The 72,089-nt window shown below is 45.3% G+C and overlaps 1 protein-coding gene across 1 annotated transcript; it reads left to right on the forward strand.

Annotated features, from left to right (window-relative positions):
- Window positions 1-35,825: 35,825 nt before the first annotated feature.
- Window positions 35,826-52,480, forward strand: APOD (apolipoprotein D). Its single transcript, XM_017523183.2, has 5 exons — window positions 35,826-35,975; window positions 41,248-41,398; window positions 47,562-47,683; window positions 50,031-50,119; window positions 52,064-52,480. Exons 2-5 carry the CDS (start codon window positions 41,276-41,278, stop codon window positions 52,297-52,299), a joined length of 570 nt encoding a protein of 189 aa, XP_017378672.1. The 5' UTR covers window positions 35,826-35,975; window positions 41,248-41,275; the 3' UTR covers window positions 52,300-52,480.
- Window positions 52,481-72,089: the final 19,609 nt, after the last annotated feature.

Consider the following 72,089-nt stretch of genomic DNA (forward strand, 5'->3'; position numbering starts at 1 on the left):
CTATCTTTAAGCTCCCTGATTCTGTCTTCTGCATCTATTCAATCTTTAATAAGCCTGTCAAAGTAATTCTTACTTTATGATATTGTCTTTTTCATATGTGACATTTCCGTTTTTGATTATTTTGAAATATCTTCCTCTCTTTGCTGAAATTCCCTATCTGCTCAGGTGTGTTGTATACCTTTTTCACTAGTTCCTTTAATATCTTTATAATTGTTGTATGGTTTTCCATTGCTGCTGCAACAAATGACAAATGAATGTCTTCAAGCAACATAAATTTATTATCTTAGGGTTACAGAGGCCAGTAGTCTGAAATGGGTCTTGCAGGGCAAAAATCAAGGTGTCCATAGGGCCGGGTTCCTCTCTGGAACTTTTAGGGGATACTCTGTTCCTCGTCTTTTCCAGTTCATGGAATATTGTCACCACTGGTCCATGGAATATTGTCACCACTGGTCCATGGAATATTGTCACCACTGGTCCATGGAATATTGTCACCACTGGTCCATGCAAGTACCCCTCTTATTTTTTTATTCTCTTTTATCTCAATTCCAACTCTCATCCCTTTCTCTGTCCCCTGTATAAACATTCTAATATGTTTAATGTGGATCTTTTTGTGGTCTCATTTTTTTTTTTGTTTTCAAGAGACGAGGTCTCATATCACCCAGGCTGGTCTTGAACTCCTGGGCTCAAGCTGTTCTCCCGTCTCAGCCTCCCAAAGTGCTAGGATTACAGGCATGAACCATCACACCTGGCCATGTTGTTTGAGATATATATATATATATATATATATATGGCTTAATTATATAAATCATAGTATGGTTTATATCTTATATCTTACTTTTTAAACTCAGCACTTTATTTGTATGATCCACCCATCATGCATACAACTAATCTTTTGCTTCTAACTACTGCATAGCCTTTCAAGGTGTGCATATACCATGACTTATTTTTCCATTATTTCGGTGATAAAAATCCAGATTTCCTCCAACTCCATCAACAACACAACAATGAATAGCTCCTCTTACATGACCCCTTGGACATTTATGGAATTTTATTTGAGACATACCCAGAGAGGAATTGCTGGATCGCAGCACACTTATAATTTGACCAAATCATGACTCTCTCCAGAATGGCTGCACTAGTGCCTCAGCCCACCCGCAATTCTAGAGGTTTTCTATAACCCATAGCCCCACAACACTTGGCATTATTCCACCTTCTAACATCTGCCAATCCAATAGATATAACGTGATATCTTTTTGTTATTTTAATTTGCACTGCTCTGATGACTAAGTCCATTTGTCTCTTATCTAAGTAACTCAGTTTTTCTCTGTGTGTCCTCAATTGAAAATGTTTCCCAGGCCCTCTCAGAGCTTCCCACAAGTATCAGCTGGCCTTTATGCCTTATGTCATCATGATGACAATCAGATGTAATCAGAGACAAACTAATTCTTTCCGCTAGTGATTGGCTTACATGGGGAATGGTATTATGAGCATGCTGATACCGGAATTTCAGACTGAAGCTGCCATCAGCACAATTTGCTATCATGGTGTTTGTTTTCTTTCTAATTGCCATAAATAATTACATAATAATATTTTCAACTACCATATTTGGGGCTCTGTACTCAAGAGGGAAAACCATTTCTCTCTTAAGGTGTTTGCTGCTAATAAGAGCCTTTGAAACTCACCATTATTCATCTTTCCCACAGAAGGAAGACAGATGTGGGTGCATGAATTATCTGTGTTCGTGTCCAAGGCTGTGGTTATGAATGTGTGTGTAATTGTATGAGGAGAGTCAGACCTATGCTGCGGAAAAAGTTGGCTCAGAAGTAGAGTCTGGAGGCCAGGCATGGTAGCTCACACCTATAATCTCAGCGCTTTGGGAGGCCAAGGTGATAAATTTGCTTGGGCCCAGGGGCTGGAGACCAGCCTGGGCAACATAGTGAGACTTTGTTTCTACAAATTAAAAAAAAAAAGTTACCCAGGTGCAGTGGCACACACCTGTGGTTCCAGCTACTTGGGAGGCTGAGGCAGGAGGACCAGCTGAGCCTGGGAGGTTGAGGACGCAGTGAGCTCTAATTGCACCACTGAACTCCATCCTGGTGGACAGAGTAAGACCCTGTCCCAAAAGAAAAGTATAATTTGGAAAACAAATAAATAACAGCCTGTCCAAATGCTGTGTCAGTAATAAACCAAATAAAAATGATATAAGCTTTCTCTAATTCCTTTAACATGTATATACAACACTTTCAGTGTTATACTTTAATGTCCATGCTTACACCACCTGCACAAGTTAAGTGGGGTCACGTTCATACTACGTAAACCCTCTAGGGGTGAATTCTTCTAAGGCCAGATGTATGGCTAGATATCCCTTTAAGAATTCCTAGTGCTCTTTTTACACAAGGTTCTAGAAACTGTTTTTGCAAGTGTGCATTTTCATCCTGAATGTTTTCTGAGTTCCACCTAGATTTTCACAGCAATATCATCTCCTTTCCTTCTAATCTAGTTTGATCTTTGCACAGGCATCCAGGTTTGCTACAAAATGAACTACATTTGGCAAGGTCAGTCTGATGCATTAAGAAGGGGGAAATATGCCTCCCCATCTCTTATCCCCAGCGATGCATATACCTCAGCTATGGACATGTAGAGAAGACCAGGGCTGTTGTGATTATTGAAAAACAACTCATTGGTAGCAGCTCCACTGTTTATTGGCAGAGGGAGGATTGTGTCCAGGGCCATGGTGCGCAGTGATGCAGTTTATGCAGTGCGCAGAAAGGCCCAGCAGAGCCAGCGAATGGGCCTGAAATGCAAGCTCTGTGTCCTGACCTGGAGATAGGCCTTTCCAGAAGAAGGGACAGCAGGAGGTGCCCTGTGAGCTCCCAGAGTTCCCACAGGGCCATGTTTGGCTCTAAAAGGGCCAGACCCAGGGTGTAGATGAGGATGGGGATGGGCTGTTGCTGGTCTGTCCTCAACCCAGACACTCTATTCTCTGATGTGCCCTGTAGAAAATTTATGCTTTGAAAGCTGCTAAAAATTGCAGATGAGTGTCTTCAGATCCTGGGAGAAACGGGCTACATTAGTGTTGGGGGGAAGGGAGGATTCTGCCCCCCAAGGGACATTTGGCAATGTTCGGAGGCATTTTTTATGTCGAGACTGGGGACTGCTATAGACATCCCTGACCTCTTGCTGCTCAGCATCTTACAATGCGTAGGACATTCTCCCACAATGGAATGATCTAATCTGAAATATCAGTAGTGCCTCTGTTGAGAAACCTTGAGTCACATAAAGGTAAGAAGAATGAGTTTTTTTCATTGGTGGATGTGTGGATAATACTGTGGTTCTTATGTTCATCTTGCATTTATAAGAAAACAGCTGGCTGGGTGCGGTGGCTCATGCCTATAATCCCAGCACTTTGGGAGGCTGAGGTGGGCAGATCACAAGGTCAAGAGATCGAGACCATCCTGGGCAACATGGTGAAATCCCATCTCTACTAAAAATACAAAAAATTAGCTGGGCATGGTGGTGCACGCCTGTAATCCCAGCTACTCGGGAGGCTGAGGCAGGAGAATTGCTTGAACCCAGGAGGTGGAGGTTGCGGTGAGCCGAGATCACGCCATTGCACTCCAGCCTGGGTAACAAGAGTAAAACTCAACTCAAAAAAAAAAAAGAAAACAGCTACATTTTTTTTATACTTTAGTAGAAGACTTGCCCTCATAACTCATAACCTTTGCTCCAGCTGTATATTTTAGATTTTCCCTTGAAGCAAAGCCTCCCCCTCCACCCTCATCCCCTTCCCAACTTCTCCCCACCACCACCATTGCTCTGGGACGACAAGATGCTCAGAAGAAATGTTTACATATGTTTGTGTGACTTTCCATGTATGTGTCTGTGTGTGTGAGAGAGAGAGAGAGAGAGAGAAATAGAGACAGAAACAGAAAAAAAATGCTCAAAGATGCAGAAAGAGGTATGCAGAAAAGGGAGGGGGCAGAGTGGACAAACAGAAAGAAAGAGAAATAAAACCCACAAAGAACTGACATCCAATTAAAACTTTTTGTTTAATGCCGCCTTTGATATGCTGGAGTCTGGAAATTCAGCCATAAACAAGCCAAGGACCCTGCCGCCAGTGAGCACACAATCTCTCCACTAGAGAGACAAAGACAACCAGCATGTCTGGAAAGTGGAAAGCTCGCAGTAAACTCACAATCAAAGCTGGAAGGAACATGGAGGAGGAGGACTAGTTGGGGGGCTTCAGGGGAGGTGTCCATTGAGACAAATGGGGAGGAGAAGCATTACGTCAGGTGATCAAAATGAGGAAGGCTATTGAGAGAGTGAAGATGCTTGGTAGCTGGTTTTGGAAAATGGTCTAGTGTTGGGAGGTGGAGATGCAGGGAAGATGTGGGCTGTGGAGGGGTCACAATGAATGTTAAAGTTGAAAAGGACAATTAACCCTTGCCTCCTCCTTCCCCCACTCCTTGAAGCTGTGCCTGAAACTGTATATGTGAACAATGACTAGAGATTCTTGTGTAAAACTTCCTCACCTTCTTCAAGTCTTGCTCAAATGTCTTTCTCAGTGATGCCTGCTGCTATGTTTTGTGTCTCCCCACCAAAATTCTTTTTTTTTTCCGAGACAAGGTCTCTCTCTTGTGCAGGCTGGAGTGCACTGGTGCAATCTCTGCTCACTGCAACCTCTAACTCCTGGGTAGATTAAGACAGGAGTAGGGGCCGGGCACGCTGGCTCATGCCTGTAAACCCAGCCCTTTGAGAGGCTGAGGCAGGCGGATCACCTAAGGTCAGGAGTTCAAGACCAGCCTGGCCAACATGGTGAAACCCCGTCTCTACATGGTGGGCATGGTGGTGGGCACCTGTAATCCCAGGTACTTGGGAGGCTGAGGCAGGAGAATCGCTTGAATTCAGGAGGTGGAAGTTGCAGTGAGCCGAAATCACATCACTGCACTCCAGCCTGGGCGACAGAGCAAGACTCCATCTCAAAAACAAACAAACAAACAAAAAGATAGGAGTAGGGTAAGGGGATGGAATGCAGGATGGACCCTGAGAGAGAATACGCCGATGTGCTTAGGACAAACGGCTCAGGTGCGTGTGGGAGTGTGCGTGGATGCGAGGATTTGGATGTGCACGGTGCAGTCTTTTTCCTACACAGAAGACCTACTAGTCTCGCCCATCCTGGTCGTGTCTCTTACAATATCCTCAACTGCTTGGCCCTGGTCATCTATGTGTAGGCAGCAGTAGTTAGACTGAATTTTTCACAGACTCCTCCTTCAGCCGCTAGCCTATAATCTAAGGCTAACCAGTTCTGATAAATCATATTTCTCATTTGAGTTTCTTGTTGGGCCAAAATGGACAGAGCTTTGCTAGTTTTATTTATTTTTATTTTATTGTATTTTATTTCAAGATGGAGTTTCACCATATTGGTCAGGCTGGTCTCAAACTCCTAACCTCAGGTGATCCACCCACCTCAGCCTCCCATAGTGAAATTATAGGTGTGAGCCACCGTGCTCGGCTGCCTGTTTTATTAATGAGTATTTCCACAGCAGCCTGCAACTGGATGATCCAATTCAACATTTAGATAGGAGTCTGGTGTCCCCAGGAGCCATCTTCCGCCCATGTGACCAGCCCATAACACTTAATAATTATTTCCAGTTGCCACTCATTATCTTCCCATTTACCTATTTTTAGACTTCTTTTCTCCCGGTTGGAACAAACTGGGTGTTCTAACAGCCCACCTGTCTTTGGCAGACAATAGGAAAAGGGAAGGCTTAATGATGCCTATGACACAGCTACCTGTCCATCTTTTAGGCAGTTGTACATATGTTCTTTTGCATAACTTTGTTCCCATCTGAGGGAACCACACCCCCCTCCCCCCACTGGAATGATAGGCATTCATGGCTGTACAGGCATCATCAAACCTTAGGGTGACTTGTTCTGGGCTACCCTTCTCCTCTGTTTTAGCTAGTAACTTAGTAGGGCTGCTCCATCGTCCTGGATTACACACCTTATACTGAGTACCATTATATAAACAAGTTCTCTTTTGTGTCCTGTACATTCATAATAACTGTAGAACAAAAGAATGGCAGTAACTTTATGTCCTACCTCAGTAATTTGGTGTACATGCTGAGAGCATTCTCCAAAATCAGTTAATGTCCCTACGGTACAAGTCCAAATATGAAGAAGAATAAGTCCCAGGATGAACTTCCTCATGCTTCTGCCATGTGTGGACCAGCCAGCTTCCGGGATGTGGCTGGAGCAGGGCTGTTGTCCTTCTTAAGGTGATTCTGCAGTCGTGTCTGGGTCTGGTCTAGCTTCCCAAGTTTCAGCTGCTGCTGGTTTCGCACAGCTGTGGTGGATCCAGGCTGCGATTCCCTCTACGTTTACGGCTGTGGGAGTGGTCAGGATCATGGTCTGGGGTCCTTTATATCATGGCTTCAGAGGGACTGCATTCCAGTCCTTTATTTATATGTGATTACCTGGTGAGAAAGGGTGAACTGGGGAGAATAAGTTTACAGGGCATCTTTTATTTGCCCAGGTTGAAATATCCTGAGTGATTTTTTTCCTAGAGCTTGTAGCTATGGTCCTAGCTCAATTTCTCCCCACTCCCGAGGAGTTCCCGGGAGTGCCCGCAGTATGGGAGGGGGCTTATGATATAAGACTTCATAGGGGGAATATCATAGGGGAAGTACATTTAATGTTGAATAACATCAAGGAAAGTGCCTGCACCCACTTTAATTCTGTTTCCTAACACCATTTGCTTGGAGAAAGTTCTTTTCCTCCTGAATTTAACAGTCCTTTTTCTTTGTACAGGGCTCCGTGTACTTGAAGAGTTAGAAAGGCCTACCAGGAATTAGCATAAAAGTTCACAGTCTTATCTTCACTCAGTTCTAGGGCCCGGGTCAGATCAGTAAGTTCAGCCCTCTGAGCTGAATGAAGTACCCTGAGGCAGTAGCACGGTCCCGACACAGTGTCCAGAGTTACTACTGCATGGCTTGCACACTTTCTCCTTGTGGATAAACAAAACTGCCTCCATTCACACACAACTCCCAGTCTACTGCTGTTCATGGTTGATCCCTAAGATCGGGCCTGCTATAATCAACTGAGTTCACTAATTCAACACACACGTGTTGAATTGGGCCTTCTGACACGGGGAGAGGCGGGGCCAAAGTGTTGCAGACTGTAACAGTGCAGGCTCAGGCATGTGGTCAGCCTAGCATTTGTTAACCAATGATGTCCTTTGGTATTCATTAGAGTCACTACTGTGTGGGGTGATTTGATATTTAAATTTTGCCCCAGAGTTGATGTTAGAACTTCAACTGTCATTTTTTCCTCTTTCTGACACATACAGTGTGAGAGGCTTTGTTAAGTCAGGTAGCCCCAAAGCCGGGCTGGCAAAAGTTTTGCTTTTAGTTCCTGCCGCTGCTGGGATCCCCATTCAAAGTGTTCTTTGTCTTCCCTCTTCCAGCCCCCACGGCCCTTTATCACTTTGTGTAGGGGTTTGGCCAGTACCGCAAAGTTTGAAATCCACAATCTACAGAGACTCACGGCTCCCAGGAACTCTCTTGCCTGCCTTTTTGTTGCAGGCTCTGGCAGGTTGCAAATGACTTGTTTTCTCTCTGCTCCTAGGCTGTGCTCTCCCTGCTGGATGGTGAATCCCAGGTATCGCACTTTCTGTTGGCAAATCTGGGCTTTCTTTTTAGACACTTTATACCCACAGTCTCCAGGTGCCAAAGTAAGGCATCTGTTTCTTTAGCACACCCGACTGCCGTGGGGTATCCCAATAAAAGGTCACCAGCATATTGGAGCAGCATGCAGCCTAAGTCCTTAGCAAGAAAATTCTGGGGTGTCATGGGCTCGTGCCTCCCCAAAGATGGTGGAGAGTTCTTGAACCGCTGGGAAGTTTGGTCCAGGGGTACTGGCTGGTCACACCTGTTTCTGGATTTTCCCATTGAAATGCAAATAGTTTTGAAGAGGGAGACCCAGGCACCTCAGATCAACTTCCTTTTTTTTCCATTCCTAAGACTGTAAACTTCCCCTTTTCATTCCTAAGACGGTAAACTGAAACCCTTTTCATATGTAATTCCTAAGACTGTAAACAGAGACCCTTTTCATATGTTAAGCTATAAACCTAAGATTCTTCCATGTGTAACATCTAAAGTATAAGCCTATATAAAGAAGGAACCTCCCTTTGTTAGGTGAGCTTGGATATTAGGCAAATATGCCACCTGGCTCCCGGCCGAATAAACTCCTTCCCCAATATTCGGTGTCCGAGAGATCTGTTTCCTGCGGCTGCTCCTGCTACAGTTTCTGACCCTCTGAGGCCAGATAGATGCTAAAGAAAGCATTCTCAAGCCAGGCACAGTGGCTCACGCCTGTAATCCCAGAACTTTGGAAGGTCGAGGCAGGTGGATCATGAGGTCAAGAGATTGAGACCATCCTGGCTAACATGGTGAAAACCCATCTTACTAAAAATACAAAAATTAGCTGGGTACGGTGGCGGGTGCCTATAGTCCCAGCTACGAGGGAGGCTGAGGCAGGAGAATTGCTTGAACCCAGGAGGCGGAGGTTGCAGTGAGCCGAGATTGTGCCACTGCACTCCAGCCTGGTGCCTGGCGACGGAACAAGGCTCTGTCTCAAAAAAAAAAAAAAAAACATTAAAAATCCCTTGGCAATAATCTCAACCACGTGCATGTGTTGGGTGCAAGTTGGTGGAAAGTCACTGTTGTCTGATTAACAAAATGCAAGTCCTGCACTGGTCTGCAGTCTTCAGTTCCTGGTTTAGTTAGGAAGAGTCTCCACCCCTCCTCCCAAGGGACTGTGAGAGCCTTGATAATCCCTGCCTGGGCAGTTTTAGCTGCAGGGAGTCCTTATCAGTAAAAGTGACAGCAGTAGCTCTTTTGCATAGCAAGTCTCTCTCCAAGGGGGTAGGGGCAGTCCGGCAAGTATAGGAACTGATGTATAACTTCATGGCCACTCACCAAACAGATCCTAGGCAAACAGAAAGACCGTTTCTCTGATACCCCAATAGCTCCAACAATATTGGTTGTTTCCTTTGATTGGGGGTTACAGGACTGTCATCTGGACAATGGGCTCTTTGGGGACAATGAGCCCCGCCCCCCTTCAGTCCAGTGGCCCTTCCATTAGACTAAACAGATCTCTTTCACTTTCGTCTGAAGCCTCGTGCTTAAGGTCTCCCTGTTTTCCTGTTAGCTGGGGGCACTTGTCCTTCCAGTATCCCACTTCCCTACAGGCTGCAGGCACCGGTGAGCAGACTGGGTGGGTGGCTTTCCAGGAGCCCCCCTTCCCCTGCCCTCTTGGGGGCACTTCTTTAATAGCAGCAGCTATCAAGTTGGCATTTCTTTGAGCCTGATGCTCGTTTTCTCCACGACGTTTTCTACGGCTTTCCACTTCTCAGTTCACAAACACCTGGTTAACTATTTCCAATAACTATGAAGTATTCGTGCCTGCAAATCATGCCTGCTCCTGCAATTTTTTCCTAATGTCTTCTGCACACTGGCTGACTGTAAGGCCGGTTGCCTTGCCGGGAGGTTGGACACACCCACCTCTGCACCCGGCACCAGGCTCTGCACCTGGCACCAGGCCCTGCACTCGGCACCTAGCTCTGCCGCATGGCTCCCCTGGAAGGCTCCAGCTGATGCAAGGCTCCTGGCCGGCTCTCCCACCGGAAAACCCGCCCAACAAGCCGCCAACCAATAGCGGCCCGCCCCGTCTCAATCCCGCTCCCCTGGAGTCAGTCAGAGCACCCAGCTGTTGATAGTTCCTCCTAGCCATAAAAACCCCATGCCCCGGGAAGTTGGCGCGACTTCCCTGGCCCCTTTCTCCGGGACCATGGAACCTTGCCCGGGAGTTAAATAAATTGGCATTTAATGTTCTTATGCTGGTCTCAGTTTCCTCATTTTAAACTTGGCAATAACCCTTACACTGACCAATGCCATATTTACCATGCATTGGTTTTCGGGACTCTCAGGTTGGAAAGGAGCATACATGCGACAGGCCTCACACAGCCTGTCATAGAATTGCGTGGGGCTTTCCTCCTTTCCTTGAGTAACCTCAGAGACCTCATTGATGTTTGTAGCCTTCGGGGCTGCCTTTTTCAATCCTTCCAGTAAGGCCTCCCTATACCAGATTAGCCTCTGCATGCCCTCCGGGGTGTTCGGATCCCACTGGGGGTCAGTCTGCAGTAACTAGACCCTGACATACTCTTAGGGGTTCTGGTAATCTGCAGGAACATGCTCCTCCAACCATTTAGAAGCGGCCTGGAGTACTCCTCGCCTTTCGTCTGTGTTAAAAAGATACATAAGCAGCTGGTGGCAATCAGCCCAAGTGGGGTTGTGAGTCTGAATAATAGTTTGCAGTAGGTTGGTGAGAGCTTATGGCTTCTTGTTGTAAGACAGGTTGTTATTTTTCCAGTTGATAAAGATCAGCTGAGGTGAACGGCATGTACGTGAAAACACGCCTTTCTACCATGTGGCCCTTATCCACCCTTGTATATCTCTGCTCTCACAACATATCTCAAAGAAACAAGCATGAAACTGTAATAATGGCAGCCGAGCAAATGTCATAAATAAGTCACTCACAGAGAAGCTTGACTACTGAGAGCCAAGAATCCTGGTTAAGGGGAAACAAATGGGGAGAGGAAAAATTACTAGAAGCATTTTATTCATGACCTTCCCCAATGTCCATGTGGAGAGATAGGCAGCAGAGGAAATCTTAGAGGAGCTTTGACCTGCTGTGACACTAGAGAGGCCACGGGTACTCCAGGATCAGAATATCATTAAATGAAAGCCAGGCTGCTTCCTCCAAGATACGCAATAAGACAAGGATGCCCATTTTTTTCTTTTCTTTTTTATTTATTTTTTTTGTTTTGTTTTGTTTTTTTAGACAGAGTCTCACTCTGTTGCCTAGGCTGGAGTGCAGTGGCGTGATCTCAGCTCACTGCAAGCTCCGCCTCCCAGATTCAAATGATTCTCTTGCCTCAGCCTACTGAGTAGCTGGGATTACAGGTGTGTGCCACTATGCCTGGCTAATTTTTTGTATTTTTAGTAGAGACAGGGTTTCACCATGTTGACCAGGCTGTTCTCAAACTCCTGATCTCAAGTGACCTGCCCACCTTGACCTCCCAAAGTGCTGGGATCCTTGCCCAGCTAAGGATGCCTATTTTCACCACTGTTATTCAATATAGTACTGGAAGTCCTAGCCAGAGCAATCAGACAAGAGAAGGCAGTAAACAGAATCCAAGTTAGAAAGGAAAAAGTCAAGTTATCCTTGTTTGCAGATGATATGATCTTATATTTGGAAAAAGCTCAAGACTCCACCAAAAAACTATTAAACAAATTCGGCAAAGTTGCAGGATACAGAATCAACATACAAAAATCTCTAGCATTTCTATCTAGGATTTTATTTAATCTTTTATTACTTTGGTTAAGTTTATCAATCAAAGAAATGAAAGATCTCTATAATTAAAACTATAAAACATTGATGAAAAAAGTTGAAGACCACACACACACACACACACACACACACACACACACACACAAATGGAAAGATATTCCAGGTTCATGAAAGAATCAATATTGCTAAAATGCCCATACTACCCAAAGATATATGATGATCCAATGCAATTCGTATCCAATGTCAATGACATTCTTCACAACAATAGAAAAAAAAACAACCCTAAAATTTATATGGAACACAAAAGACTCAGAATAACCAAAGCTGTCCCAAGCAAAAAGAATGATACTGGAAGAATTACATTAGCTGACCTCAAACTATCCTACAAAGATATAGTAACCAAAACAGCATGGTATTGGCATAAAAACAGACACATAGACCAATAGAACAGAACAGAGAACCTAGAAATAAATCCATACATCTATAGTGAACTCATTTTCTACAAAAGTGTCAAAAACATACACTGGGAAAAGGACAGTCTCTTTAATAAATGGAGCTGGGACAACTGGATATCCATATGCAGAAGAATAAAGCTAGACCCCTATCTCTGGCCATATAAAAAAATCAGAGTGGATTAAACACTTAAATCTCACTTTGGGAGGCTGAGGCGGGTCTATCACTTGAGGTCAGAAGTTCAAGACTGTCCTGGCCAACACAGTAAAACTCTGTCTCTACTAAAAATACAAAAATTAGCTAAGCATGGTGGGGCACTCCATAATCCCAGCTACTTGAGAGGCTGAGGCAGGAGAATTGCTTGAATCCTGGAGGCAGAGGTTGCAGGAGCCAAGATCATGCCATTGCACTCCAGCCTGGGCAACAGAGTGAGATTCTTCTGTAAAAAAAAAAAAAAAAAAGAGAGACTTTAAGACCTCAAACTATGAAACTACTAAAATAAAACATTGGGGGAACTCTCCAGTCCAATCTCCATTGGACTGGGCAATGATTTATTGAGTAATACCCTACAAACACAGGCAACTAAAGTAAAAATGGACAAATGGAATCACATCAAGTTAAAAGAGACAGCCCACAGAATGGGAGAAAATATTTGCAAACTCCTCATCTGACAAGGACTTAACCAGAATATACAAGGAGCTTAAATAACTCAACAGGAAAAATTCTAATAATCCAATGTAAAAATGGGCAATAGATCTGAACAGACATTTCTCAAAAGAAGACATAAAATGGCAAGCATACATTGAGAAGGTGCACAGCATCATTGATCATCAGAGCAATGCAAATCAAAACTGCAATGAGATACCATCTCACCCCAGTTAAAATGGCATAGGTCCAAAAGATAGGCAGTGACAAACGCTGTCAAAGATGTGGAGAAAAGGAAATCCCCATACACTGTTGGTGGAAATGTAAATTAGCACAACCACTACGCATAGCAGTCTCCTCAAAAAAACTAAACTACCATATGATCCAGCAATCCCACTCCTAGGTACATACCCCAAAGAAAGGAAATCAGTATGTCAAAGGGATACCTGCACTCCTCGTTGCAGCTCTGCTCACCATAGCCCAGACTGGGAAGCAACTAAGTGTTCATCAACAGATGAATGGACAGAAAATGTGGTACATACACACAGTGAAGTACCATTCAGCCATAAAAGAAAAAGAGTCATTTGCAACAACATGGATGGAACTGGAGGATATGATGTTACGTGAAATAAGCCAGGCATAGAAAGACAGGCTTCACATATTCCCATTTATTTATGGGATCTAAAATCAAAACACTTGAGCCCACAGATACAGAGTAGAATGATGGTTACCAGAGTCTGGGAAGGATAGTCGGGGATGGGGAAAAGGAGGGATGGTTAATGGGTACAAAAATATAGTTAGATAGAATGAATAAGATCTAATATTTGATAGCACAACAGAGTGACTAGTCAACAACAATTTATTCTACTTTTTAAAATAAGTAAAAGTATACAACTGGATTGTTTGTAACACAAAGAAAGCATCGATGCTTGAGATGAAGGATACCCCATTTACCCTGATATGATTATTACACACTGAATGTCTCTGTCAACATATGTCATGTACCCCATTCATATATACACCTGCTAGGTACCCATACAAATGAAAAAGAGGCCAGGCGCAGTGGCTCATGCCTATAATCCTGGCAGTTTGGGAGGCCGAGGTGGGCGGATCACTTGAGGTTAGGAGTTCAAGACCAGCCTGGCCAACATGGTGAAACCCCGTCACTACTAAAAATGCAAAAATTAGCTGGGTGTGGTGGTGCATGCCTGCAATCCCAGCTACTCAGGAGGCTGAGAAAGGAGAATCGCTTGAACCCAGGAAGCAGGGTTGCAGCGAGCTGAGATTGTGCACCACTTCACTCCAGCCTAGGCAACAGAGGGAGACTCTTTCACAAAAAAAATTAAAAATTAAGACCAGGCTGTACCCTGAGGTAGTTTAGAAGGCTAAATGCCTATAACTTAGTCTTGGGAGGGCTCAAGGCTTAGCCAGATCAAATTTTCCATTTCACCATTAGAAGTTCTCTTATGAACTCTGAAGAAATTGCAGCATTTCTTTCACTTTTAAATCTATCTGCCTCTTACCTTATGACTTACCTCTAGATGCCTATTAAAAAATAATAAAAAATAAAAATAAATAAATCTATCTACCTCTATTCATAATTTTAGGAATACCCACTGGAGTTTCTCTGAATGTAGTGATCAATTCTGGTAAACTCAATACAATACAATTTAATTTCATACAATCCAGGGAAGTGGGGTGGATGGGAAAAGGGGAGAAGTTCATCAAAGAGTACAAAATTTCAGATAGGAAAAATAAGCTTTAGTGATTTATTGCAGAGTAATGACTGTATTGAATAATAATACATTGTATATTTTATTTTGTTTTGTTATTATTTTTTGAGACAGGGTCTCACAGTGTTGCCTAAGCTGATTCTCAAGGGGTCCTCTGGCTCCACCCTCCCGAGTAGCTGGGACGACAGGCATGTGCCACCTTACCCCACCAATTGTTTATTTTAAAATTGCTTGGGTACGATGCTTACTACCTGGCTGATGGGATCATTCATACCCCAAACCTCAGCATCATGCAATATATCCATATCGCAAGCCTGCATATATACCCACTGAATCTAAAATAAAAATTAAAAACATTTTTTAAAATAATAAATAAATAAAATTGCTAAAAGAGTGGTACATACCTGTAATCTCAGCTACTTGGGAGACTGAGGCAAGAGAATCGCTGGAACCCAGGAGGCAGAGGTTGTGGTAAGCCAAGATCATGCCATTGCACTCCAGCCTGAGTGACGGAGTGAGACTCCATCTAAAAAATAAAGAGATTTTAAATGTTGTCACAGCAACAAAAAATAAGCACGTAACATTCTTAACCGCAGTTGATGTACCTCATGGGAGAGCTTCTCTTTCAAGATGTATAACTGTCCCACGGGTTTTTCCTGCCCACTGCACAAACAAAATCATGGAAACCATGGCATCGCAGTAAAGAAAGAGGTTAATTGACATGAGGCCAGCTACACCATGTGGGAGGCAGAGTTAGAACTTAAATCAAACTAAGTTAAGGCTTGGAGGTTAGGGATTTTTCAAAGGTAATTTGGTAGGCATGGGGGTAGGGTATGGGGAGTGCTGACTGGTTGGGTCAGAGATGAAATCATAGGGAGTTGAAGAGGTCATCTTTCTCTGAGTTGCTTCTGGGTGGGGCCACAGAAGCTGTTGGCTAGTCCAGATTAAACCATAGGTCATCAGACATGCAAAAAACCTGAGAAAATATCTCCGAAGGCCAGTGCTAGGTTATGCAATAGTAACGTTATCTGCAGGGGTAACTGAGGAAGTTTCATAGCTTATTGCTCTGGAATAATGGCTCGCAATTGTTTATGTCTACACTTTAGCAGAATTTAGGCTCCTCTCCTTCTCCTAGCCTGGTGGTCTCTCATTAGCATTACGAGGATGGTTGAGTTTTGGGGAAGGGTTATTATCATTTAAACTATAAACTAAATGTCTCCCAAATGTAGCCGGGCTTAAACCTAGGAATAATTAAAAGCAGCTTGAAGGCTAAAGGCAAGAGGGAGGTTGGCTAGATCAGATCTCTTTCACGGTCATTATTTTCTCACTGTTATAATTTTTGCAAAGGTGATTTCAGATGTGATTGGATTTTTGGATACAGATGAACCCCGAATATCTGAGGCAGGTCTCAGTTAATTTAGAAAGTTTATTCTGCCAGGTTGAGGCCACATGCCTGTGGCACAGCCTCAGGAGGTCCTGATGACATGTGCTCAAGGTGGTCAAGGCACAGCTTGGTTTTATACATTTGAGGGAGACATAAGACATCAATCAATGTATGCAAAATGATCATTGGCTCCATCTGGAAAGGCGGGACAACGCAAGCAAAGAGGGGGGTTTCCAGGTCACAGGTACTTGAAAGACAAATAGTTGCATTCTTTAGAGTTTCTGATTAGCCTTTCCAAAGGAGGCAATTAGATATGCATTTATCTCAGTGAGCAGAGGGATGACTTGGAATAGAATGGGAGGTAGGGTCCTAAGCTATTCCCAGCTTGACCTTTCCCTTTAGCTTAGTGATTTTGAAAGCCCCAAGATTTATTTTCCTTTCACAATGCAGGTAAGTGTCTTTTCTTTTCCTCCCTACTCTTTTTAAGAAGCACTAAATTCAAGGCCAAGCCAAAAGGGTACAATCTCACAAAACTAACATTTATTTTTCTTAATTATTTCCCCTCCTTATTAGTGGTCTTTTTTTTTTTAAACTCTACCAAGAATTCGAGCTGGAAGAAACTTATAAAATTTAGTTCTCCAAAGTCTAGAATGATCTCAATCTTCCAGATCCACTGTGATGTTAATTTTATGTGTCAACTTGTATCGGAGGTGTTTAAACCAGAGTGACTCCATCTTGAATAGGGCCTGGGTAAAATAAAGCTGAGACCTACTGGGCTGCAGGAGATGACATATACTTAGTCACAGGATGAGATAGGAGGTCAGCACAGATACAGGTCACAAAGGCCTTGCTGATAAAACAGGTTGTGGTGAAAAAAAAAAGCTGACTAAAACCCACCAAAATGAAGATGGCTACAAAAATGACCTCTGGTCATCCTCACTGCTCATTATATGCAATTATAATGCATTAGCATGCTAAAATACACTCCCATCAGCACCATGACAGTTTACAAATGCATTGGCAATGTCAGGAAAGTACCTTATATGGTCTCAAAAGGGAGAAACCCCCAGTTATGGGAATTGCCCACCCCTCTCCCAGAAAACTCGTGAATAATCTACCCCTTGTTTAGCATATAATCAAGAAATGATCATAAAGATAGCCAACCAGCAGCCGTCGGGGTGCTCTGTCTGTGAGGTAGCCATTCTTTATTCCTTTACTTTCTTAATAAACTTACTTTTACTTTACTCTATGGATTCACCTTGAATTCTTTCTTGTGCAAGATCCAAATGCCCTCTCTTGGGGTCTTGATTGGGTCCCCTTTCCAGTAACACTTGGGCTAGGAAATGCCCAGATTGCTGGTAAGACTTAATTTCTGGGTGTGTCTGTGAGGGTGTTTCTGGAAAAGATTTGCATTTGAATCATTTAATTGAGTAAAGAACATCACCGTCACCCATGTAGACAGGCATCACCCAATCCATGGAGGGCCCAAAGGAGCAAAAGGGTGGAGGAAGGGCAAATTCTCTCTCTCCTCTTGAGTGGGATGCCCACCTTCCCCTGACCTTCAACATCAGAACTCCTGATGGGCCTTCAGACCTGGACTGAATTATAGCACTAGCTTTTCTTGTTCTCCATCATGTCCTTTTGAGCTTTGGTCAGCATCACAAGATGAGCACATTCACCTCTGATTGCCTCCTTTCTTTCTTTTTTTTTTTTTTTCCCGAGACAGAGTCTCGCTCTGTTGCCCAGGCTAGAGTGCAATGGTGGGATCTCTCAGCTCACTGCAAACTCTGCCTCCTGGATTCAAGCAATTCTCCTGCCTCAGCCTCCCAAGTAGCTGGGATTACAGGCACCTGCCACCATGCCCGGCTAATTTTTGTATTTTTAGTAGAGATGGGGTTTTGCCATGTTGGCCAGGCTGGTCTTGAACTCCTGACCTCAGGTGATCTGCCCACCTTGGCCTCTCAAAGTGCTGGGCTTACCGGCGTGAGCCACCGCTCCTGCCTGATCTCCTCCTTTCCATGCACTTACATTAGTAACTGGTGGTTCTGCCTGAGGCACAGATGGATCCAAGTGTTCAGTGATAGATCGAAGGTTCCTCTTCTTTGCTTCATTCTCAAAAAGGCTCTTACCTGAAATGTGATTCTAAGATGATCCCTGGAAGTTCCGGGTGGATGTGGTCCTTAATGCAAGTAACCTAAGGAAGGAAAAGAGAGTATTTCCTGAAAGGTTCTGCAAACATCCGAGAGAATATTGTCTGCTCTGGATAAGGGTCCTCCATGAGGCATTGCTCTAAGTGTCCAGGGCAGGTCATGTGCCTGCCCCTTGCAGTGGGGGTAGAGGGTAAAGTCAGTCCCATCCAACCACATAGACTGGGCAGATTGCTATAAAATAGAGAGAGACAAGCTTCCCAAAGGAAGGGAATGTGGAGCCGACAAGAGGCGAGCTCACTTTTGTCCTCAGGTTACAACTCTGGTCTTCCTCTTTTCTCAGGACTCTTTCTTACTTTATCCTCAAGTTCAGCTTGCTCAGCACTGCAAGGGCTGATGGATGGAGGTCAGGTGTGGGGCAGGATCACTGCCCTCTTCCATTATTTTCACCCAGGCAAAAATGGGTGAAATGAGCCTCAAGGGCAGTGTTGGAGAGAGGTGTGAGGGGTGGAGACAGAGGGAGAGTCAAGATGAACCCTCTCTGCCCTAGAAGCATGTGGAGGAGAAAGGACCAGCTTCCTTCTGAGGGAAGAATGATAGGAACACTATGTGTATGTGTCTGAGTTCCAGGTCTGGTTGGTACTACATAAGAGAGTCACCTCTTTTTCCCACAAAAATAGCTTCAAAATCATCTAGACCCCTATTTCTTCCCTCTCTATACTGATCTCAGACCTCTCACTAAAATCCCAAGGCTGGCTCTAATCCCACCATGGGAAGCTTTCAGAAAGGGGTGCTTTTCTCCTGGAGCTCAAGGGCTTCAGCTCTCAGCTGATCAGTACCCCACCCCCAAACACACACACACACACACACACACACACACACACACACACACACACACTGTAATTAGTTCTGGAATTTGGTGGAAGAATCAATCAGACCATTTGGGTCATGGCAGACATTATTCCGTAGAATCATGGAATGTTCCATGGAATAATGTCCCAGTTATTTTGTGCTAGGGAGACAGACATTTACATTCAACAAATGTCCTCTAGACTGAGTGCTGAACAAGCTTGTCCGGGTAAGACTGAGAACAATACACAGATGAAATTCTTCTCATGCCAAAACAAACTCTATGAAGACAAGATGCACTTGGAGTTTGACTTCATCTCTTCTGCCCTGTGGTAGGTTACTCCAGTTCATCTGCAAAATTGTTTGGAATTTGCAAAACCTCCAAATCCTGCCTTTGGGACGTCTGTGCCTCTTGGCTTCCTTACAGCTCCTTTGTGACAGTAAGACAGGTTTAATAATCACACTCTAGGTTACACAACTATTACTATTCCCATCAGAGACACATAGTGCAGAAAAATAGAATCTGTGTTTTGCATTTTCTGTCTCAGATAAACAATTTCATCTGAGGAAAATAGCAGATGCTATTTACCCAGGAATGCAGTCTTCCCGGGGTACTGAGGCTAGGGGGCCTGCAGCAGTTTCAAAATAGAATCATCTTCCCCAGCTGCACTCTGCACATGCCCTCCTGCTTCACCCCATGCTCTGTCTCTCTGGCACTGCTTCCCTGTGGTGAGTACATAGGCGGAAAATAAATGGGGACCTAGTCAGCCTTGGTGCCTCCGGGAGGCCCACGGGCCCTGGTGAGAGCTGACGGTTTGGAAGATGGCAAACAGCCAGTGGACATCAAACATTCGAAGACACAAGCAGACTTGTCAGGGAGCCCAAGGGCTTTAATGTTTCCCAGGTTAATATGACCCTCCCCATTCTGACTCCCTCTCTTCCTTGACCTTGCTAGGGCCATGTCTTCCTCCTATTCTAGGTACTGCAACACAGTCATAGGACGTGAAAGCGGCAAGAAAGAGATGAAGCTTGGATCCTGTGGAAGGGATGAAGCTTGGGTCGTGGGAAAATTCTTGCCTTACTAAGGCCAGAGGCAAGTTGATGAGTAAGCTGGACCTAGAACCCTCATGTCTTGGTTCACAGACCTGTGTTCTTTCCATAAGCCCTGACCTGCAAAGATTCAATCTCTTGGTGTAAATAATGACCCATCAAGATACTGAAAGTGAAATAAGACAAAATAGGCTATATCTTAGCTGGTTATAACAAGAGAAGCCTGCAGCCTGCCTCACCCCCAAGAGTGTCAGTGGGCTGGGTAGGGTCTCACAACATAGTGTGTGGGTTCAGTCCGTGGGTTCTCCCTTCCCCTGCTATCCACCAAGTGACATTCACATCATGATGTGTCTCTCATAGTGTTTAGCTCCGGACCTCTATTAAATCACAGAGGCTCAGAAATGTAAAGGGCCTTAAAGAGCATGTAGTCTACCCAACTATCTGGGTGCAAGTGAGATCACGTATGTTAGAAGTAGACACAGAACTCAGGCAGCCTCCTGATATTGAAACCTAAAGCTGCATCCACAATCCCAGTGAGACCTGGAGATTTGGCAGTTGTCCAGTGGGTGGCTAGAGTTAGAAATTAAGCTGTACGGTGTAAGCTGGAATGTTCACTATGCCGCTTGAATTAGTCTACTTGTCAGTCTACATGGCAGGGCTCCTCTATGGAAGTGGAAACCACCCTCTGCTCCTCTGATTTCCAGATTTAAACCCTGTAGTAAACCCTCTGCTCTGCAGGGTGTCCTAATGGGGTCATTTATCCCCTGGACCTCTTCCTAGTCCCACGCTGCCCCTGGACCAGAGATGCGTTTCCTCCCACCCCTTCACGAATGCTTTGGGAGGCCTGGTACAGTGACCTGGGTTGGGCTGACCCCACCAGTCCAACTGCTCCCACGGACAGTGCTTCCTTTGTACCATTGTTTGGGTGTTTCTTTTTTGTGTGTGTATTTTTGGTTGGGTTTGTTTATTTTTTACTCTTCCTTCTCCCCTATTTCAAACCCAGTCCCTCAGAGCCTCAGTTGAAGCCAGCCCACCCAAGCACATCCCTGAAACAGAACTTGTCATAATTCCCTAAGCAGCCCATGGACGTCTTCCCAAACAGCCCTCCTAGAGCGCAGGGTTCTGGGAAGTCTAGTCACTTCCTCTCATAGGGATGCACCCACCTCTGGGGACTTCCACAGCCCTGATCCTTGCACAGGAGAATGAAGGCACAGGACAGGGGTTGGGCAGTGGCTTATGCTGATGCCAAAATCTTCAGGCCACGCATCAGTTGGGTCCTTTTGAGTGAGTTAGGGTAACTCTCAAGGAAGTGAAATTCTCAGCCTGGAATTTACAAAAATATGACCCTCTCAGACCAAATTATAGAGGAAAAAAGTCAAAGTGTGTGTTCACTCCTTAGGACTGTGAAGGGCCCAGGAGCTGTTCTGCAGATGAAGCCCTTGGCCCTTATAATAAAATCATAAGCCTTCTATTCAGGATTGAATATTTCCTATTTGAAGCACATTCACTGAGCCAAACCTTTCTGTCACATAGTTTCCTTTTAAAAGCTGAGTTTGTGGCCGGGTGCGGTGGCTCATGCCTGTAATCCCAGCACTTTGGGAGGCTAAGGTGGGTGGATCGCAAGGTCAGGAGATCAAGATCATCCTGGCCAACAGGGTGAAACCCCATCTCTACTTTGAACACAAAAAGATTAGCTGGGCATAGTGGTGCATGCCTGTAATCCCAGCTTCTCGGGAGGCTGAGGCATGAGAATAGCTTGAACCCAGGATGCGGAGGTTGTAGTGAGCTGAGATCCCACCACTGCACTCCAGCCCCAGCCTGGTGAAAGAGCGAGACTCTGTCTCCAAAAAAAAAGTTGAGTTTGTTTGATTTTCTAAATTTTTGTTATTTCTAATTATTTCAAAGCAGCCCAATTCAAAGAAACAGAATGTACCAGGGAAGCAGACATGTGATCATTAAAGGCAAAAGGAATCTAAGTCACGTGTACTGGATTGCTCATGACACCAAAAACAAAAAGATCCTGGCCTACCTCCGGTCCGTAGGATCTCTGTCCTGGAGACCAGGCCCCTCAGTGGTCTCAAGGTACCCAGGGTGGTACGCTGCATGGCAGGGCTGGGCACCTAAGACGCCAAGAGTTCGTAACCTTAGTCCTTCTCTTGAGTGGAGGTGGCTAAATGAGGGGGTACATAAGAGACCACTTACTGCCCCTGGATGGGCAGAACAGAGTTGCTCAGTGCCTGTCAGGACAGGATGCAGAATTCCTGACTCTTACAGGAGTTTGTCTGGTTATGGCCATGTCCAGCTTCTCATATAAAGGCCGCTTGGCAATCCCCTGCTCCAGGAGAGAGAGTGATCATGACTTAGGCTACAAGCAGGAGACTGGAGTGACTGTTCAGAGGGAAAAGGCGCTGGAATAGCAAACTCCACAAGGGCAAGGTGTTATTTTTACCTCGCGTCTTCTGGGTATCTAGCAAAATGCCTGGTCCTTAGGAAGTACTCAGTAAATGTGAAACTAATAAAAGATTAATTTCTGAGAACAGGTCAAAGATTTAGGCCTGGGGGTGGGGGATACAGAAAGAAGTCTCCAGAGACTCTCAGTCAGTCTCAGAATCATGGCTCAATAGGGAAATTCCCTTCAATCCAAGACTCAAGTCCAAATGCAGAAGGCTGTGACATGTTTGGTGAGCTTAGTGGTTCTCATACCTCCTCCTGTCAAATTAGATGGTGGCCTGAGCTCAGGCATTACCACTGGGGCAGGAGAGAGGGGACAGGGTAGAAATATTGGGGTCTGGATGGACAGACTGTGGGAACTGACAGTATGTGGGTACTGCAGGAGGTGATCAGAGGTGAACATAATAGAGGGGTGAGACCTGCTTCCCAGGGTTGCTGGGAGGAGTAGTAAATGAACACACAAAGCCTGGACAGTGCTTCAGTGCCATTTGGCAGGTTCTTTTTGGGGGGTAGGGAGGAGTCTCATTCTGTCACCCAGGCTGGAATGCAATAGAGCCATCCCGGCTCACTGCAAACTCCTCCTCCTGGGTCCAAGTGATTCTCCTGTCTCAACCTTCCAAGTGGCTGAGATTATAGGTGCCCACCACCACACCCAGATAATTTGTGTGTGTGTGTGTGTGTGTGTGAGAGAGAGAGAGAGAGAGAGAGAGAGAGAGAGAGAAAGATAAAGTCTTACTCTGTTGGCAGGCTGAAGTACAATGGCATGATCTTGGCTCACTGCAACCTCTGACTCTCTGGTTCAAGCGATTCTCCTGCCTTAGCCTCCCGAGTAGCTGGGATTACAGGCATGCGCCACCACACCCAGCTAATTTTTTTTTTTTTTTTTGTATGTTTAGTAGAGATGGGGTTTCACCATGTTGGCCAGGATGGTCTCCATCTCCTGATGTCATGATCCACCCACCTCAGCCTCCCAAAGTGCTAGGATTTCAGGCATGAGCCAGCGTGCCCAGCTTGTAGGTTCTTAATGGAAGCTGCTTTCCTTCTCCTCCTCTTCCCTTTCCATTTTTATTAAAGGTCAAACTCTCCCAGATGGAAACCTTAGAGTGCCCATCCAAAGAGACTGTGCCACTGGTGTCTTCCTATGACCCTCACCCTTGAAGACTGTGGACATCCCCCTACCTCTCTTGGTCCCCGCCAAGCAGATAGAGATAAAAGTGTCTTCTCTCTAGTGCTGCATCCTGAAAACTGTTCTCTCATGGCCAGAATGTTTTCTTTGTTTGTCTGAGACAAAATCAACCTCTCTTTGGGGGACAAAGAGGCAGCCTGACTCATAAGCTGAGCAGACGCTATGGACCGGGCCGCGTGATGGCTGCACAATGGTAGCTGGGGTTGCAGCCCACGAGGCTTCCATGCTTGTAGCATAGACTGTGACAACGCACAAGAGACGTTTTTAAAGCTGAACCAGTTTTTTTTTGTTTGTTTTTTTGAGACAGAGTCTCACCCAGTAGCCCAGGCTGGAGGGCAATGGTGCGATCTCGGCTCACTGCAACCTCCGCCTCCCAAGTTCAAGCAATTCTCCTGCTGTAATTACAGATGCCTGCCATCACGCCTGGCTGATTTTTGTGTTTTTAGTAGAGACGGGGTTTCACCATGTTGGCCAGGCTGGTCTCAAACTCTTGACCTCGTGATCTGCCCACCTCGCCTCCCAAAGTGCTGGGATTACAGGTATGAGCCACTGCGCTCCGCCTGACCCAGTCTATTTCTAAACCTCAGGTTCACATTGAACCTTCTACCTCCCCAGACACTCCTGGGATGTTTTCAGGGCCCTAGCAGAAGACAAAGGAACAGACACAATTCTGACCACATTTCTGATTCTTCTACCCACAGATATCTTCATGCCCTCATTTATTCAACAAGCATTTACTGGTGTAAAGTTTGCTTGGCAATCCTTTCTGCCAGCTCCTGCTCTGTGCCAGACCCTGTGCCAGAAGCTGCAGCTTCAGAGAAATAAGTGCACATTCTTTCCCTTGCACAGCCTTGGAGAGAGGACAGACACACCAAAGGCTATTTGTCCTTCACACCGTGTAATGCGGGAGCACAGAGGAGGGCCACAGAGCCCAGCCAGGTTTTGGAGGGTACTTCCCTGAGGACAAATGAGAGCTGGCCAGGGAAAGAAGGCAGGGAGGGCTTCCAGGTAGGAAGAGCAAGCAGGACGGCCGAGGGCGAGGGAGACCATGGCTCAGGGGCTCTCGCTCCTGACTGAAGTCACTGGCAGAGCTTTTAACAATTTAGGATAACCAGGCCCTCGCATGCATTTTACTAAGCCAGAATTTTCGGGGGTAAGATCCAAAAATCAGTACTGTTAAGATAATTAATTGAGAGGCCACTAGGCTGAGGTGGCTCCAGGGCCTTGAGTTCCTATGTAAGCAACAGAAACCCAACTCAAAGGGATGGTTGTAACCTAGGAAAACAAAATTTAAAATTAACCAATCAGGAACCACAACCAACCTCAACAAGGGACTTTCCACATTAACAAATCAAATATCTTCTTTGTCTTGCTTCAGTGAGCACCTTATAAAAGTTTTTCCCTTGTGCCCCTTCACCGGAGCCCTAATCCACTTGTATTATTGTTGATTCATGAATTGCTGTCTGCTCAAGTAAACTCTTTAAAATGTTCATAGGCCAGGCGTGGTGGTTCACGCCTGTAATCCCAACACTTTGGGAGGCTGAGGTGGGAGGACCACCTGAGGCTGGGAGTTCGAGACCAGCCTGACCAACATGGAGAAACCCCGTCTCTACTAAAAAAATACAAAATTAGCCGGACATGGTGGTGCACACCTGTAATCCCAGCTGCTCAGGAGACTGAGGCAGGAGAATCACTTGAACCCAGCAGGCAGAGGTTGTGGTGAGCCAAGATTGCCCCATTGCACGCCAGCCTGGGCAAAAAAAGCGAAACTTCAACTCAAAACAACAAAAAGTTCATGTGCCTAAGTTTATCACTGAATGTTAAGTATTTGTAGCCAGAGTGAAGAACCACTGGTCTGAGGAAAGGTCACCAACACAAGCGTGGAAAAGAAAAGCACAAAGATTGCTATTCATATCTCACTCTACCAATGATTCTGGAGGTGGCCTCTCAGACCCTAGACAAGGACTGTGGGACCCAGGGTGCACTGCTCTATTCTAGGGTCTGTAGTGGGTCCACTGTATTTCTTAGCCCCCATCCAAATCTGGAAAACAGTGAAATCTGTGGTTCTTGGTCACCTCCTCTCCCTTGTACCCACCCACCTACCCCTCCAGGAGATGCAGCACATGAAAAAGCACTTGCCATTCTTAACTGAGTGTGCTGTGATCCTCCAACCCAGTCAGTCATACGTTTTACATAGCACAGATGAGGATCCACTTGTAAATACTAATTTCAGAGAACTTAAAAGAAGCCTTCCAGGCCAAACACAAATTCTATACACAGTACAATACCACTTTTGACAAAGTAAATAGTGAATACATACATACATACATACATACATACATACAACATGGTCATTTTCTTTTTTTATTTTATTTTTTTTTTAAGACAAAGTCTCATTCTGTCACGCAGGCCGAAGTGCAGTGGCGCAATCTCAGCTCACTGCAACATCTGCCTCCCAGGTTCAAGCAATTCTCCTACTTCAGTCTCCCAAGTAGCTGGGATTACAGGTGCCTGCCACCAGGCCCAGCTAATTTTTGTATTTTTAGTAGAGGCAGGGTTTCACCATGTTGACCACAAGCTGGTCTCAAACTCTTGATCTCAGGTGATCCACCCACCTTGGCCTCCCAAAGTGCTGAGATTACCCAAAAAAAAAAAAAAAAAAGTTAATGCGCCTAAGTTTATCATTTAATGTAATGGGCCACCATGCCCAGGCGATTTTCTTAAAGACTTCAGTGAAGACGTAGAAATCCTGTTCTATGTGGGCGTGGCTCAGTCGGAGAGGAAGAGGGATGGCCGGCAAGGGGCGGAGAGGCCAGCCGGTAGCTCCCATTCACAGACAGTGCGTGCGAAAGAGCTTTGTCAAGCGCTTAACAAACCAAGAAACATGCATTTTGGAGCCAGAGAGATCCAGGTGTGAATCTCCGGCCACTCACTGTGCCATGTCGGGCAAGCTCGTTGACCTCTGTGAGCCTGTTCTCTGCCCCAGAAGATGGCTGTAACCCTACCTACCTTACATGGTTTCTACTGGTATAAGAGAGAAACACACGTGAACAGCCTAGCACAATGAGTGTCCACATCTGACACTGGCCGATCGCTCAGTGACAGCTCTCTGAACCAGGACTTACTCTAATGTCACACTTTACTATCAGAAGCCATGTTGTAAGAGTGGAAATGACGCGAGAGGGCGGAGGATGGTCCAGGTCATGGTTCTTCTCTGCCACCATCCTCTCCCTCCCTCTTGTTTCTCTCTGGAGGCAGCACATGGCTTCCAAGACAGCTCAGGCTGCAGGCTCCTCCTGCCTCTCAGAGGTGGTCCCCAGCTCCGCTTATGAGTATGGGATGCTACAGGCCCTCTACCCAGATGATGACAGCATGTGAGGCCCAGGAGCCTAGGTCTCTCCCTCCAGTGGCCTGGGCCCCAGCCCACATGTGACGGCTGCACTACCTCTTGTTTTTTGACCTCTCTGACCCAGCATTGAGAAACTTCCCTTAACTCCTCCACACCCAGATGGACTTGGTTCAAAGAAGCCCCAGTCCCAGAAGGGATGCTAATAGAAATGACAGAATGTTGAGTCAAGTTGGGACCCCACAGATCCCCTGGCAGCGTTTCTGCTCTTTCTGTGCCACGCGCCCCTTTGACAGCTTGGCAAAAAAAATCCATAAATACATAAAATAAAAGACACGAGATCACAAAGGACTTCAACAATATTGAAAAACAATTCTACCCAACTTCCCATGGAGATCTATGGATTTCAGATGATCAACACCTACAGCCAAACCTCTGCACCTGTACTTTTTTTTTTTTTAACTAATTTTTCAGGAAACTAAGAAAAACAAAACAGAAATCTTGCTGCCTCTGCTTTGAAAAATCCTGAATTTTGTCCATGTGGGAAGGTGTGGAGGAAGGCCCGCTGCCCTCAGTGTATTCATAAGAACCGACCTTGCTTTATCCAGGATTGCAACACCGGACAAAGACTATTTCCTGGTAAACATCTGAAAAAGCTTAAGGCCACAGTAACTTGACTGAGGATTTGGCCAGGGCACCAGTAACTGGTTGCAGATGTCCCACTCCTAAAGTGAGGGACAGCACTGTTGGATTATGGACTGAACGGATGGGTCAGTTCCTCTGATTTCAGGTGGTCAGTGTCAGGGAGTCTGGAACACGGGCCTCTGAGCCTGCTACTGACATCTCGGCCCTCAACCCTTGTTAGAAATCAGTGAGCAGTTGGTAGCCCCTTGCTCTGCTAGGAAGACTGGCAGGTATTTAACCTGAAACCATTAACCCCTGGCCCATCTCCTAGCCAAGCCCTTTCACTCCTTTCTCGCCCTGCTGGGGTAAGAGAGCATAATGGTTAAAAGCATGAGTTTGGGTCAGGGTTATAAAAATCCCACTCCATCATTTCACAAAAGTTGCATGGCCATCTCCCTCTTTCCTCTGTGTGTTTTTTTCAGGTGGAATCTTGCTGTGTCACCCAGGCTAGAGTGCAGTGGCACCATCTCAGTTCACTGCAACCTCCACCTCCTGAGTTCAAGCGATTCTCCTGCTTCAGCCTCCCGGGTAGCTGGGATTACAGGCACCTGCCACCACCCCCGGCTAATTTTTGTATTTTTAGTAGAGACAGGGTTTCACCATGTTGGCCAGCCTGGTCTCGAACTCCTGACCTCAAATGATCTGCCTGCCTCGGCCTCCCAACGTGCTGGGATTACAGGCGTGAGCCACCGTGCCTGGCCCCCTCTGTTTTCATTCCTCTAATGGGAATAGTAGTCATACCTTCCCTTCATGTTGTGGTGCTGATTAGAGCTAAGGTACAGAAAGCACCACGCAGGACCTGATGTGTATTATTCTGTGGGTAGAAGCCATTATTCTAATGAGCTCTGGGTTGAGCTCTGCACCTTCCACACTGTGTCCCTTATAAATAAAGCAGGTCCAAGGCAAGTATTGTTAGCCAAGTAGATGTGTTCAGAGAAGCCCCTCCACGACTATCAGAACAGGCCTATTTCTCCCACACATCTCAGCAAAGTATGTGAATTGACCACGGTCATACAAAGAGAAAATCCTGCCTCAGCTTCTTCCCGACCTACACGGCTCCTTGCGTCTGGGTGCCTACTCTCTTCTTTCTACAGACACAGAACCTTTGTTTCTCTCAAAAGCCAACACCTCCACCTGCGCTCTGGGTCCCTCTCTTCTCTCCTACCAGTGCTGCCCTGGCTTCCTCTCCTGCAGATGTCTCCTCTGCTATACCAGCCCTCTATGCATGCTCTCAGCATCTCCCTTAACCTCCAGGTCTCTGTTCAACTACTATTTCTTCACTTTCTTTCACATGCAAAGAGCATTGCTGCCTCCTCTTTCCCTCCTTCTCCTCTGCTCAGTCTCTGAGGTTTAGAGGGTACCAGGGATTTATCCTGGGCATCCTTTTCTTCCATTTCTGAGTGTTCTCCCTTAGGGATCCCAACCAATTTCATGGCTTTGAGACCATCTATGTGCTGATGACTTCCCAGTCTTTATCTCCAGCCCTGATTTTCCCCCAACTTCACTTGAATATCTAATTGCTTTCTCAACATTTTCACTTAGATGTCTAATGGGGCAACTGAAACATAGCTTATCCATAAAACGCTTGAGTTTGGCTGGGCGCAGTGGCTCACACCTGTAATCCTAGCACTTTGGGAGGCCGAGGCTGGTGGATTGCCTGAGTTCAGAGGTTCGAGACCAGCCTGGGCAACATGGTGAAACCCCGTCTCTACTAAAATACAAAAAATTAGCCAGGCATGGCAGCATGCGCCTGTAATCCCAGCTACATAGGAGGCTAAGACAGGAGAATTGCTTGAATCTGGGAGGCGGAGGCTGCAGTGAGCTGAGATCGTGCCACTGCACTCCAGCCTGGGCGACAGAGCGTGATTCCACCTCAAATAAAAAAAAGAGCCTGAGTTCTTCTCTCAGACTTGCCCTCCAGGCTTCCTATTTTCAGTAGTTGGCAGGCACGTTCACCCATTTGTTCAACGTGTAAATCCAGGAGAGCAAGTCTTGTCTGCTTGATCTCCAAAGCACATTCCACATTTGTCCACCTCTCTCCATTTGCATTCTAATCACTGTAGCCCAAACCACCATTAAACTGTTTCCCGGATGACTGCCATGGCTCTTCAGCTGATCCGTCTGTAACCATTTTATCATCCATTCTTAACAGGGAAGCCCCAATTACCGTGTCATGCTCTTGCCTGAAACCCTCCCATGGCTCCCACTGTACTTGAAATAAAATTCAAACTCCTCAAAGCCAGATATATTCTGGTTTCTGCCTACCTCTCCAAATGCATTTCCTGCTCACCTCTGCTCCAGCCACACCGGTCTCTCCATCCCTTATAAAACGTAAAGTCTGGGCCGGGCACAGTGGCTCATGCCTGTAATCCCAGCACTTTGGGAGGCCAAGGCGGGTGGATCACGAGGTGAAGAGATTGAGACCATCCTGGCTAACATGGTGAAAACCCATCTCTACTAAAAATACGAAAGTTACCCGGGCATGGTGGCGGGCACCTGTTGTCCCAGCTACTTGGGAGGCTGAGGCAGGAGAATCGCTTGAACCCGAAAGGTGGAGGGTGGCAATGAGCCCATATCGTGCACTACACTCCAGCCTGGTGACAGAGTGAGACTCCATCTCAAAAAACTAAATAAATAAAAACTTAAAGTCTGTTTCCACCTTCAGACCTTTGTAACTGGCTGTTCTTCCTGGAACACTCTTCCCTTTGATCCTTGAATGACTGGTTCCCTTTCATCACTCTCATGTCGGCGGAAACGTCAGTACTCAAAGAGGCTCTTCCTGACCACCAGGCTGAAGCAGGCACCCTTCACTTCCTTCACGCCATCCTAGTCTCTTTCCTCACCTCCCAGAGACAAGTCATATAGACAGGAGAAAAGGTATTTTCCCTCCTCAACCCACTGAAAGTAGGTCTTTTTCCTGTCTCTCTGTCTGTCTCTCCTCAGAGGTAAGTGCCACAAGAACTGAGACATGGCCTTTCTTCTTTACCACTATATCTGCTGGACTCAGAGCAGGGTCCAGCCCCACAGGGTCCTTTGAGCCCATCTCTGCTTGTGTGGAGACGAGGAAGTGTAGAAATAAAAGACACAAGACACAAAGATAGAGAAAACAGAGCTTGGGCCCACGGGTCCACTGCTTCCCAAAGCGCGGAGACCAGCAGTGCCCCGAGTCCCTGGACACTCTGACTTTTACTGAGTACAAAGCAGGGGGAAGGGCAGGCAGGATGAGGTGATGGTGGTCAGGGATAGGGTCACGTAAATCACGGGTCTTGGAGACAGGGGCCCAAGACTTTGAAGAAGCCAAGGCGAGGAGAAAACCTAAGGCGTCAGCACTTATTTCATATTTGTCAAGAATATCAGGAACGTTAAAATTTTTGTTACTATTACTAATTATTATCTTAGAAGAAAGAGAAGAACCAGGTGCAGAAGTGGAACATAAAAGTAGCCATGGAACGTGACCGCCAAATACTGTACCACAGAGACAGGTAAGTCCCCAGATGTCTGCGGGCCTCCCTGACAGCCGTCAGGCCCACCACAAGAGCTTGGAGAAGCAGAGTTTTCTCCTAACTCCTCCGGGAAGGAGACATCTCGGCCATCTTGGATGTCCCCTTCCCTAGCTGGCTAAGCATAGGGCGCTTTCACAGCGCTGGCACTGCCACACAGCCAAAGTGTCCTCCAGCAGCCCTTATGCAGGTGACAGAGGGCTTGGAGCATCTTGCCTTAGGGTCACCTCTTTCCCAGTGCCACTTCAGTCCCATACTTCCTGACCTGAGACTTATTAGTAAAATTAAAGAGGATGTGATTGTATATATGTAGATATTTATGATTACATGTGAATAGCTATGTGATTATTTGTGATTATATATAGGAATAACTATGTAACTATATCTCTAAGTCTCTTCTAATTCAGTATTTATATGAGAACAGACTGAGGCCTCAGACTCTTGCCTCGGCTCTTGTGGGGTTTCCCCCCACACCCTGCCCTGTGTGTGTGTGTGTGTGTGTGTATGTGTGTGTATGGGTGTTTGCGTGTGTGTGTGTATACATACAAACACATATAATGTTGCTATATGTTGTTGAATGCATGAATGATGGATAAATGAATTAGTAACAGAGCTGGGACATTGTGTTTCTCCTTCACCACTAAATCTGCAGGACTCAGAACAGTGCCCCATACCCACCCCGTGTGTGTGTGTGTGTGTGTGTGTGTGTGTGTGTGTATGTATGTGTGTGTGTGTATGTGTGTGTGTATGTGTGTGTGTGTGTGTATACATACAGGCACATAGTGTTGCTATAGGTTGTTGAATGCGTGAATGAATGGATAAATGAATTAGTAACAGAGCTGGGACCGGAACCCAGGCCTCTGTCCCTAGTTCAGCGTTCTTTCCTGCATGCCATATCAAGCTGCTGTTTTCATCAGTTTGATTGCTTTCTTCCTGTTCACCAGATGCTTGGCACCATTCAACTTCCAACTGGTTCCAGCGCCCAGCGAGAAAGGAAATGGCCACAAGGGGGCAGGAGGGAGAGGGGAGAGGGCCTCTGAATGAATAATGAGATCTCTTAAAAAGCCCAGCAAGTACTGAGACTCTAACGTTCTATTATGCATTCGATCAGTCACAGAAGAATATCTAGTAAACACTTATGTGCCAGGCATCATGTAGGGTACCAGGGACAAAAAGACAAAGCTACTTGGATGGATCTGACAGTCTCCAGAAGGAGATGGGTCATAAGCACGGTGTGATGAGTGAGGACAGGGTGACACATCCCGTGAAAACACAAAGCAGACTGGAGAACATTGCGTGGGGTGGGTCGGAACCGGGAAGATGACCCAGAGGGGGATATTTGAGTCGAGTCTTAAAGAGTGAAGGTGCATTATTGAAATCTCTCACTCTGCATTTTCACATGAAAAGTACATTTGTATGACTCCTCTATTCTAACTGACAAAAGAAAAATCACTTTAGGGCCGGGCAAGATGGCTCACGCCTATAATCCCAGCACTTTGGGAGGCCGAGGCGGGTGGATCACGAGGTCAAGAGATGGAGACCATCCTGGTCAACAAGGTGAAACCTCGTCTCTACTAAAAATACAAAAATTAGCTGGGCATGATGGTGCGTGCCAGTAGTCCCAGCTACTCGGGAGGCTGAGGCAGGAGAATTGCTTGAACCCAGGAGGCGGAGGTTGCGGTGAGCCGAGATCGTGCCATTGCACTCCAGTCTGGGCAACAACAGAGAAACTCCGTCTCAAAAAAAAAAAAAAAAAAAAAAAAACAAAAAAAAAAAAAAAAAAAAAAAAGAAAAGAAAAAGAAAAGAAAAATCACTTTAGAACGGCACGCAGGATGACTCTGGTAGTTGAAAGAACCACTTATTAAGAAATAAAGAATTCTTCATCAGGAAACATTTTTTTTCGGAGATGAGGTAATTCTCTACTTCTTGCCACAAAGAGTCCACTCAAATAACTGCATCTTCCCTGTGGGTCTTAGAGAGAAACCACTGAGACAATCACCTACATGATGAAAATCACCCAACCAAAGGACTGCTTTCCGGAAAAACCACAGACCACAGACTGTCTCCTTAAGAAATGTGCTCTCAGGTAAAAGCAAGATTTTGCAGCAGGTAAAAGAATGAGGTAGATCTATGTGTATTGATATAGAGAGATAGACACATTGTTATGTTAAAAAATAAGTTTCACCACTCACGCCTGTAATCTCAGCACTTTGGGAGGCTGAGGCGGGTGGATTATCTGAGGTTAGGAGTTCAAGACCAGCCTGACCAACATGGTGAAACCCTGTCTCTACTAAAAATACAAAAAAAAAAAAAAAGGTTCCTTGGCCAGGGGTGGTGGTTCACACCTGTAATCCCAGCACTTTGGAAGGCTGAAGTGGGTGGATCACCTGAGGTCAGAAGTTCAAGACCAGCCTGGCCAACATGGCAAAACCCCATCTCTAGTAAAAATATAAAAATCAGTCGGGTATGGTGGTGTGCACCTGTAATCCCAGCTACTCTGGAGGCAGAGGCAGGAGAATCACTTGAACCTGGAAGGCAGAGGTTGCAGTGAACAGAGATTGCACCACTGCACTCCAACCTTAGCAACAGAGTGAGTGAGAGTCAGTCTCAAAACAAACAAACAAACAAAATTTCAGAACACTGAATATTGTTATTATTATGTAGGGATCTGTATAGAAAGACCTAGAGGAATAATGACAAATAAAACAATGCTTATTCTGAGGTGTGGGACTATATGAGTCCTGCATTTTGGTACTATTTTAATTGTTTTGAACAAATGTGTGTTTATTTTGGGACTTAAAAATAAAGATTTGCTTAGAACGTAGATCTGATTTGTTTTATGATGCTTAAGAATTTGTTACTGGCTATACATTCCAGAAACATGTGCAGAGAGGGTTTCCCTAAGGCATATCACTTACCAATATTTAAGGAAAAAATAGACTGAGACCTAGGAAGATAATGTGGCTTTTCTCCCACTGTGACTCCTAGACCGGGACCTTCACCTCTGTGTTTATCAGCTTCAGTGCTGAGGGCTAAAATACATAGCTATCTCCAACTCCAGCATACACGTTTGGAAACTTACGCAACATTGCTTTGTGGAAAACTGTGCAACTGCTTAGAGGAAAGATAATTTTTTGTATTAAGTTGAAAAGAGGCTAATTGTATATTTCTTCAACGACAGGCAATTCTTGGTGGCAAATGTGACACAGGTGAAGAAGACAGAAACATACAGGCTAGGGTTTTTCCAGAAATACAATTAAAATCAAAATCTCATGACTATTACCTCTGATGCCTTTTGTATATCTTAGAAACTCATTAAGTTCTTTGGATAGCATCCATTCCCATTATAAATATTTACTGAGCACCTAGTACGTGCTTAGCCACTGGGGTACAACGCAGCGTCAATGAGACAAATTCCTGGCACTCCTGGAGCGTCTATCCTCCTGGGAAAACATAATAAGCAAAATAATATATAAATAAAGGACAGCATTTCGGGTAAAGATACAATGAAGCAGGGAAAGGGACGGTGACAAGAGTGCTTTTTTTTTTTTTTTGAGACGGAGTCTCACTCTGTCGCCCAGGCTGGGGTGCAGTGCGCGATCTCAGCTCACTGCAACCTCCGCCTCCCAGTTCAAGTGATTCTCCTGCCTCAGCCTCCCACGCAGCTGGGATTACAGGCACGTGCAACCATGCCCCGCTGACTTTTTAAAATTTTCAGTAGAGACGGGGTTTCACTGTGTTAGCCAGGATCCTCTGACCTTGTGATCCGCCTGCCTCAGCCTCCCAAAGTGCTGGGATTCCAGGCGTGAGCCACCGTGACCGGCCAAGAGTGCTATTTTTCAAAGGTCAGGAAGCCTTTTAGGGAAAAGTGCCATTTGAACAGGGACCTGGAGAGAGGAAGGGAGCTACACAGGGTTCTGAGGGGAAGGCATTCCATGAGGACAGCAAGAGGCAGGCCCTGGGAAGGAATGAGAATTTCTTATGTTTCTGAAAAGGTAAAGAACATCTCAAAGAAAGCGCTCACAACGTTTGGGATGTCAGGGACCTGCTGCTGTTGTTTGCATGTATGTAGGCTCAGTACTGTACATTTATCTCTGCTGCTACATATTTTAGAATGAATTTTATGTAGGAGTCTAAATCTACTACAAAGGTACTGCCTTATCTAAATGTCTCTAAAAATACCTCCTGCCTATCACAAAGACATAGAATCTTGTTCACAAGAGTCAAAGTTGTTCGTTCCACAAGGAGAGATAAGGCCGGACCAAAAGCATCCCTGGGTTTAAGTCCACACTCCCCATCCCACCCCGACCCCCACTCCCAAGCAGTGACAGATTGCCTTGAACAGGTGGCTGGGAGAGTCCTAAACGGACACAGAACAGAGCTGCTGAAGACGTCTTCTGCGTTCTCAACTTTTAGCCCCAGTTGTTAGAGAACTGGTGTCTCCCCTACACATCCAGCTCTGGTGCAGACAGAAATGACAGCCCCTGCTTACAACGAGGAGACTGTGGCTCAGAGAAGTCAGGGGGCCACCCAGGACCCTGGAGAAAGCTGGCTCTGACTCATAACTCTTGCTCCATTACCTGAGCCATGTCAGAGTCCGTGCTCCACTTCAGGAAATGAGCTTGTTGATTTTTCATTTAAGCAAAAATGAAAATAAATACCAGATGTTTGAAAACATTGCAACATGTCCTGCTGGAACTTCAAAGTGCATTCTGCACCAAAATAAATAAATAAATAAATAAGAAAATCCACACAGCAAAAAAGAAATGTTTTGAATGAAAACACACTTTGTCTCTCTCTCACACATATTCTCTCTCTTTCTCGAACACACACACACACACACACACACACACGCACGCACGAAAACAATATCTCATTTCTTCTTCAGGGAGCAGCTGTGAAGGAAATTGGGGGAGGAGGATGGACACAACATCCCATCTTTGTGTTTGTGTTTTATACAGACTAAGCTTCTAGTCCAGCCCTCCTGGCTGTAGGGGGCGTGGCAACCATGAAAAGTAAACGTCAAAGACCCAATGAAGCTTATAAAATAGCTTGGGAGAGGCCAGTCATCAAGACAGGCATCTCAAATCGGATGATTTTGGATGTGGATACTGCCTTCATCTTGATAAAAAAGGTATGTACTGTAGTTTTAACCATTTCAATTATGATAATAATGTCTAAAATAGAAACTTCCATAGGCCCTTTTTAGCTACGTACAATTGCCACTGATTGAGTGCTTGTGTCGGGAGCTTTAGACTTGTTCTCATTTTTCCTCCAACAAATGTCCAAGGTAGGTATCATTAGAGCCATTTTTCAGGGTATAAAACTGAGGTTCAGATATACTAAGCAACAGGCCTAAGATAAAAACGTGGGCGCAGTGGCTCACGCCTATAATCCCAGCACTTTGGGAGGCTGAGGCCAGTGGATCACAAAGTCAGGAGATCAAGACCATCCTGGCTAACACGGTGAAACCCCGTCTCTGCTAAAAGTACAAACCAAACCTTGTTGGACAACAAGGAATTTTTCCATGCATAAATACTGTGCTAGGTGAATTCTCAGTGAGTTATCCAACTGTGCATCATAGTAGAATAATCTGGAAACTGGAATCAATTGTGTGACTAGAAAATGCATTTAACAATATGGCATACGATATTGTGTTTGGGAGATATGTTTCTTGTTCTATTTAATGGCTAAATGATCTTTGAGACCTAATTACTTATTGGAACATATTTTATTTTATGAGGTAAAATTTCAAAATCTAGTCCTTCATGTTCTGCAGACCTTTGAGATCAGGGGCTCTGTCCACAGTAATACCTGGGCTCTTGGGAGACCTAGGCTTACACTCCGGCTTGGGAGTTTATCAGGAAGTAACCAGGACAAATTAATCTCATTGGTACAAAGAGCGTTAGCAGAGGTCACTGGTATAAGGTTAGCCGAGAGAAAGGAGAGTAGACCCAATATCAGGCAAGCAAGTTTTATTAACCTGCCGGGCTGTTCCGTAACAATCAGAAGAGGCAGCCCCGAGCCCACAAAACAAGGGGTTTGTATGGGGCGAGAGGGGCATAAGGGAGTTTCAGGACCAAGGTAATTTATCAGCTTGTAACAAACACAAACACGTATCGTTTTTTAGCTTGTGACAGACTTAAAATACACCATCCTGTGACTTTTGTGGCAGCAGTTTTTTAAAAAACAGGATTTTACAGGTATGTGTAAAACAGGAATTTAAACAAAGGTTTTCCACGACCTCCTCCACACACTCCGTGCTGTCCAGGTGGCTGTAATCAGGCTTTGCTCAATCTCGATCGTAGTGTGTCTGGCAGCCTTGCTGTGGCACCAGATAGCAATGCAGCTGCTGAGCAATCAGAGTGGGAGGTCAGCTGCGCGGAGGGGTTTCCAGGGGCAGCTTGTCCCTAACAGCTTCCAGAGGAGGTGCTGTGGAGACTGAGGGCATGGCGCACTTAAAGTCCTGAGGCCAGGACTCCTCTGTGGGGAAGCGTGATGCATGCAGAGCAGTGATTTGCAGTTAGTGCCAGGCCCCAGGTGGATGCCCCGAGTGCAGTGGCACAATCTCAGCTCGCTGCAACCTCTGACTCCCAAGTTCAAGCCATTCTTGTCCCTCAACCTCCTGAGAGGCTAGGATTACAGGCCCGCACCACCACGCCAGGCTGATTTTTGTATTTTTTTGTTTGTTTTTGTTTTTTGAGACAGAGTTTTGCTCTGTTGCCCAGGCTAGAGTGTGATGGTGTGATCTCAGCTCACTGCAACCTCCGCCTCCCAGGTTCAAGCAATTCTCCTGCTTCAGCCTCCTGAGTAGCTGGCATTACAGGTGTCCACCACCACACCCAGATAATTTTTTGTACTTTTAGTAGAGATCAGGTTTCGCCATGTTGGCCAGGCTAGTCTCGAACTCTTGACCTCAAGTGATCCACCCACCTAGGCCTCCCAAAGTGTTGGGATTACAGACATGAGCCACTGTTTCAGGCATAATTTTAGTATTTTTAATAGAGACAGAGTTTTACCATGTTGGCCAGGCTGGTCTCAAACTGCTGACCTCAAGCGATCCACCCGTCTTGGCTTCACAAAGTGCTGTGTTTACAGGCATGAGTCGTGCCCAGCCAAAAATAATATTTAGCCTGGCGTGGTGGCTCACGCCTATAATCCCAGCACTTTGGGAGGCTGAGACGGGTGGATCACGAGGTCAGGAAATAGAGACCATCCGGGCTAACATGACGAAACCCTGTCTCTACTAAAAATATAAAAAAATAGCTGGGTGTGGTGGCACATGCCTGTAGTCCCAGCTACTCGGGAGGCTGAGACAGGAGAATCCCTTGAACCTGGAGGGTGGAGGTTGCAGTGAGCCAAGATCATGCCACTGCACTCCAGCATGAGCAACAGAGCGAGACTCCTTCTCAAACATACTAATAATAATAATATTTAAATATGCTTGTTTTGTAAAGTATTTAAATCCTAATGAGAACAATCTTCCTATTGATAGCAGAAGAAGGAAGATAGCAAAAATATATATCATATATAATCCATATGTTACCCAAAGTCTTCAGTGCACATTAATAACATGCTCAATAAGTAGTGAGTAAGTTAACATGAAAGGGCATTGAAATATACAATGGATGCTGTCTACCCTTCTCTCACAAGGAGTTTTAACCACAGGAATAAAACTACTGCAACAAAGAGGCTTCTTTGGAAGAGAGGCAATCAAGAGGGTTTGTTCTGAAATCCTCCTACAGAGGTAAAGAATATGTTTCAGCCCACAAGAGAACATTTTGTCAGAGTAAAAGGTAGAAGTGACTTTTGTTATAAGTGTCATGTGGTGGTGAGGCCCATCAGGTCACAGAGGCAGTGGTTTATTGAAAGGCCCTGACAGTGCCCGGGAGAAGCAGGTTCGGGGTGTTGTGGATCAGAGACGGGGAGATAGGGCCCAAGTCCCAGCTCTCTGCCCCTTCCAGGCCCCAGCTTCCCCTTCTGTACACCTTGGAAGTAGGGCTAGATAGATGACGTCTAAGGTCCTGTCCAGGGCGGGGGACCTTGTAGAATGTGCATGATGTGTGGCCAGTTTCGATCCTCTGGGCCAGGTCTTTAGCTTGGGCCTACTGAGTAGAACTCAAAATCTCTTGAGAATGGATGCAAATGTGTGGGGGTTTAAGCTGCATTGCTATAAATTCGTCATCCCCCAAAAGGTTAAAAGACAGGTGTTATTTACCCGGTGGTGGAGCTGATGAGAAATAGAGCCTCAAAGACCAAGGAAAGCGGCCCTGCTGCAGACTCGCTCGGAGGGGCCTCAGCAACCATCTCCCCCCACCGCAGCCCCAGCTGGCCAGCTGCTGTCATTACATAACTGTTATTTTGAAAACTAGGCAACAAAACCTCCAGGAAAAAGCAAAAAACTATTGATTATTAAAGGGTATTTAGAGGTTTCGAGACTCATAATAAAGCAGTTATAATTATTCTTGTAATGACACATCCTTTGAAATGCTCAGATCTGAGAACATTCTGCTTGCATTGCATCAGCCATCATCATTACAGGCAGAAATGCAGAGAGCTGGAAATAGCTCATGTGCAAGCAACAGGCAAGGAGTCACCAGAAAAGGAACAAACCGAACCGAAGTCAGTGAAGGAAACAGGGAGGAGCGTCAAATACCCAGAACCTGCAGAGAGTTCTGCAGCCTCTGTCTCCCTGCCCCGCTGCCTCACTTCAAAGCCGGCTTCTGCTGCCAAAGGACTCGTGGGGCTGAAGTGCTTGTTGCACAGTTACATATCAGCTGACAGTCCTTCTGTGATTTGATGTACTTCATCTATGAAAAGTACCCTCAACAGGCCAGGCACGGTGGCCCATGCTTGTAATCTCAGCACTTTGGGAGGTTGAGGTGGGTGGATCACCTGAGGTCAGGAGTTTGAGACCAGCATGGTCAACATGGTGAAACCCCATCTCTACTAAAAATACAAAAATTAGCCAGGAGTTGTGGCAGGCGCCTGTAATCCCAGCTACTTGGGAGGCTGAGGCAGAAGAATTGCTTGAACCAGGGAGACAGAGGTTGCCGTGAGCTGAGATCGTGCCACTGCACTCCAGCCTGGGTGACAGAGTGAGACTCCATCGCAAAAACAAAACAAAACTCTCAACAGGATGTCAAAAAAAAAAAGAAAGAAGGAAAGAAAGAAAAGAGGAAGGAAGGAAGGAAAAGAAAGAGAGGGAGAGAAAGAAAAGAAAGAATTCTAGAAAATACCATCATTTTTCTGCTTTTCATAGTAACAATAACTAGCATTTATTGCACATTTACTCCGTCAGAACTCCTCTAAGTACTCTCTCTATATTATTTCATTTAATTATCACAAAAATTCACGAGATAGGAATGATTATTATTCCCACTTACTAGACAAAGAAGCTAAGGCATAAATGAACACAGTTATACCTAGTATGGGGCAGAGTCAGAGTTTGAACCTGGCTAGGGTGACCCTGGAGTCCCCAGCACGCCACTCCCTTTAAGGTTTCCAAGAGCACTCTTGGACTGGTACAGTGCCCAGCAAGATGAGGGCAGGGGAAGGGGTGGTGTCAGGGTGGCATCTCCCTGATGAATCGCAGAGGACACTAGGTGCTGGGCAAGGTTTGGTTTGGTATCTTTTATAGTTCTTGGAGGCTTTAATCCCCCACTTCACATAGCCCCTCCACTTGTTTCTGTTCATTCGACAAGTATCTACTTGTTGATACTTTGAGGTATCGACTTTGATACTTTGAGCCGATACTTTGAGGTCCATGGGTGATTCTAAGGAGAACCAGACATGGTGCCCATGCTGGGAGATGCCCAATTAGGTGAGAGTGGGGTGCAAAATCAATCCAACAAACTGTAATACCAGGCAGAGAGTGCCCTGGTGAAAGTGCAGAGGCTCTGATGAAGGCCTCACAGCAACACAGACGAGCAGGTGTCCCCTGCAGGATGAGGGGTCCCATAAGCCAAGGAGAGAAGAGGAGGAACCACCCACAGAGGGACCCTTGGCCACAGAAATCTTGCTTCATGATTGTGTGGCCTTAGAAAGCTCAGAATGGCCGGGCACAGTGGCTCATGCCTGTAATCCCAGTACTTTGGGAGGCCGAGGCCGGCAGATCACCTGAGGTCAGGAGTTTGAGACCAGCCTGGCCAACATGGTGAAACTCTGTCTCTACTGAAAATGCAAAAAAATTAGCCAGGCGTGGTGGTGCATGCCTGCAATCCCAGCTACTTGGTTGGCTGAGGCAAGGGAATCACTTGAACCTGGGAGGCAGAGGTTGCAGTGAGCTGAGATCGCACCACTGTACTCCAGCCTGGGCAACAAGAGCGAGACTCTGTCTTGAAAAAAAAAAAAAAAAGAATGCTCAGAATGACAACACCAGCTTCTTTGTGTTCCCCCAACTCCAGGTCCCTTCTCCAGCCACCCAGCCCCAAGATGATGATGCCATTGCTGCTGCTTTTTGCACTGGCTGGCCTCTTAGGTGCCGCAGAGGGACAAGCGTTTCATCTTGGGAAATGCCCCACGCCTCCGGTGCAGGAGAATTTTGACGTAAATAAGGTGTGGTAAAAGGCAAACCTCTCTTTGTTTTGCTGCCTCTGATGTGAATAAGCATTCTACAAGGTTCAGTTTAAGTGTGCTGCTTTAATTTCCACTGCGTACCTTGGGACAGGTATTTATCTTATTTGAGGTTTCCCCAAAGCAGACGCCTGCTGAGAAAAAGACTGCAGGCAGAGAGGCTTGGGATGATCCCAGGACGCACAAGAGTGGGTAGGAAAGCAAGTCAGAGACAGCACAGAAGCAATAAAGAGTGTGTTCCTGAGCCGTCACCCTGGACAGTCAGGGTCAGTCACACCGGGCACCCTCTGAGGACAGGTGGAGGATGCCCCTCCGATTGTCCCTAGGCTGCTACCAGCAGGCCATGGGAGCGTCCTTGGCTCTAGCCAAGCCCCCTGGCAGAGGAGAGACACAGGGTCTCAGGTGGGAAGCTGGTGGTGTCTGGGAATTGCCTGCCATGGCTGCAGTGAACTCAGAGGTGGGCTGAGGGGATACAGGACCTGGGAACCACAACAGCTGCTACAGAGCTATTATCCCTGTTCTGCAGGTGGAGCAGCGGAAGCTCCCTCCCCAGCTCACACAGCTGGTAAATGCAAGTAGGATTCAAAACCAGGCTTCCCAGCAGCGCAGGGCACCCAAAGGTCACTCAAACAGGGCCCAGGAAAGGCCAGAATTCCCCATGGGGCTTTCTTGTTACCTGAGCTAAAATGTCATCAATGCAAGCAGCTCCTCCATGGACGGTCTTTCTTCCTGGGGTTTAGGGGGAAGCGGAAGGAAGCGGGCAGCAGAAAGAGGCAGCTACTGGTGTACATAACTCACAGGCTCCCACTGTTGCTACTCAAGCCTGGAATCTCACCCTTAAGACTTCCTCTCCCCAGGAGAAGGTCTGGATCTCCTTTAAGAATGGTAACAGTAAGGCTGGGCGTGGTGGCTCACGCCTGTATTCCCAGCACTTTAGGAGGCCAAGGCGGGCAGATCACGAGGTCAAGAGATCAAGACCATCCTGGTCAACACGGTGAAACACTGTCTCTACTAAAAATACAAAAATTAGCTAGGTGTGGTGGCACATGCCTGTAGTCTCAGCTACTCAGGAGGCTGAGGCATGAGAATCGCTTGAACCTGGGAGACGGAGGTTGCAGTGAGCCAAGATCACACCACTGCACTGTAGCCTGTCAACAGAGTGAGACTCCATCTCAAAAAAACCAAAACAACAACAACAAAAAAGAACAACTGGCCAGGCACGGTGGCTCATGCTTCGGAGGCCGAGGCGGCTGGATCATAAGGTCAGGAGTTCAAGACTAGCCTAGCCAAGACAGTGAAACCCTGTGTCTACTAAAAATACAAAAATTAGGCAGGCGTGGTGGCGGGCACCTATAATCCCAGCTAGTGGGAGGCTGAGGCAGAGAATTGCTTGAATGTGGGAGGCAGAGATTGCAGTGAGCCAAAATTGCACCAATACATTCCAGACTGGGTGACAGAGAGAGAGTCCGTCTCAAAAAAAAAAAAAAAAGAATGGCAACATTGAAGTTGTTATCATACAGTTGCACCTCAGTGTGAATGCGTGTTGGGACCTCTGAGGGGATGCTGTTGGGGGAAGGAGCACAGGCGTGGTAAGAAAAGGTTATTATAGAACACAGTGGTCTACACTGACTTGCTCCACTTAAGGGCTGATTCCTTTATTCAGGTAACTCTGATAGACCACAGGGAGGCTTTAAAGAAAAGATCCAAGGAATCTGAGTTATAGTTTAACTTTTGGATACAAATCCCAAAGCACTTTGGAAATGATAACTGATCTGTATTTATAAAAGTCCTTTGAGAATTAAAGCAGGATTTATAAAAATAGCAGCTTTCTTGAGATGTAATTTGTATACCATGTATTCGCTTGTTTAAAGTAGCTTTTCACTTTCGATTGTTAGTATATTCACAGTTATGCAACCATCACCTCCACAATCAATTTTAGAACATTTTCAGTGTTCCAAAGAGAAACCCCATACCCATTCACAGAGTCTCCATCTCCCCTCCAACCCTTCCAGCCGCAGGCAACCAATAATCTACTTTCTGTCTCTGAATTTGCCTATTCCGCACATTTGATAAAAATGAAAGCATACCATATGTGGTCTTTTGTGACCGATTTCTTTTACTGAACGTTTTCAAGATTTATCCACGTTGTAGCATGTATCAATACTATATCCCCTTTTATGGCCAAATAATATTCTTTTAGGAAATCCTTATAGGAAATCAATTGACGGTATTTGTGAGAGTTTATTTCTGCACTCTCAATTCTATTGATCTATTTGTCTATACTTATGCCAGTACCATCCAATCTTGATTACTATAGCTTTGTAGTAACCAAAGATTTGAGGTAAGTTTTGAAATGAGAGCATATGAGTCCTCCAACTTTGTTCTTCTGGCTATTCTGTGTCCCTTACATTTTCATATGAATTTTAGGATCAGCTTGTCAATTTCTGCAAAGAACCCAGCTGGAATTTGATACAGATTACATTAAATCTGAAGTTCAATTTAGGGAGTATTGCCATCTTAACAATATTCAGTCTTCTAACTTGTGAACATAGTGTATCTTTCCATCGAATTAGTCATCTTTAATTTCTCTCAACAATATTTTGCGGCTTTCAGAGTATAAAACCGCAAAATATTGTTAAGAGAAATTAAAGATGACTTTATATTACAAAAAAATGTATAAATTTAATATGTATACATTTCTTTGGTTAAATTTATTCCCAAATATTTTATTCTTTTGATGTTATTGTAGATGAAATTTTTAAAATTTCATCTGCAAATTGTTCATTGCAAGTATACATATACACATATACATATATTAATACATATACATATATATTCATGTGTGCGTGTGACAAAGTGTCATTGTGTCATCCAGGCTGGAGTGTAGTGACACCATCTCAGCTCATTCCAACCTCTGCCTCCCAGGTTCAAGAGATTATCCTGTCTCAGCCTCCCGAGTAGCTGGGATTAGAGGCACCTGCCACCATGCCTGGCAAATTTTTGTATTTTTTGTAGAGATGGGGGGGTCTCGCCATGTTAGCCAGGTTGGTCTCGAACTCCTGATCCCAAGTGATCCACCCACCTTGGCCTCCCAAAGTGCTGAGATTACAAGCATGAGCCACTGCGCCAGGCTGAGAAATAGATTAGATTTTTGAATATTAATCTTGTATCTTGTAACCTTGCTAAACTCATTAGATCTAATAGTTTGAGGTTTGTTTCTGTTTTAGATTTCTTGGGATATTTTATATGTCATCTGCAAATAGATAAGAGTTTTACCTTTGGCCGGGCGCGGTGGCTCAAACCTGTAATCCCAGCACTTTGGGAGGCCGAGGCGGGTGGATCACGAGGTCAAGAGATCGAGACCATCCTGGTCAACATGGTGAAACCCCGTCTCTACTAAAAATACAAAAAATTAGCTGGGCATGGTGGTGCGTGCCTGTAATCCCAGCTACTCAGGAGGCTGAGGCAGGAGAATTGCCTGAACCCAGGAGGCGGAGGTTGCGGTGAGCCGAGATCGCGCCATTGCACTCCAGCCTGGGTAACATGAGTGAAACTCCGTCTCAAAAAAAAAAAAAAAAAAAGAGTTTTACCTCTTCTTTGTAGGATTCTTTTAAAATACTGACCAGAGATCTGAAAAGATTAAGAAGCCTTTGCAAAAATAATCTGAGATCAGGAGGAAGCTCTGAGTTTTCTTTTTCTGAAAAATCATGCTTCCTTGGTTTTTACTGTGGGACACTAAAGTCACTTTAACAGTAATAGAACACATTTGAATGCACCGTATAAAATGGAGCTTCTTCCAAGAATGTCTATGAAACCAGTTAACCTCTAACCTTATTCTTTGATGCTTTAAATGAATGTTAAGTTCAGTGGCTTTAATTGAAAGCTGTGCTTTAATAAGTGAGTAGAAATTTATGGTCATGAATGTGGTATGTATTTGAGCAGAAAGCACATATCCTAAGAAATCTAAAACAGAAACAAACCCCAAACCCCACGTGGCTGAAGCAATACTGCCACCTGTTTGCAGTATGCTCTCAAGTATGCTCTTCGAAGGTGAGCACATCCCTTTTTGTTTCTAAATTTCTAAAATACTTTCAATTCGTATTTTGACTAGGTAAACATATTTACATTGTTCAAAATCCTAAAGGTATAAAAGAATACACCACATAAAGTTTCCCTTTCACCTCTGTACCTCCGTTTCCCTCCTCAGGAGCAACTGTAAAACCATCTATTGTGTAACTCTTACAGATAGTATATACCTATGCGAACAAATATGTAGGCCAGGGCTGTGGAGGGCTGTTAATACCACATAATAACTGTGGTAAGAATACTGGCTTCCAAAGGTGTCCACGCCCTAACCTTGTGAGTGTTATTTTCATGGGAAAAGGGCTTTTGCAAATGTGATCAACGTTATGATCCTTGAGATGTCCAGATTAGCCTTGATTATCCAGGGGGTCTCAATGTAATCACATAAACCCTTAAAAGCCGAGAATCTTTCCCAGCTGTGGTCAGAGAGAGAGGTTTGATGATGGCATAAGAGTCAGAGGGATGCAATATGAGAAGCATCTGACTTGCTTTTGCTGGCTTTGTAAATAAAGGAAGGGAGTCCCAAGCCAAGGAATGTAAGCAGCCCGTAGAACGTGGAAAAGGCAAGAAAACTGATCCTCCCCTGAGCTCTCAGAGGGAAACGCAGCCAACACTTTGAGTTCAGCCCAGTGAGACCCGTGTCAGACTTCAGACTTACAGAACTGCAGGATAACAAATCTGTATTGTTTTAAGCTTGTAGTAATTTATTACAGCAGCAACAGAAAACCAACGTAACCATTTTCTCCATTTTTAGATAAAAGGTAGCTTACTATATACACTATTTTGTACCTGACTCTTTTGTCATTAAATATTGGAAATCACTGCATACCACTCTTTTGAAAGAGAGGAAATAAAATTCCATTGTCTAGATATGCCATCATTTACTTACCCAGCCCCCTACTAAGGCTCACACAGGCTGTTTCCTATCTTGTATAATTACAAACGGTACTGTAATGAATAACTTTACGCATACATCATTTCTTTTTTTTTTTTTTTTTTTTTTTTTTTTTTTTTTTTTTTTTTTTTTTTTTTTTTTTTTTTTTTTTTTTTTTTTGAGACGGAGTTTCGCTCTTGTTACCCAGGCTGGAGTGCAATGGTGCGATCTCGGCTCACCGCAACCTCCGCCTCCCGGGTTCAGGCAATTCTCCTGCCGCAGCCTCCTGAGTCGCTGGGATTACAGGCACGCGCCACCATGCCCAGCTAATTTTTTGTATTTTTAGTAGAGACGGGGTTTCACCATGTTGACCAGGATGGTCTCGATCTTTGACCTCGTGATCCACCCGCCTCGGCCTCCCACAGTGCTGGGATTACAGGCTTGAGCCACCGCGCCCGGCCGCATACATCATTTCTTATATCAGGAGGATGCATTCCCAGAAGTGAAATGGCTGGACCAAAGAGTATAACATGCATTTCTAGCTTTACCAGATACTGCCCTCCGCAGAGGTTGTAAACTGGGATGGTCTTCCTGCAACTGGTGCCAGGCAGCCTGGGAGGGCCTGGTTCCCTCGACCTTCCCCACACATAGGCAGCTTCCTTTAAAGCTGACTCTATCCACCTGAAGTCTGGATGGAGCGCAAGCCCCTAGAGAAAGCATGATACAGGTCTTTCAAATCCCCGTCACCTTCCGAAAGCCTTGGTGACCAACTCCTGACTCAGTGTCAAATGAGGAAACTTCAATGCACTCTGGAGTCCTAGCTCCCCACAGCGAACACATCTGACTGCACAAGATTTAAAGATGACTTGTAGAATCATGCACTGTTTCAGATGAAAGGTACCTCCCATCATCCCCTTTTTTTTTTTACAGAGTCTAGAATTTCACAGAGGTTTTGGCTGAAGGGGACACTGAGAAGAGCCATCAGCATTCACCCTGCGCCCGCACATCCTATCCTAGTCACGGATTCTTATTGCAATCAATCTCTTGCCCAGTTGCCACTGGGAACAATGAGGCCCATTTTGTCTGGCTTCCCCAGGACAGGGCTCTGCTTCTGCACGACAACAATGGGGAAGAGGTTGCAGGTCCCCAGAGAACCACAGGGTTTTGCTCTGCTTGTTGTCTCTGCAGTATCTCGGAAGATGGTACGAAATTGAGAAGATCCCAACGACCTTTGAGAAAGGAAAGTGTATCCAGGCCAACTACTCGCTAATGGAAAACGGAAACATCAAAGTGTTAAACCGCGAGTTGAGGTGAGTGGTGTGGCCGCCCGGGGCCAGGGCTGTGCAGGGCTGACCCAGAGTGACTGGGTGTCCGGCAGCCTGGGTCAGGGAGGATGGGAACCATGCCGGGTCTGGACTGCCTACTCCTAGCAGGAATTGAGAGGAAAGCTTTCGGCAGGCAAGGATAGCAAGAACTAGGAGCCACTCACGAGTTTCCACGACCACCTGCTGGGTGAGCAGCACAAACCAACAGGGTGTCTGCTTTCACTGCAGAATAGATACTCTGGTAGCAAAGAACATCGAGACCATCTCCTCTGACTTCCAGTCCAGGAGAGAAGCCCCTTTAATACCATCTTCTGACAGAGCATCCAGCTTTGTTGGAATACTTCCAAGAACAGGGAGCTCATCACCTTCCAGGACAGTTCATCCCATCTCTAGGCAACTTAATCTATTGAAAGCTCCTTTTATTATTAAGCAAGAATCATATACATACATATTCACACTCTAGGTTATGTAAACAGGATGTCCTTTGGAAGTGTACATTTCTATTACCGAGGGCTTCTAACATGTTAAATTTGATTAAACGTATCAAATTTAATCCCAAAAGTTATACTTTGGAAAGCAAACATAAACTTAAAAAGAACCTCAGGAAGAACTCCTTCCTACCCTTTCAAGAGTGGAGGGCCTCTCTTGAAAATACAAATGCAGTTTTTTCATGAACATGTTGTGAGTTCATGGTCAGAGACTGGTCTGAAAACCGTTCTGGAGCAAAATGCAATTGACATGAAAAGGGCAGAGTCTGGTGGGAGGAGACTGGTTTGTTGCTAAGTGAGTATACGCAGATAGAAGCAGACCATCTTCCCCAGCTGTCTGAAATCCAGATGAGAGAGTAGAGGACGGTCTCCAGCCTTACATGGTGATAAACAAAGATCGTAGTTGGGAACATCAGAGTTCATTTCCCAAACTCCCTGGCCTGTTGCTCACTGTCTGGTTTCTAGGACATTCCACCGCTAACCAAAGCATCAACCTACTGACTTTCTGACACATATGACTGCTCTAATTTCAGTTGGCCTCCCTGCACTGCCTTGAAGATTGATGAACAGACATTATCTCCTCTGTTGGCTTCCTAGGAAGAGCACCGATGCCTTAGCACCCTCCCTTTGCTAACTCCATCTCCACACCTCTCCCCTTCTCCCAAGTTCATGGGGCCATTAGGAGTCATCTAGAAATGGGGGCAGGCCCATTCAAAGAGGTGAAAGTATCGCATCTACTCTAAGTCCACAGCTTTTAAGGCACACCACTGGCTTATATACCACTAAGAAAAAAATGACACTGCTAATTATTATTGTCAGGTGGCATTAATTGTAAGATATATATTTCTTCACATTTAATGTCTCTGCGATCTGGGCATACCTGAGAATCACTGAGATGAAGTAGTTTCTTCACTGCCTCCTTTTACTTGGCCTACATTGAAAACCCCACACTCACTTAGAGGCTTGCTAAACTAAAAGGGGTCTTAGGACTCACGCCTTGATGGGACAGGCAATGTCACATGATATCACTGAGGCCCAAAGAAGGGAAACGCTTTTGTGTCTCCCGGTTTTGCATTATTTCCAGTGATCAAGTCCATCCTCTTCTGTTCCTTTGGTCCTTCTCATTTTAAAAGAAGTGAATCTACCGGGCATGGTGGCCCACGCCTGTAATTCCAGCACTTTGGGAGGCCCAGGCGGGCAGATTGCCTGAGGTCAGGGGTTTGAGACCAGCCTGGCTAACATGGCAAAACCTCGTCTCTACTAAAAATACAAAAATTAACTGGGCGTGGTGGCAGGCACCTGTAGTCCCAGCTACTCGGGAGGCTGAGGCAAGAGAATCACATGAACCTGGGGGACAAAGGTTGCAGTGAGCTGAGATTGTGCTATTGCACTCCAGCCTGGGCAACAGAAGATTCTGTCTCCGAAAAAAAAAAAAGTGAATCTTCCTTGGGCATTGGGTTGTTTTGTTTGTTTTTCCATTCTCTTTTACTCCCTCTCTTTGGAGCCTGGGAGCAGAAAGTTGTCTTTGGGGCCATTGCAGATAATCCAAAAGACAGTGTTGAGGTGCAAGGGCCTAACATACTATCCCATCCTGGAGCGTGTCAATGACTGCTTCTTATCACCCCGCTGCTCTCTTCCCCTGCTTGGCCACAGAGACAGTCACAAAGGAAAGAGCAGGGTATAGAGCTAGGGTCTAGCCTGCCTTTGAGAGTCTCTTTTACCAGAAATCACAGTGTTGGCTGTCATGGTCCTTAGTGGCACAAATCTTGCCTTTTGTTGCTTTTTGGCTTTCAATGAGTTGTTTTTCTTTTCTCTTTTCTTTCTTTTTTTTTGAATCATTGCAGATACGATGGAACTGTGAATCAAATTGAAGGTGAAGCCACCCAGGTTAACCTCACAGAGCCTGCCAAGCTGGAAGTTAAGTTTTTCTGGTGTAAGTATCCACTTTTCCCAGGAGGATTCAGGGACAGGAAATATGCAAATGAAGGCTAGCACCCTGGCTTGGAGAATTCCTGAGACATCTAAGTGTCATAATTATCCGTTGTGCACTTACTACATGCCATGCACTAGGGTTGCCATGATGAGCCAGGCAGTTGGCCTTGGTACTTACGGAGCTCCCATCCCAGTGTGGATACCGACACGTGCTCCCGCAATTTACTGTAACTAGCCAGTGTTTCAACAGGTGGAACACAAATAGTTGCACGCAGGGATGAGCTCTAGAAGACCCAGTCCAGCCTTGTTTCCCAGAGAAAACTGGGCCCAAAAAGTTAGCAGGTATTAGCAGAACAATCTGCACTGTGCAAAAACTTGGAGACAAGAGATGACAGGAGTGACAGCAAATTTGAATCCTGCTCCTGACACTTTCCAGTCACGTTGTTGGCGGAAGCCTGTGAGACATGTAATGACAGGCATCTGGGCTCTGAGCTAACTGACGAATGGACACAGGCAACAGAGAAAGCACCAAATATTAGTTTTATTGCCGATGTAGATACACTAGAGAGTTCAACCCAGAACCCACGAGGCTTTCTAACATGCAGAGTGCTTGAGAGTCCCTTTCCCACCTGCAGGGCAGACACTAAAGTCATTAGCGACAAAAACTACTTCCCCACTTCCCACTGCTCACCCCTGCCACTCCTCCAACCCACACCAGTCAAGTTCCTAGAGTGGGGCAGAGAGGAAGTGTTTTGTTTTGTTTTTTAGACAGTCTCACTCAATGTCCAGGCTGGAGTGCAGTGGTGCAATCTCAGCTCACCGCAGCCTCTGCCTCCTGGGTTCAAGCGATTCTCCTGCCTCAGCCTCCTGAGTAGCTGGGACTACAGGCACGCACTACCACTCGCGGCTAATTTTTGCATTTTAGTAGAGACGGGATTTCACCATGTTAGCCAGGATGGTCTCTATCTCCCCTCCTGCTGGGCATTTTGGGAGGCTGAGGAGGGAGGATCACGATGTCAGGAGATCAAGACCAAGACAGGCAGATCACAAGGTCAGGAGATCAAGATCATCCTGGCCAACACAGTGAAACCTCGTCTCTACTAAAAATACAAAAATTAGCTGGGTGTGGTGGCTGTGCCTGTAGTCCCAGCTACTCAGGAGGCTGAGGCAGGAGAATCGCTTGAACCCAGGAGTCAGAGGTTGCAGTAAGCCGAGATTGTGCCACTGCACTCCAGCCTGGGCAACAAAGCGAGACTCTGTCTTGGGGTAAAAAAAAAAGAAGGCCTGAATAAAAAGGCCTAGAACCTGAGAGGGTACATGGAGTGGGGGATGAGGTTAGGAAGGGCCTTGAATGCCACATTAGACAGCTCGAAGTTTCTTCCATAAACTATAGGAGACTGTCAAAGTTTTCAAATCAAGAGAGACATGTGGAAGTTTTCTGTATTGTATCTGGGTATATTTATTGTTGAGAGCTGGACCATGGGAGGAAGATAGTATGTGCATGCCTGGCTGTGTGCAGGTGGGACATGATGCCGCTGCTCGCAGAGGCTGGAGATATACTTTTCCAAAATTACTCAGGGCTTAAGAGTTCTCAGTCCAGCTGGGAATACACAGAGCAGCCGAAATGCACAGATAGCAGATGGGTGATGACTATACCACACACACACACACACACACACGCACTCTCTCTCTCTCTCTCTCTCTCTCTCTCTCTGGGTGAGTCAGGCAGGCAGGCAGGCAGGACACCAACAGTGTAGAAAGATAAGTTAGAAACACTCAGCCTAGGTTTTTTTCCTAACTTCTTTCACGGGTCTTTCTGCTTCTGGATTGACAAAGTCAGACGTGGAGGGGCTTGGTGGGTGGTTGTCTGGGCCAGCCTTCTTGTGTTGTCCTGAGGTTTCTCTTGCCTCTCCCTCCTATAATGCTGCGTCCCTCGGGTCCTCAGTGATGCCATCTGCACCGTACTGGGTCCTGGCCACCGATTATGAGAACTATGCCCTCGTGTACTCCTGTACCAACCTCATCCAGCTTTTTCACGTGGATTTTGCTTGGATCTTGGGAAGAAACTCTTATCTCCCTCCAGAAACAGTGGCCTCTCTGAAAAATATCCTGACTTCTAACAACATTTCTGTTGAGAAAATGACGGTCACAGATCAGGTGAACTGCCCCGAGTTCCCGTAACCAGGATCTACAGGGAGGCTGCGTCCACCCCATGTTACTTCTGCTTTGCTTTCGCCCACCCTCGCCCATCAAGACAAACCAGTCAGCCATGACAAGCCTGAACACTTAGCCATGCCCTACCCTGGTACCCTGCTAGCTGCAAAATAAACTTGTTGCTGACCTGCTGTGCTCACAGTAGATTCCAAGTTGGATTAATTATTGTGGGTTTTTCATTATAAGCTTATGCTTAGACATTCTTAGACAGGTTGGTCATGGGGCCTCACACCTGTAATCCCAGCACTTTGAGAGGCTGAGGCAGGAGGATCACCTGAGGCCAGGAGTTCAAGACCAGTCTGGGCAACATACCAAGGCCTCATAAAAATTAGCTGGGCGTGGTGGAGCACACCTGTGCTAGCTACTCAGGAGGTGGTGGCAGGAGGATCACTTGAGCCCAAGAGTTCAAGGGCACAGTGAGCTACGATGGCACCACTGCACTCCAGCCCGGGCAACAGAGCGAGACTCTGCCTCTAAAAAAGAAAAACAAAATCCTTAAGCAGTTATGTTGAAAAAAAACAAGCACTGAATGGTCTTAGTTTAAAGGTAACAATCCTGTTTCTGGGAGAGGAAAGCTGATGGCAAAGGCATGTTCTGGGTGACCTGACTCCAGGTGCCCCCATTCTGGAGTAGATACTCCTTTCAAAGGGAATTATTTGGGGGTTCTGAGTCTCTGCCGGGCAGTTTCCTTGAAAGGTTTACTTTCTCCTCAGGTCTTCAGAGTCAGGCTGAAGAATGAGCTCATCTTGGGCTTTCTGTTAGGGAGAGGAAAATCTATGAGGAAGAACATATGGAGTTTTTTTTTTAAAGGAGAAACAAGACATATATATATGTGTTGTTGTTCATTCAACTGATATTTACAGAAGCCCAATCGCATTCCAGGCATTGAAAAATACAGAATCTCAGCCAGGCACAGTGGCTCATGCCTGTAATCCCAGCACTTCGGAAGGCCAAGGTGGGCGGATCATGAGGTCAAAAGATCGAGACCATCCTGGCCAACCTGTGAAACTCCGTCTGTACTAAACATACAAAAATTAGCTGGGCGTGGTAGCGTGTACCTGTAGGCCCAGCTACTCAGGAAGCTGAGGCAGGAGAATTGCTTGAACCTGGGAGGCGGAGGCTGCAGTGAGCTGAGATCAAGCCACTGTACTCCAGCCTGGCAACAGAGTGAGATTCTGTCTCAAAAAAAGAAAACTACGGAATCCCTGTCCTCCCATAGAACCTTCACAGTCTAGTGAGAGAGAAACAAATAAAGATGCAATTATAATCCAAGGTGAGGAGTCCAAAGGTAGAGGCACACAGAGGGTGCCAGAGAGCTCCAGGAAAGTCCCGACCCCTGCCAGACACAGGCAAGCATTAAGGTTGTGCAGCTATGCCTATGAGCATGCCAACTTCCCAGTACCAACAGGTCTCAAGAACCTCATTGTGGCCAGGCACAGTGGCTCATGTCTATAATCCCAGTACTTTGGGAGGCCAAGGCAGCAGATCACCTGAGGCCAGGAGTTCGAGACCAGCCTGGCCAACATGGTGAAAGCCTGTCTGTACTAAAAATTCAAATATTAGCCAGGTATGGTGGCAGGAACCTGTAATCCCAACTACTTGGGAGGCTGAGGCAGTAGAATCACTTGAACCCAGAAGGTGGAGGTTGCAGTGAGCTGAGATCGCGCCATTGCACTCCAGCCTGGGTGACAGAGCAAGACTTCCTCTCAAAAACAAAACAAAACAAAAAAACCTTCCTGAGTTTGTTTTTTTACATCGTGACTTTTAAAACCAGAAAGACCTCAGAATAATAGCCCATTAATTTAACTCAGCTCACATAACATTGATAATTTACTAATGTTTTGGAAAAAGAAAAGAAAATTAAGCCATTTGATTAGATTTTTGCTTTTTTAGCATGAATATGAAATATTCATTTCTTCCACTTGAGACTCTTTGATGCTTTAATGATTACAAAAATCCCAAGGATTTTAATACATATCATTTTCATTTAACTAAATAAAAACAGCCTCAAAATGTAGCTTCCGATTCGAAATCCCAAAAGGCTGAAAGCCATTAGCAAAAGGAGGAGGTGGGCATAAATGGAGGGGGGCCTCTCCCGGTTCTGCCTGCAGCTACACCCTACACCCTGTCACACTGCCCACCCCCCGCCAGGGGGCACTTGTCTTCTCTGCTGAAAGACAGTTACTCCTGAGTGTTGCACTGGAGAGCTGCTTTTATCTCAGGGTACAAAAGAAGTTATGATTTAAAGCTGGCTTTTATATCAGGGTACAAAAGAAGATATGATTTCGTTCCTCTTTTTTTTTTTTTTTTTTTTGAGACAGTCTCGCTCTGTCACCAGACTGGAGTGCAATGGCACAATCTCAGCTAACTGCAACCTCCAACTCCCTGGTTCAAGCGATTCTCCTGCCTCAGCCTCCAGAGTAGCTGGGATTACAGGCACGCATGCCACCATGCCCAGCTAATTTTTGTATTTTTAGTAGAGGCAGAGTTTCATCATGTTGGCCAGGATGGTCTCGATCTCCTAACCTCATGATCCACTTGCTTTGGCCATCCAAAGTGCTGGGATTACAGGCGTGAGCCACCTTACCCAGCTGATTTTGTTCCTGTTAATAGCTGTCTAGTAACATCTAAAACAATGAAAGTCACTATACTTTGCAACATTTCATGTCTTGACCAATACATAGGCTCACTTTTTTAATGTGAATGCATTACTGAGTAGGCAGATAGATGGACTTGAGTTATTAGGTGAGGAAGGAAAAGGAACCTATGAGGCAGGAGTCAGGGGTAACTGAACCTGAGAAACATTGGCGGGAATCATAGGGCTGCATGTGAGTACCAAATGTCTAGAGGAAACATGGGGGCTAACAAACAAAAGATCCAGAGGGGAGAGAAAGAGAAAGGAAGTTGGACAGGGACCACAAAACAGAGGCAATAGTATATAATAAATCTCGATGTACCCGTCATCAGCTCCAGCGCTGATCATCGTTTCATCAGTCTTGCTTCAGCTATCATCACCTCCCAGCTTTTTTTTCCTAGAGTGCTTCGAAGCAGATCCCAGATATCACATCCTATTATTTTGCCCATAGCTACTTAAGTAGAAATCTCTAGCAAATACAGACACTTTTTAAACAACAACAAAAAATTGCGAGGTTATGTTTTCTCTTCTGGAGGTGCTCAGAGAATGTAATCTCTATGTAATTTAAAGATTATTTTATATCACCTGGAAGATGAAAAGGAAGATGTATCCACAAAAATGTTCATAGTTTTACTTGCAGCAGTCCCCATGCTGAAAGGGACTATAAACTAAAGCTAACAGCAGAGGAAGGGTCCTAAATTATGGAACAGCCACTTGATGTGATGTCATGCATTCATGAACATTTTTAGTTGTAAGAACTACAAAGCCATGGCTGGGCACGGTGGTTCACGCCTGTAATCCCAGCACTTTGGGAGGCCGAGGCAGGCGGATCATGAGGTCACGAGTTCGAGGCCAGCCTGGACAACATGGTGAAACCCCGTCTCTACTAAAGATACAAAAAATTGGTTGTGGGTGGTGGTGTGCACTTGTAATTCCAGCTACTCAGGAGGCTGAGGCAGGATAATCACTTGAACCCCGGAGAAAGAGGTTGCAGTGAGCCGAGATTACACCATTGCACTGCAGCCTGGGGGAGAGGTGAGACTCTGTCTCGAAAAAAAAGAACTGTGAAGCTACACCCACTGCTGGAGGAGTCCCAGCGAATGCCCTTGTTGCCCTGCAGAGCTAGAGTCTAAAGTATGTGACTCCACCTCCCCAGCCACACCTGATAGGAGCAATATGGGTCCACCTGTGCTAGTGACAGCCAATCCCCAGGCCAAACAGAAACCTCTGACTTTTATGGCCTCACTGGATGGAAAAGATAAATTGGGACAATCAAATCAGGGTTTGACTTTAAGCAGTCTGGAAAGAGGATCATTGAAAGCTCTGGTACTGCAAGGCCATGTAGTTTGTAGTGGCCACTACTGGCCACGCACAACTGAACTGATATGCGCAGAGCAGAAGCGCAGGAGAAGCAGAGATCCCCTGCCCACCCAAGGCCCCTGACATAGCAGCTTCAATAGCTGTTGGCTCGCCCTGTGCTAGCACCAATTCCTGGGGAGCTTAGCCATCTTAGGCGCCTGTCCTTGGTTTCTGTAAGATTAGGCACGTACGCTCTTTTTCTCAGATAATTTAACTTGACTGAGTAAATGTTCCTTGAAACCAAAATAGTCCTCAAACAAAAGCATTCATAATATAATGTTGAGTGAAAGAGAGAACGCGGCATTTTAACTATGCTGTATTTATAGCTGCATGAAATGATGGCACAAAATCAAGAACTAAAAGTGAACACAGAAAACGATGGCAATTAATGAGTTAGAGTGGTGGAATTATGGGTAATCGTTTCCCCTTTTATAGTTTTGCTGCAGCTACTTACAGTGGAGGCCCTAAAACTTCAGACCCTAAAACCTCCTTCTAGTTCAGCCTGACCCTCTGGTAAGTCAAGTACCCAAAGACATAGGCTTCTTCCAGCAACTACCTCAGACTTTGAGACCTTTCTGGACTATTATCCTATCTCACCACCTCCACAGGACATCTGAGTTGTACTAGTTTGTGAATAGAGGATGTGTTGTAGTTTAAAATTTCTCTATTAAAGCAATCTTTATTTACTACCAAAAACGTTCTCTATACAGTTTTCTAGGAGACATTAAGAAAGATGTCAAGTAATTTAGGAAGTTCTCATTTTTATTTTTATTCATTTAATTTATTTATTTATTTGAGATGGAGTTTCACTCTTGTTGCCCAGGCTGGAGTACAGTGGCACGATTTTGGCTCACTGCAACCTCCACCTCCTGGGTTCAAGCAATTCTCCTGCCTCAGACTCCCCATTAGCTGGGATTACAAGCACCCACTACCACACCCAGCTAATTTTTGTATTTTTAGTAGAGATGGGTTTCACTACATTGGCCAGGTTGGTCTCGAACTCCTGCCCTCAGGCGATCCACGTGCCTCGGCCTCCCAGTGTGCTGGGATTACAAGTATAGCCACTGCGCCTGGCCAAAAGCTTGTATTTTTACAGTTGTCCAAACATTGTTTTATTTTATAACATATTTCCACCCCAAAAGCAATCATTTTCACCTTGGTATAGTGGGAAACTATTACAATTTTTGATATTTGTTAAATATGGTCAACTGTCATGCTACAACCAATGGGTCAAGTAAATATGACATTCAAATAGACTCAAGAGTTTCCTAACATTTTCCAGCAGAGTAAGGCGGTCTGAACTAATCAGTGGAAGTGCTAAGGAGCAGTATGGTGGGAGACACTGGGAGTGGGCCCAGCGCTAGTCCTGACCCTATGCATTAGCCACTCACTCCAGCAGATCTCTCTAAGAACTCTTCCAGGTCAAACATTTATAGTCTTATGGTTTTCTACATGACAAATAAGGTGAGATTTAGCTGACAAAGAGGGAGTCCTGTACCTTTTCTAGGGACAATAAGCCACAGACTTATTTATAAGACCAACCCTTTAGACTGTTTTGTGTCTTTCTAAACCTTACCAATGTGTATGTTATTTTGCAGTCAAATGCTCTATCCCCCAAGCTATGTCCCCACTTAATTATTTTGATGTATATGTGGCTCCTTGGGGATACATGTATTTTACTCATATTCCCTGTTACAGTCTATTAACGCACTGGAAGTACTGTATTTTATTCTCCAGAGTTTTCCTAGTATGCTGATTATAATTAAAATAGAAAAAAGCCTTCAGCATCTTCAGGACACCCAGAGATCCAGGAGGAACAACAGCTCATTGAATTATAAAGTGACTCTCTCAGTAAACAAGGTTAAAAGACTTGAGAAAAGAACTATCGAAGCTAGAGTGTAATACATATGGTTAAACTCTGTCCCAAAGCTCTTAGTCTAAGGATCCTGCAGCCCTAATGATGCCTCTGGATGCCTGTAGAGGGAAGGTGCTCAGCTCCTGCTCAGAGACCTGTGACCCCTGATTGACAGGCATCCTCCTGGCCAGGCATTGCAGTCCTCCCCGACCAACGTGCCTGCCTCTTCTCCCGTGGCTCCTTCTCAGGCAGTCATTTTTGGTTCTCAACCAAAGCGTGTTGCAATTACGTGGGGTGAATATGTCAGTTCCTTGGGAAGACATCCCAGAATGGGAAGACGGGGGCAAAAGATTGTAAAACATTCTCCCAAGTGATTCCAATCTGCTTCCATGACTTGACTGAGAACCACTGCTTTTTCAGAGAAAACTAATGACCACTCCCATGTCTCCAATTTCTGTACCTTAAGTACATATCACACATATCACTCCTCTTGTTGAAATGTCCTGCTGCCAAAATCCAACCCACATCTGTTCTTTCGTAGAGTAATTTGGCAAAAACTAGTAAAGCTGAGGATGACCTAGTAATTCTCTTCTCTGGTAAATATCCTAGAAACACTTCTGCACATAAGCACAAGAAGACACATACAAAAATGTCCATTGCAGCAGCCGCCAGCACTGTCTGAAAGACAGAAAAAACGAAAACAACCTAAATGTCCATGAACAGAAGAACTGATTTAAAAATTGTGGGCTAGGCACAGTGGTTCATGCCTGTAATCCCAGCACTGAGAGGCCGAGGCTGGTGGATCACTTGAGGCCAGAAGTTCAAGACCAACTTGGCCAACATAGTGAAACCCCATCTCTACCTAAAATATAAAAATTAGGTATGGAAATCCACAAAACTGAAGCTGACATCTGTGGCATTTTGCTTAAGGACATTTTGTCAACAAAGCATACCGTGCATTAGAAACAGTCTAGGTGTGTCATTTTTGCACTTGTAAATTACTAATAAAAATAACATCTAGGCCGGGTGCGGTGGCTCAAGCCTGTAATCCCAGCACTGTGGGAGGCCGAGGCGGGTGGATCACGAGGTCAAGAGATCGAGACCATCCTGGTCAACATGGTGAAACCCCGTCTCTACTAAAAATACAAAAAATTAGCTGGGCATGGTGGCGCATGCCTGTAATCCCAGCGACTCAGGAGGCTGCGGCAGGAGAATTGCCTGAACCCGGGAGGCGGAGGTTGCAGTGAGCCGAGATTGCGCCATTGCACTCCAGCCTGGGTAACAAGAGCGAAACTCCGTCTCAAAAAAAAAAATAAATAAATAAATAAAAATAACATCTCAAACTTGGCAGGCTTAGGGGCTGAAGTTGTTGGTATTTCCTTTGCCAAGTCTCAGATCAGATGGCATCTTAGAGGCATCTACCTAAAAGTTGTTGCCCCAGCTACCTTCCATTCTGTCATGCTTTTTAGCCCTTACCATTTTCCATACTCTGCAATGATTTTGTGTATTTACTTGCTTACGTATTTGTGGTCCATCTCTCCCACTAGGAGGTAGGCTCTCTGAAAAAAAAGATCCTGCTTTTTGGTACACTCTTATATCCTCAGACCTAGGACAGTTCCTGGCACATATTGAAGTACTCAATAAATATTTATTGAATAAATGAGTGGGGGGATGAACAAATGAATGTGCAAATGCAGAGACTGAATATAAATGTCCCGGAGTCCAGAAAGAATCAGTCATAGAAAGCTGGGCGTGGTGGCTCACGCCTGTAATCCCAACACTTTGGGAGGCTGAGGTGGGTGGATCACGAGGTCAGGGGTTCGAGACTAGCCTGACCAACATGGTGAAACCCCTTCTCTACTTAAAAAATACAAAAATTAGCCAGGTGTGGTGGTGCGCACCTGTAATCCCAGCTACTTGGGGGGGCTGAGGCAGGAGAATTGCTTGAACCCAGGAGGTGGAGGTTGAGGTGAGCGGAGAGTGCACCTTTGCACTCCAGCCTGGGTGACAGATCGAGACTCCATCTCAAATAAAAAAATAAATAAACAAGAATCAGTCATAAAAGTGAAAATAGGACCCAGATATAAATTAAATTCGTGTGAATCCACATATTTGGCTACAATTGCTTCCCAGTTTTCTATATCTGGTATGTCCCCACAACTTACACTGGAATATCATAGGCACATTCCTTTATTTTCCAAATGGGGAAGCTGAAGCCCACCAAGGTGAAATGACTTAAGTGAAACTATGTGGCCAGTTACACTTATAACTTGGACCCTGACTTCCATCAGAAAAATAACTTACTCACAGGATGATTTGGGTTTTTTACGTCATTTTGTTCATTTCCCCACAAACAAAACATATTCTATGAGAAAAGTGCTTTTGTCTCCATGAGACAAAAAAAACATGGTATAAAGTCAGTGTTGTATTTTGCAGGTCAATAACCACTACCGAGGGGATTCTATTCAAGGACAAATTTTTAAGGAGGCAACTTTGGCCAGGCCTAGTAGGACTCTACGTTATTGGAGATGAGTGAGGTGAGGACATCCTGCTCCCAGGGCTACCAGGTACATGAGACAGTCGACACACAAGTCCTGGACTCAGACCCTGGCTATTTTTATCATTAGGGAGATATTGTTTCATATGATTAAGGGGCAACTCTACCAGGAAGCAAGGAACTGAGTGACGACATGAGACACTCCCAGCTCCGAGGGCCCTTCTAGACAAGAACAGCACAGGCAGCATGAAGAATAGGTGCTCTGAATACCCACTTCCCCTCCTCCCATGAGACTGTGCTGCCTCCTTGTGATTTAAGAAGCAAATGCTGACTACAAGTACTTCATACATCAATTGAGAAATATTGAAATTTTCTTAATAAGTATTAATAATTTATCTACATCCAGTTCCCATTTCCCCTTTATATGTTATAGAAAGCATATTCCAGCTCATTCATTCATCCTTTCCTTCTCCCTGAAAATGTCATGTGTTCTGAAACCCGTTCTGAATTATAACAGAAAAGTACTACTGTCTGTTATTGAAAGGAGAAAGAACTTTTTTCATTTCAAACAAGTAAAAGGCCTGAAGGATCATATCTTCTCATAAGGTTTATTGTCAACCAACAGCAAATTACCCACAGTAAGCAGTGACTGTGAAAATGAGTGATTTATTAAAGAATAACCTTCGAGAATCTTTCCTAGTTCTCAAACCTCTTTATTTATTTATTTATTTATTTATTTTATTATTTTTTTTTTTTTAGACGGAGTTTCGCTCTTGTTACCCAGGCTGGAGTGCAATGGCGCGATATCGGCTCACCGCAACCTCCGCCTCCTGGGTTCAAGCAATTCTCCTGCCTCAGCCTCCCGAGTAGCTGGGACTACAGGCGTGCGCCACCATGCCCAGCTAATTTTTGTATTTTTAGTAGAGACGGGGTTTCACCATGTTGACCAGGATGGTCTCGATCTCTTGACCTCGTGATCCACCCGTCTCGGCCTCCCAAAGTGCTGGGATTACAAGCGTGAGCCACCGCGCCCGGCCTAAACCTCTTTATTAACTAATATTATTCATTAACTATGTCTAGTATTGTAGCAACCACTTCCACCACCGTCTTATAGGAAGGCATGTCCTCAAAAATCACAGCAAGCAAATGATAGATGGCTTCCTAAGGGACAATTTTCAATACAGATAACGTGTTTTTTTTTTTTTTTTTTTTTTTAAACTGAATTAAAAGAACAAAGCAAAGCAATTTGTAATGAATAATAAGTACTTTAGAATAATAAAAGAAAATTCAAAGGAAACTGTTCAGGTAGTAGAGCAAGTCTCTAGAAACAGAATTCATAGGACACCCCAGAAAATATTGCATGAAAGCCACCAAATTCAATACCAGCAAGAAACAGTATGGGAGGCTTCTGCCTGCGGGACAGTGATTGACAACCCATGCAAACCTATGTCTTCAGTTATCTGCTCTGAGGACTGGTTTCCCTCATTGTTTGAATTATGCCTAAGAAGTCCAACCCTCACACGTGAGCTCAGGCAGGAAGGCAGCTAGTTCTTGTTCTTAGGATTACTGCCTCCAAAGATAAATCCGATGTGTCAACTCTAAATCATTTACCTAAATTACCTCCTTCATTAACTGTTGGTTTGCCAGCCTGTCTCTCCCACTAGATGGTGACAGGAACCCTGTCTCATTCATCTTTGTATTCCTCACTTCTAGTACAGAGAAATGAACACAAAATTGATGTGGAGCTGGACTTAAAAATCAATTCTTTTTTGAGTATTTCATTGTTCCTACCTTTTCGGCATTTTAAGGAAATTTTAAAGTATTTTTAAGGCCAGGTGCAGTGGCTCACGTCTGTAATCCCAGTACTTTGGATCACTTGAGGCCAGGTGTTCGAGACCAGCCTGAGCAACATAAGGAGACCCCGTGTCTACAAAAAATAAAATGAGCCAGGTATGGTGGTGTGCGCTTACAGTCCCAGGTACTCAGGAGGCCGAGGTGGGAGAATGTCCTGAGCCTGGGGACTTCAGGCTGCAATGAGCCATGATTGCACCCCTGCACTCCAGCCTGGGCAAAGGAGTGAGACCCTGTCACAAAAAAAAAAAAAAAAAATTGTTTTTTCCAAAAACACCTTAGGCTCCATATTTCAAATTGATTCATAACACATTCACAACATTTTATTAATAATGGGACTGTTTAGTTCCCTTGGAGTTTTTACTATTCTGCTATTATTAATCAAGATCTCAAAAAGCACAAAATAATATACTGAATTCTGAAACATTAATTATAAAATCTATAAGTTACAAATCCTAATTTGTATCAAATATTACAGATGACTTTAAGCAACTTATTTCAAGTATTTACAACTGGGATCCACCCAGAAACAATAATCTTTAGAGTCTCCACGTAATCTCAGCATCTCATCCTCAGCAATGCTCCCAGCTGCCTGTTAACTGCTCCACGCCCACCTCCCTCAGTCTTCGTGTCTCCGCGTCCATCCTAGGTACAAATGCTATGCCTTTGGAGGGGACTGCCTTAGAGTCCACAGCTAATGTCTGTAGAAATCCTGCAATTCTATCAAGAAAAAGGAAAATTAAAAAACCAAAAATTAGACAAAAAAAAAAAAAAAAAGCACAGGATACTCCCAATAGGTGCCAAAAGAGCAATGATTTAGGCAGTGTTTTTGGGAGAACTGACCTGGAGCCTGCTGGAGTTGTCCAGAGTCTAGAGGGAAAGATAGAAAAGAGAACCAACCATGTAGATTTGGAGATCACATAAGATTAGAGGCTATGGGCCGGGCACAGTGGCTCATGCCTATAATCCCAGCACTTTGGGAGGCCAAGGGGGTGGATCACAAGCTCGAGAGATTGAGACCATCCTGGCCATCATGGCGAAATCCCGTCTCTACTAAATACAAAAAAAATTAGCCGGGCGTGGTGGTGCGTTCCTATAGTCCCAGCTATGCGGGAGACTGAGGCAGGAGAATCACTTGAACCTGGGAGGCAGAGATTGCAGTGAGCTGAGATTGTGCCATTGCACTCCAGCCTGGGCGACAGAGCGAGACTCTGTCTCAAAAAAAAAAAAAAAGAAGATTAGAGGCTGTAATGGAGGGTAGAATGAGGGATTATGGGAGCACAGAGGAGGAGGAGAATGACAGAACAGGGGACCACCTGACGCTGCCCTGGAAGAGGTAGAGAAGGCTTCATTCAAGAGCAAATCCTGAGCTACATTTGGAAGAACAAACTGGATGTAGTCAGAAATAGAAGGGGAAGAAGACAGTATCCCAGGCAAAGGAAGGACTGCCACCCAGTAGGAATTCAAATAATTCCGTAGCATCTAGGGTCCAGGATCCTGTAGAGGAGAAGTAATATGGGTGGCCAAGGGTCAGATCACTGCCAGCTTTGTAAACCATCACACAGAGCTCAGATTTCAATCCAAAGGTAAAGGAGAGTAATTCAAGGACTGAATTCTAGGAAATAATTTAACTTGCATCTTAAAAATGAAATCAGAATACCAATTTATTAAGTCACTGTAGGAAAAAAGTCACTGAAGAGCAAATTGAGGCTGGAGTTCCCTGAAAGCAAATGCTCTTATCTTGGCTACAGAGAATGCCAGAGTCTGATGAGGAAGGGGCTGGTGAAGCTCAGGCAGCTGACTACAGCAGCTTCATTCATGAGACTATGGAGATCCGCTTACCTCCTGCCCTGGGAGGGGTACTGTCCAGAGCATTGAGCAATGGCTCCAGCGGCAGAGGAGAAAGGAGAGGGAATTCGAGGGCCTGACAGCAGGAGGACCCATGAGATGACCAGTGCTCCACTGTGTAATGACGAGGGCCTGGACTAGAAAGTGGAAGTAGGAAGGAGAAGGCAGATTTAGGAGATTTTTATTTTAATTATTATTACTTTTTTGAGATGGAGTTTAGTTTCACTCTTGTCCAGGCTGGAGTGCAGAGGTGTGATCTCGGCTCACTGCAACCTCTACTGGCTGGTTCAAGCGATTTTCCCTGCCTCAGTCTCTAGAGTAGCTGGGATGACAGGTGCCCACCGTGACTGGCTAATTTTTGTTTCTTTTGTTGTTGCTGTTTTTGAGATGGAATCTCGCTCTGTTACCAGGCTGGAGTACAGTGGCACGATCTCGGCTCACTGCAACCTCCACCTCCTGGGTTCAAGCAATTTTCCTGTCGCAGAATCCAGGTAGCTGGGACTACAGGCATGTGTTACCACACCCAAAATATTATTATTATTTTGTAATAAAAATTATTACAAAATAATTTTTGTATTTTTTAGTACAGACGAGGTTTTACCATGTTGGCCAGGATGGTCTCCATCTCTTGACTTCATAATTTGCCTGCCTTGGCCTCCCAGAGTGCTGGGATTATAGGCATGAGCCACTGCGCCCAGCCTAATTTTTATATTTTTAGTATAGATGGAGTTTCACCATGTTGACCAGGCTGGTCTTTTTTTTTTTTNTCAGGCTGGAGGCACAATCTTGGCTCACTGCAACCTCCACCTCCTGGGTTTAAGCGATTCTCCTGCCTCAGCCTCCCAAGTAGCTGGGACTACAGTTGCCTCCACTGTGCCCTGCTCTGTGTGCCCATCTGTTCCTCTGGGCTCCTTTCCCCAGTGTGAGTTTTGTGTGCACATGCACAGGGGACATCTGTAAAAACATAGTGAATAACACTTTCATACTGATCTCCACTATCTCCCTGACCCCACTAAAGTGACAGTAACACAGCAGCCCAAGAGAAGAGTCCAAGCAGGCCAGGCACAGTGACTCACGCCTGCAACCCTAGCACTGTGGGAGGCCAAGGCAGGTGGATGGCTTGAGACCAGCCTGGCCATGTGGCCAACAGGGTGAAACCCCATCTCTACAAAAAATACAAAAATTTGCCAGGTGTGGTGGTGCATGTGTGTAGTCCTAGCTACCTGGGAGGCTGAGATGGGAGGATCACCCGAGCTTAGGGAGGTCGAGGCTGAAGTAAACTGTGATTGCACCACTGTACTCCAGCCTGGGTGACAGAGTGAGACCTTGTCTCAAAAAAAAAGAAAAAAGACAGATAGAGAAGGGTCAAAGCCAACTAGAGATATAAACAGAATTTTAGAAGGCAGAAAAAGAATGAATGATAAATAGATTAGAAAAGTAGACAAAGATGAAACTCAATTTCTGGCAGAAGAGAAGGCCCATTTCAAACCACAGAACCAAGGATGAGCTAAGGATTTTGTAAATGTGCATTGTTCTTTATAACTTAGTAAAATATTATGTCTGCTTAAAAGCAACATAGAGAAGGAAGGACCAACCAAGTACTTAGGACAATGAATGAGAACTGTCTACACAAAGCCATGTGACTGAGAAGTCTCAGAAAAATGAGAATACAAACAGATCCTACAGGCTTTCAGAGAAGGAAAAACAACACACACATGAAGACTGGGAAGTCGAGATGGCAACAGATTAAACAGCAAAAGTAAAAGGGTAAAGTTTTTGAAAATTCAGGCCAGGTGCAGTGGCTCACCCTTGTAATCCCAGAAACTTGGGAGGCCAAGGTGGGCAGATTGCTTAGGTCAGAAGTTTGAGACCAGCCTGGGCAATATGGTGAAACACCATCTCTACAAAAAAATACAAAAATTAGCCATGTAAGAGGGTGCTCCCAGCTACTCAGGAGGCTGAGATGGGAGGATCAGCTGAGGCTAGGGAGATTGAGGCTGCAGTGAGCCGTGATCACGCTACGTACTCCAGCCTGGGTGACAGTGGGGCTGTCTGAAAAAAAAAAAAAAATACTAAGGGAAAACTTCCAGTTCTTATCTAGGTGGAATCATGGGGACTGGATTTTCCCTCCTGCCTGACAAAATAACCAGATAATTTATATAAAACAATAATTTTCAAGATATGCAAAAAAAACAACAATCCTTGAGAAACAGGGAAAAAAAGAGGTGAGCCCTATAATTCCCTAGGCTACTACCTTGAGAAGTTTCCAGGCTGCAACACAGGAAAAGGGAAACGAGGCAGAACCTGGCAGATTTCCTGGTAGAGTTTGAAGAGACCAAGCCAGCTTGAGTTTATAGGACAGAATGACAGAGAGGAGAGGGCTGCATAGAGATGGAATCTCAATTATCTGCAGAAGATCCCTTTAGAGTATTCAACAAATACAGATCAGCACATAGGTGTGAGAAAACTAACCAAGGCCAGAGAAAGCATCATTTGGAAAGGCTGAAAAGAACAATACCTGATATTTACACACCATTAATCCTATGGAAAATGGAAAAAAAAGAGACAGGCCCTGGTGGCTCACAACTTTTGAAAGGCCTAAGGTGGGCAGATCACTTGAGGCCAAGAGTTTGAGACCAGCCTGACCAACATGGTGACATCCCATCTCTACTAAAAATACAAAAAATTTGCCGGGCATCATGGTACGTGCCTGTACTCCCAGCTACTTGGGAGGCTGAGGCATAAGAATTGCTTGAACCCAGGAGTTGGAAATTGCAATGAGCAGAGATCATGCTATTGTACTCCAGCCTGGGTAACAGAGTGACTGTCTCAAACAAAAGAAAAAAAATTAGCTGGGCATGTTGGCATGTGCCTCTAGTCCCAGCTATTTAGGAGGCTCAGGTGAGAGGATCACCTGAGCCCAGGAGGTCTTTTTCTTTTTTTTTCAGGCTGGTCTTGAACTCCTGACCTCAGCCTTGGCTTCCCAAAGTGCTGGGATTACAGGCACGAGCCACCCACCATGACTGGCCTGATTGAGGAGATTTTTAGGAGGTAGAATCAGGTGGATCAAGGGATAACTGTGTGTGGGAAGTGATGGGGAAGCAGGGGTATGAGATAACTGGTTGCTGCCTGCCAGAAAGGGGGAGTAAAGGAGGAGTGCAGGCACATTTGTGTGGGGAGACCATGAGATTAGTTACTCGGCTCCTGCCAACTTGTAGGATTATCTTTTGCCACTACCGAGCATAGATCCTTTACGCCTGTCAGGCTTAACAACTTGCAGTTCCCAAAGCTGTCACCGTCTCTGGCCCCAGTCTGTTTATAAACATCACCCAGACAACACAGCTCCCTTCTCCCTCCCCTGCTGGCTCCAGATGACCAGCCCACCAAGCCCGTGTAGCCAGCCTCCTCTGGTCTTTCCTCTACTTTCTTGACTATCCAACTGTTATGGGTTGAATTGTGTCCCCCAAAAAGATATGTTGAGGTCCTAATTCCCAGTACCTGGGAATGTGACCTTATTTGGAAATAGGGTATTTTGCACATTGAATTAAGATGAGGTCTTTAGGGTAGGCCTTAATACGACTAATGTCCTTGTAAGAAAAGGAAAATGCCAGGTGAAGACAGAAATACAGGAGGAGAACGCAGGATGACAGCGGAGACCGGAGTGATGAAGCCGCAGGTCGAGGCATGCCGAAGATCACTGGCCAGCAGCGGAAGCTGGGAGAAGGCAGGAAAAGATTCTGCCCGGAAGTCTCAGAGGCAGGATGGCCCTCTCTCACCTTGATTTCAGATGTCTGGCCTCTAGAACTGTGGAAGAATACGTTTCTGTTGTTTTAAGTCACAGGAAACTAGTATATCACCATTTCCATGTGTCCATGTTTCTATGTTTGTAAACACTGTATGTAAGTAAACATACGGTGGCATTTATTTACCACCTAGTCTGGCAATTATTTGTTTTATATTTCTTTATTGAACTATGAGCTTATGGCCCGGCACGGTAGCTCATGCTTGTAATCCCAGCACTTTGGGAGGCCGAGACAGATGGATCACCTGAGGTCAGGAGTTCAAGACCAGCGTGACCAACATGGTGAAACCCCATCTCTACTAAAAATACAAACATTAGCCCTGGCATGGTGGTGTGTGCCTGTGATCCCAGCTACTCGGGAGGCTGAGGGAGGAGAATCGTTTGAAGCAGGGAGTCAGAGGTTATAGTGAGCTGATATGCGCCAATACATTCCAGCCTGGTGACAGAACAAGACTCCTTCCCAAAAAAAAAAAAAAAAAAAATTGAGCAGCAGCAGCCCTGGGAGTCAAGGACAAAACCTAACTCCTGCCGAGCCCTGTGCTCCATGGCACAGAACTGCCGGCCACTATTTGTGAGTTGCATGGGACAGAACACCCAGACTTCTGTTAAGGCAAGGAGTACAGGCAACATTCTGGGAAGGCATCTGGGATCTCCGGCAGGCTGATGTGACAGGCGGGTGTGCACCAATGCACAACAGTTCTACTCTGTGCATAGCCAGTCTTTTGAGCCTCCAGAATGTTCCCCATTTCGTGACCACTCCTGGGGCTCCCCAGTGAGCCCAGAAACTAAAGAAGTTAATACCTGGTAGCAGACGCCTCTCTGAATGGCATGGAGCCTTGCCTGCATGATAGCCATTTTCCTTCCTGCTGGGTTGGGGCCTGCCCAGTCATTTCAGTGCTCACATATCCTGAGTATCACCCTGCAGATAAGCAGTTTGTGAGGAATGGAGGCTGGTGTGCCCAGCAGGGGAGGGCTGCCGAAGAGAAGCTACACTGAAAGGCCCGAAGATGGCAGTGGAGAAGGAGGCTGCACATTCAGGGGCCCGAGGGTAACCAGGATGGGAGGCCGGGTGAGCAGACTGGCCTTGGGTGTGAAAGGACTTGTCCACCATGCCATCTGACTCCCTGAGAACTGGCTGGGCTCACTTGGTTGGCTCCTGAAAGCAGCTGTCCCAGGAGGAAAGGACTTGGCCAAGTCCCAGAGCTGAAAAGACTGAAAGAAGAATTCAGTACTTGTGAGGGGGAGGAAGAGACATTGTGCTTGGTTCTGCTGAGAGCTATTATAGCATTGACTTAATTGCATTATACTCTAATCCTTCAAGATGTATACTGTCACATTTAATAAGATTTAATAAGCCTGCAGACTTGATTCACCAGAAGATTTTGTTCTTGCCCACTCTGTATAAATTTTCTTAATTTCTTTTCTTTTTCTTTTTTTTTTTTTTTTTTGAGATCGAGCCTCACTCTATTGCCAAGGCTAGAGTGCAGAGGCGTGATCTTGGCTCACTGCAACCTCTGCCTCCTGGGTTCAAGCAATTTCCCTCTCTCAGCCTCCCAAGAAGCTGGGATTACAGGGTCCTCCCATCAGGCCCAGCTAATTTTTGTATTTTCGTAGAGACGGGGTTTCACCCTGTTGGCCAGGCTCTTGACCTCAGGTGATCCACCCGGCTCAGCCTCCCAAAGTGCTGGGATCACAAGTGTGAGCAACCACGCTCGGCAATTTTCTTAATTTCTGTGTCCCTCTATGGAGGGAGAGTAAACATGAAACAAAAGCGTTAATGCTTTTATGCGTTCTCTTTGATCCTTCACTCTTAGTTAATTATTTCTGACTTGGCAGCATCTAGCAAGATCAAAGTGAGTTTCAGCTGTGGTCAGTCATAGAGCTCCACAGTCTTGTACTACAGCTATTCCTAGCACAGAATCAAACGGGCTCTGTCTGGACTCTCTTTTGAAATGTGGCAAACGGAACTGCCTTTGACAAGCCCAGCTGAGCAGCATATTTAAAAATGTCAAAATATTAGGAGTGGAATAGATCTTCATAAAATTAAGCTACAATTTGTGTCAATTAGGGTCCAGTTTTGGACAGGGTTGAGCTTCCATGTGGGTAAACCATGAATAACAGGCAGTTAAAAAGAACATTCTAGTTGGTACCTACAAAGTAACAGTATAGGTGCCACCATAAAAAAAATGAAAATTTAAAAATCTAGAGACAAAGTTAGTTTTTACTTTCATTTTATTTTTAATTCAATTCTGTTCAGGATGCTGGTTAGAAAACCTCCATATATGAGAAACAGTGAGAGGCAAACTCTTTTGTGCCCTGGAATGTTCTTGATATCAAAAAAGAGCACTAGAGGCCTTCAGCATTTCCTGTTTATGTTTCACAGATCAGAGGTTCACACAGAAACCACTGGCCCACGTAGCCCCTCATGCTGGTTTCCTAAGCCCCAGCTTTTCTCTGCAATTCATCTTGCACTGCTTTCTTCTGATGAAGTCTGGTGAAGTCCTTGGGGGAGAAACCAACTAGACAGCAGTTTCTCCCGTGAGAGCCTTGTGCTTCCTACTGAGGGATTCTCCCCACCTGCCGCAGCCACAGGAGAGTGCAGAGAGTCTGGAGTTCTATCAAGAGCACCATTTGATAAGAACACCTAATGAACACAGGAAGCTATGCCTTTGTGAAAACAGCAACAGCCTTCTCCTGGAGACCAGAGCCAGAGCTGAGAGAGACACACGAAACGAGGGGTGGGCATGTGTGCGTGCATGCATGTGTGTGTTGTGTATGCACATGTGTATGTGTGCATCTAATAACATCACTCTTTTTTGAGATGGAGTTTCACTCTTGTTGCCCAGGCTGGAGTGCAATGGCACAATCTCGGCTCACTACAACCTCTACCTCCCAAGTTCAAACAGTTCTCCTGCTTCAGCTTCCCGAGTAGCCAGGATTACAGGTGCCTGCCACCACACGCAGCTAATTTTTGTATTTTTTGTAGAGATGGGGTTTCCACCATGTTGGCCAGTCTGGTCTTGAACTCCTGACCTCAGGTGCTCCACCCGCCTCAGCCTCCCAAAGTGCTGGGATTACAGGCGTGAGCCACCACATCTGGCCTACAGCAAATTTTTTAAAGAATGGGTTCTGAACCTAAAATGAAAAGAGGAGACTGGGCATGGTGGCTCACACCTGTAATCCCAGCACCTTGGGAGGTCGAGGCTGGCAGGTCACCTGAGGTTAGGAGTTCGAGACCAGCCTGGCCAACATGGCAAAACCTCGTCTACTAAAAATGTAAAAATTGGTCAGGCATGGTGGTATGTGCCTGTAATCCCAGCTATTCCAGAAGCTGAAGCAAGAAAATCTCTTGAATCCAGGAGGCAGAGATTGCAGTGAGCCGAGATCATGCCACTCCACTCTAGCCTGGGCAATAGAGTGAGACTGCAACTCAAAAAAAAAGTAAATAAAAATAAAATGAAAAGAGGAAATAGAGTACCTGCTGTAGTTTATTTATATAATAAACCAAGCAATAGATTATACCTAGAAAAGTGCATGGCATATAACAGACCTCACTAAAGACAAGGAAATTCCTTGTGGGCTCCCAGATCTTTGCTCTAGAACAGTTCTGTTGAATTTTGCCATGGCAATGTACATCGATAGCCTATCTTTACATGTATGGGGCCAAGGACAGAATTCAAAGTCATCCCTCTACTCACCTGAGGCAAAGGCATATCTGATTGCTTCCTCTGCCCTATTTTTATGTTATGTAAAAATGCAGAATCATTGAGCTAGACAAAGGTATAAGCGACTGTACCTCTACCACCCTCTCACATGTAAATAGTTGATCAAAGACTCAAAAGAATGCAACTGCTTGTCTCTTATCTACCCACACCCTTGTAAAAATATATTTCTTTTTTTTTTTTGGTGG

This window comes from Cebus imitator, unplaced genomic scaffold, assembly GCF_001604975.1.
Source record: "Cebus imitator isolate Cc_AM_T3 unplaced genomic scaffold, Cebus_imitator-1.0 Scaffold0, whole genome shotgun sequence".
Lineage (NCBI taxonomy): Eukaryota > Metazoa > Chordata > Mammalia > Primates > Cebidae > Cebus > Cebus imitator.

Excerpts from the sequence above, each read along its gene's own strand:
- APOD (XM_017523183.2), top strand. The coding sequence starts at position 41,276 with ATGATGATGCCATTGCTGCTGCTTTTTGCACTGGCTGGCCTCTTAGGT. Across the intron at positions 47,684-50,030 it reads GTGTTAAACCGCGAGTTGAG|ATACGATGGAACTGTGAATC; the intron begins GTGAGTGGTGTG and ends GAATCATTGCAG. Across the intron at positions 50,120-52,063 it reads GGAAGTTAAGTTTTTCTGGT|TGATGCCATCTGCACCGTAC; the intron begins GTAAGTATCCAC and ends TCGGGTCCTCAG.